The following is a 72,089-nucleotide window of genomic DNA, read 5'->3' as shown; positions in this document are numbered from 1 at the left end:
CTAAACTTTCTTCTATTTGTTTGTTTATATTATGTTTAAAACTTTTATTGTTGATTTTTGTATGATTATGAGTAGCTAAAAACTCTAGTATTCTTGGGTCATGGATGTTAGATAATTATGTTATTTGAAGCTTAGATTGAAGATATTGAATTTATTGTTATGGGTTGTTTATTTGATTCTGCTTCTAATTATTTTACTGCGTAGCTAACAGTGAAATATTATTTATAAGTCTTGAATTAAACTTGACAAAGGAAATTTTTGGTTGCATATAGAATCAAATAGAACAAGTTTTGAATCTCGGGCATCGGGTGAAGAATTCGCAATTAAGATAGACATATACTTAATTGCCTTGTTTGGTTGAAAAATAGGAGTTGTAAATGCATTCTTGCTAATATTAATACCATAGACATATAGGTATTAGTTTAACTTGAATAGATGCATAAGAACTCGAAAGATTCTTATGAATATTATTAACCCTATAATCAATAACCCGGATAATTCAATAAATCCATTTTAAGCTAAAATAGTAGCATAATTTCTAGCAAGTCCATGACCCAGGAATATATTTATCCAACTTGTTATAAACATATTGTGAAATTGGTGTAGTAATTTTGTGTTGAATTATTGTGCAATTACTAAATAAATTGTAAATTAGTTCTTCATATATTTTGTGATAATTTATCTTGAATTGATAATTGTTTGAGTTTACATCAGTTGATAAGTTGATCACAATTCCTCGTGGGAACGATACTTTACTTACTACTATATTACTTGTCGACCGCGTACACTTGCGTGAGTGTTTTGTTCGCAACAAGTTTTTGGCGCCGCTGCCGGGGAATTAGACATTAACTATTCTTCTGGATTAGACTTTTATTATTATCTTTACAAGTTTATTTTCTTTTCTTTTTGTAAATATGTTATTTTTATAACTATTTGATTTTTCTCTTAGTATGTTTCTAGTTATCTCAGGATGACATCTGAGGATGAAATATACAGTGGTAAGGTTAATGATGAAGACGCTTGGTTAATCAAAGATTTTTATGGCCCGTATTTTTTTGCTAGTCATGACCTCACCTCTTGGACATCTGAGTTTGAATATGGGAGTAAGGGTTGGTATTGGGACGGATATTCTAGATTAGTGGATTCTGCGAAACGACGTTGTTTACTAACAACGGTGATGAAAGATTGGTCTAAGGAGAGAGATGAATTTGCCCAAAAAAGTGATAATTTTGGCTTGGTTGTGCATAACTTGGATTTAGATTTGAGGGCAAAGGTTGATGCGTGTAACGCCCAACAATTTAATGATGAGTTATATGAAGCTGAAAAAAATCTTCTAGACCAAATAGAGGAGCTAAAACAAGAATACCAATCATTAGATCATATTTTTCTTGAGGATGTCCATGTTAAGAAGAGTTCTCTAGAGTCATGTGAGGGAGTAGATAACATTACTTTAGAAGAATTGAGTGTTTGTATAAATGAGGATGTAAATAGTAGTAAAATTCATGAGTTATGGCGCATTAGACCTCATTCCAATCATTTTTCCACATTGTGTTTAGATAGTAAGATAGTAATCGAGCCACTTGACCCTATGTGGAAGTCAAAGAGTGAGTATGAAAGTGTCTATATTCTTGAATTTATTGTGCCAAAAAGCAAAAATTACATTCCTCATCCAAAGGCCGAGAAGTGTCGAGTGAAAAATTTATTACTTGGCCTGGTTGTCTTTGTAGCCCCACCAAAGAAGCATAGCGACAGACTTGATGCCTTTTTAGGGGTACAATTCATAAGTTCAAAGTGGAAGCAAAAAGTGGTTCACATTGTATATTGTCTATGTAGGATTTGTATATACGCCTGTGTAGTATATTTTGTATAATAATTTTGAATTTTGTAAAATAGACTAATTTCTTTTATTTTTATTTTATTTTTGTTTATTTTAGTTTTCTACCTTTGTAGCATTTGTTGTAGGATTATGAGCATAGAAGAAAAGCCACTGAAAGTGTGCAAATGTGAGCCAGCTGGTTGGAACTAGTGTGAGGTACCCGCACAAAGGACCATCCTTGGGAGAAGTCTGAGTACCCCGTGAGCTGCCAGTGCTTCGGTCTTTGGCCTTTCAGGGAGTTTCTTGTCCACCCTTGTTATTTTTTTGCTTTTATTTGTGCATTGGGGACATTGCACTCTTTTAAGTGTGGGGTGGGAGAATTCCTTTGGATAGTTAGCTTTTTAGTATTTTAGCTTCTTATTTCTTTTCTACGTAGTTGTGTAGTATTTTAGAAGATTAATATTTTTTTTTTTTGAAAAAAAAAAGGTAGAAAAATTAGACTTTTCCCTATGACGGATCTTTCAGACGAATTTTCTTGAGGGAAGTGAGTCTAAAGAAAACGACAAAAAGATTTTTTTTTTATATATATTTTTTCTTAGGTAGTGTAGCAATTCCCCCTTGGTTTTTCTTTAAGTCGCGGTTCTTTTCCAAGGGTTTATCTTGAACCGCGCATAGGTAGTTTTTAATTTCTTTTTTTATATTTTTATTTGTAGACTAAAATAAGGAGTTATAAGCTATAGAAAAGTGAACCCATAGTGTTGACACACCTGAACACAATAGACCCTAGAGTGTAACGCTTAGTCTTAATTGTTGAATCTCATGGAAAGTGCCTTAAATTGTATGTTTGTTACTGAATTGAATGCTCGTAATGGAGTGTCTTGATGAGCCGATCTGGAATGAGTCATATGCCATGTGTGGTGAGTATTTGTGTAGTGCATGTATTGTACTTGTGTCTAGAACTTGCCCGGTATGCGAGTTGAAGCGAAATTTGAGGTGATGCTCGGTTTGAAAAATGATGTTAGGCTTTCTTTGACCTTTTTGAGCTTAATTTCTTATTACAAATAAAATTTGTCCCTAGCTAACCCTTTTGAGCCTTCAGACTTTTTGTTTGGAACCCGCATTACAAGCCTATACCCTTTTGTTCTTAATTGACATTGTTTTGATCCTTTTACCTCTTAAAGCACTTTAATTGTGAGAAGAGCTCTAAAAGAAGTAAGAAGGAAATAAATGTGGGGTGGCTTTTGAGTGGAACCAATAAAAAGATGAAAGGTGCACTTATGTTGTAAACGAATACACCACTAGCAGAAATTGAGTGAAAAAAAAAGAAAAAAAGAAGAAAAAAAGAAGAAGAGATGACTACATTGTGTTTTGCTCTAGCTAGTGGGAATGAATTAATAGAGTGCTTAAAGAAGAAGGGCGTATTTGTGGGATGATATTGTATATGAATGAGAAGTAGGTTGAAGAATTTGCGCTGAAAATTGCTCGTGTGATGTGTTAAAGTGCTTAGGGGTTGAGTTACTATTCCTAAATACATCCTACCCATCCCTCAGCCCACATTACAACCATGAAAAAGTCCTAATTGATTTTGGATCGAGCTAACCTACCTTAGTAGAGATTTACATTAAGGGCAAGCTTATGGTACTAATTGCATGCATGTGACCTCTTTTGTGAGAATGAGTGATTTCCTTGATATATGTGAATATATGAATTGAATGTGGTGGATTGAACTCAGTTTTTGTTGATGTAATTGTGAGGGCATATGAATCGTGATGGAGAAGCAAGTCTTGATTTCTGTGTAGAGTACTTTGAGGAAGTGTGAATATTGCATGGCACTTGAGAGTTGGCTTTGAGGCTAGGATTGTTCACTGCTAGGCGTAATACATGTACATTGTTCTAGGTGTAATGCGTTAAGGGAAATGGTTGAGCGAAGGATTCTCTAGAGAATATAGTTGATTGCTCGAGGACTAGCAATGAATTAAGTGTGGGGTGTTGATAATAGGCGAAATCTAGGTGATTTAGCTATTGTTTATGCGTCTGCTTGATTATATTCCGATGACATATTATGGTTAATTGATGAAAAATAGGCTCTAATTGTGATATTTATACATTTGCAGGATGAGGAGCCTAAATGATGCTTTCAAGAGGAGATTGGAATGATTTATGAGCAAGAACAACCCCTAGAAGTCGAGTGTGCGCAAGGACGAGACGGAAAAATGGACAAAATCGAGCTACTGAAGTGCGCTAAGTATTGCGCTAACTTTCAAACTTCACGCAATAGTTCGTGAACTTTTCTGCCTAGAATCCAGAAGAAGTGCGCTAAGTATTGCGCTAACTTTCAAACTTCGCGCAATAGTTCGCGAGCTTTTCTGCCTGGAATCCAGAAGAAGCGCACGAAGTATCGCGCGAACTACATACATCGCGCACTTGTTCGCGCGTTTCCGATCCGGAGAAACGTTATTTAGGGGTAAAATTGGAATTCCTTCTTAATCCCACTCAATTTACATAAAGCAAAAACTCCATTATTGGAGAGACCAGATTTTGAGGGAGAAAAAGCCATAGAAGAAGGAGGAGCTCATCTTGGAGCTAAGAAAGGAGAAGAAGAACAACATCTTGGAGAAAGGATTCAAAGAGTTCTTCTAAACTTTCTTCTATTTGTTTGTTTATATTATGTTTAAAACTTTTATAGTTGATTTTTGTATGATTATGAGTAGCTAAAAACTCTAGTATTCTTGGGTCATGGATGTTAGATAATTATGTTATTTGAAGCTTAGATTGAAGATCTTGAATTTATTGTTATGAGTTGTTTATTTGATTCTGCTTTTAATTATTTTACTACGTAGCTAACAGTGAAATATTATTTACGAATCTTGAATTAAACTTGACAAAGGAAATTTTTGGTTGCATATAGAATCAAATAGAACAAGTTTTGAATCTCGGGCATCGGGTGAAGAATTCACAATTAAGATAGACATATACTTAATTGCCTTGTTTGGTTAAAAAAATAGGAGTTGTAAACGCATTTTTGTTAATATTAATACCATAGACATATAGGTATTAGTTTAACTTGAATAGATGCATAAGAACTCGAAAGATTCTTATGAATATTATTAACCCTATAATCAATAACCCGGATAATTCAATAAATCCATTTTAAGCTAAAATAGTAGCATAATTTCTAGCAAGTTCATGACCCGGGAATATATTTATCCAACTTGTTATAAACATATTGTGAAATTGGTGTAGTAATTTTGTGTTGAATTATTGTGCAATTACTAAGTAAATTGTAAATTGATTCTTTATATATTTTGTGATAATTTAGCTTGAATTGATAATTGTTTGAGTTTACATCAGTCGATAAGTTGATCACAATTCCTCGTGGGAACGATAATTTACTTACTACTATATTACTTGTCGATCGCGTACACTTGCATGAGTGTTTTGGTCGCAACAGTCACAGAAAATCCTACCGTACTTATCCAGATGAGTTCGCCTTACATCATTGGGGCATATTTACCGAAGGGTCTTTGTCTTCATGTTCTGCTTCTTGGGGACGATAGTGTTTCCAATAAAGAAAGCAAGGATCCACACCAGGCTAGCCATGGTCACCAAAAATTTGATGGAGGGAATTGGTGGACAACAAGGAGCCCAACATTTCAAGGGTTGCAATTTGCTACTCCAGCTCTGGCTCATGGAGCACATCCAAAGAGGTGAATACCGACAAGAGATTCAGCGAAGGGATTGGGATGATCACATAGACTTCCATCATCCAAGACGAATGAACTACATGCCCAATATGTTCGCTCAACCAGAAGATGCAAAAGGGTGGTTAAAGCTATTTGAAAATCTAATTGAGGATAAAGTACAATATATGTTGGAGAAGTGTCAACAAGGAGCCCAACATTTCAAGGGTTGCAATTTGCTACTCCAACTCTGGCTCATGGAGCACCTCCAAAGAGGTGAATACCGACAAGAGATTCAGCGAAGGGATTGGGATGATCACATAGCCTTCCATCATCCAAGACGAATGAACTACATGCCTAACATGTTCGCTCAACTAGAAGATGCCAAAGGGTGGTTAGAGCTATTTGAAAATCTAACTGAGGATAAAGTACAATGGATGTTCGAGTGGTTCCCTACTGAGGAATTCATCGCCTGATCCAGGGATGCACCGTTTCTGATACTAATAGGTTTGAGAGGAACGTACCCTTACGTTCCTCTCCGAGTTATGAAACAGGCTGGTAGGAAGCAGGTTATACCAAGGGTCGACAAGATGAGACACTTCCGGGCTGAATTTCAGGATGATGATAGCCCTTACAAGTGCCAGGCTCAGCATATGTGGCACTGCAAAATCATCATGGGAAGGGATACCATCAAGCCAGACAGATACCATGCTGGTTGTACTCCATACTATTCAGGCTAGCTGGAGGATAATCATAATGGTCTAGGGCAACCCAGATTTGTTCAAGGTCTCAAAATCATAGATGAAAAGGCCGAGGCACAGGTCAAATATAATCAACTGTGCAAGAGGATTTAGGAATGTGAAAGCGAGCACCGTGAGATTCAAGAATCCCACCAAAAACTGATTGAAGAGTGGAAAGACATGGCTGTTAGTGCCAACAAGTGACTGGGATACTTGGAACGAGGTTTAGTAGAGCTGGAAAGGAAGTTTCTCAAGAGGATCAAGAACTACCAGAATGCTGAAGGAAACGAGGGTGGACACCTAGACAAAGCCTACCTGCTACTGGGACTTCGTGAGCTGGTAAAGCTGTTCGATGGAGCCAAAGATGCCGAGTCTGGGGAAGGTCCTTCTGGGACCAAGTAGATGGGAGCTTGTTCTTTTGCCTTAAGAAATGTAATAAGGCCGATGACCACTAGTGACATTTTATTTCCTGTTATTTAGCGTCGTTTTGGGATTCGTCTACTTTTATCATTAAAATGAGGCATTTGGCATTCTAAGTTCTTCAAATTAACTTGTCGCTAGGCCTACCTCGGGCACAAGAGGTTCCCCAAATTAGGACACAATTTATATTCTTGCACTATGTGTTTAAATATCGCAATATTTTTTATTGTAATTCACACTGACTTGTTACCTTTTTTATTTTTACTTTTGTTTTATTTATTCCCCTCCCTAAAGGTTAGTTCGTGCACTCTGGCATCGTCATTATATTCCACAAGATCAAAGGGCCCTCCACCCACTCCTCCTTCTAGTCCTATCAGAAGCAGGAACAAAGGAAAGATGGAAGATTTGAACAACACCAGAAAGGAAATCTCAACTGAACAGGTAGAGGTCACTCATGGTGCTCAGGTCTCCAAAGAAAGTGCATCCCAACTCGAGCAGAAACTGTTGAAATTTTAGGAGGACTTGATCAGGTTCGGAATCTGGCAAACTTGTCATTTTCCCTCACCACTTCAGATATCAATTTTTCAAACGATCAGAACCCCACGCCTCTACAAAACATCCCAAAACCACAAACCCATCCCGCTCCTCACCACCATTGCAATACTTGCCACGCATCCAACAATACTCCACTACTCATTCCTGAACCTTTGAATTCTACAAATGACCATTTTCACGCCCACCGTAACACCTCCATCTATGTGAAGACCATGCCACACTCCACCCAACCCATCTCAAGCACACCCGAGTCTGATGATAAAGACTCACTCATCAGAAACCTGGCTGAAGAAATCAAGAAATTGACTAACCGAATTCAGGGCGTCGAAGGAAGTAAGGGGATCGAAGGGTTGAACTACGAAGATCTTTGCATACAACCTGATGTCGAACTGTCCGAGGGATACAAACCTCCTAAGTTCGAGATGTTTGATGGTATAGGGGATCCAAGAGTCCACTTGAGAACATACTGGGACAAGCTGGTCGGAGTAGGGAAGGACGAAAGGATTCGCATGAAGCTTTTCATGAGGAGTCTGAAAGGAGATGCTCTGTCTTGGTATATTAGCCAAGACCCAAAGAAATGGTCAAACTGGGTGAGTATGGCGTCTGACTTTATGGATAGGTTCAGGTTCAACATATAAAATGCGCCAGATGTGTTCTACATCAAGAATTTGAAGAAGAAGCTCACGGAAACATTCTGCGAGTATGCTACTTGTTGGAGATCAGAAGCCGCTAAGGTCAGACCGGCTTTAGAAGAAGAACAAATTAACAAGTTTTTCGTCCGGGATCAAGGCCCGTAGTACTATGAAAGGCTGATATTTATTGAGAGCCAGAAATTTTCCGACATCATCAAGCTAGGGGAAAATATCGAGGAAGGCATCAAAAGTGGTATGGTTACAAACTTTGAAGCTTTGCAAGCTACCAATAAGGCTTTACAGTCTGGTGGTACGTCCAAGAAAAGGGACGTAGTTGCTGTAATGGTTGCACAAAGAGCCAAATCCCCTATCAAATACCAAGCCTATCTGATACCTCCACTCACATATCACCCTACCCCAAATTACCAAGCACCTTTACCCTCTTACCAAACTCCACCACCTACTTACCAATCACCCCACTTCCCACATATCAACCTACTTCACCCAAATACTCCCAACCTGCACATGTCTATCAAGCCTACAATATTCAACCATCCCACTATCAGTCACCTCCCGCACCTAAAACTTTCCTAGACCTCGACAAAACTTTGACCGCAGACCCCCCAAACAGTATACCGCCATTGCTGAGCCAATTGACCAGCTATACGAAAGGCTCAAAGCTGCTGGTTATGTCACCCCTATCCCTTCTATAATCCCAGAAAACCCTTCTCAATGGGTCAATCCAAATAAATCCTGTGCATACCATTCCTGCATGAAAGGGCATACCATTGATGAATGTCGCTCTCTAAAAGACAAGATCCAGACTTTGATTGATAACAAGATCATTGTGGTAAAGGATCCTACTCCGAATGTCCGCAACAACCCTTTACCGGACCCTAAGGGTGGAAGTGTTCACATGATTGAAATAGAGGATGATTGGGACCCCAAGGGATCAATCGGTTTGATCACAGAAGGCGAAGAACCAAAGAAGCCAATGGTCACCCTCAATCCAATCGTAGTCCAGATTCAGCCTTCTGGGGATGCCGAGGTAAACATGTCCATACCACTTGAGTTTGAAGCACCATCCTCGGCAAATATGTCAGCACCGATTGAGGTCGAGTTTGGGTCTCCAGCAAATGCACCTATACCATTTGAAATTGTTGTGTTACCTTCCAAAGTACATGCTCCGTTTGGGGTAAAGGTGCCCGTGCCGATTCCAATAGCAATGTCGGCTGTAACACCATTCCATACAAATGTCATACCTTAGGATTACACAGCCGAGGCGAGAAGGAAAGGGAAAGCCAAGTTCGAGGAAACGATTGCGACACAGGGTATGACAAGAACCAGCAGGGTTTATACTCTGGAGCATTTAGCTGAGTCGAGTAAGCAGGCCTCTGGTCAGCCGAACATCACTAAAACCGGTCCCGATGATCTCTGGAGAAAGATACAAGCCAAGGAATACTCAGTCATTGATCAGCTGAACAAAACACTGGCACATATTTCTATCCTAGCTTCGCTGCAAAGTTCTGATGCACACAAGAATGCCTTGTTGAAGGTGCTGAGTGAGGCATATGTACCAAGCAACATCACCAGAGGAGAAATGGCAAACATGGTAGGGCAGGTATTGGAAAGTCACAAGATCACTTTTCATGAAGATGAGCTGCCACCAGAAGGGTTGAGTCACAACAAGGCGTTGCACATCACCGTACAATGCGAAGATTATTTTATCACCAGAATCCTGATTGATGGAGGGTCCAACATCAACATTTGTCCGTTGGTAACACTTAGGACATTGGGAAAGGGGCTGCACAAGATAAAGGATGGAATCATCAACGTGAAAGCTTTCGACGGTTCCCAAAGGTCCACCATCGGGGAGATTAGTCAGTGTTTGCCAATGGGGCCAACTTGGTTCGATGTTGATTTTCAAGTGATAGACGTGTCGGCATCTTACAATTTGTTGTTGGGACGACCGTGTATTCATGCCGCTGGGGCTGTAGCATCAACACTACATCAGGCAGTGAAGTTTGAGTGGAATCACCAAGAGGTGATCATTCACGGTGACGGTAGCAATCCCATATACAGTCGCCAAACCATCCCAACAATCGGAGGAAGAAGAAAGATAGGCGGGGAAACCTATCACCATATCGAGTGAGTCAACGCCGTTGACAAAGACAAATGGTGGGACAATAAAATTGAAGCATATTAAACTAGAGCGGCTATGAACCTGGAAAGGGACTTGGCAAGAACCTCCAAGGAATCGCCAAGCCTATCAAACTAAAGAAACATGGCACCACCTTTCGTCTGGGATATGAGTTCACTTGGGAAGAATTCAACAACTGGTCGCCACCATGGCGTGGTCCATACTACTCGCTGGAGCAGCCAATACCACATTTGGAGCAGACTTTCCAGCTGGCCAATGTTATCTATGGGTCGGAAGAAGAGGAAGCACTGGCAGCAGTGAGGAATTTGTCCCTAGAAGATGATAACATGGATTGTTGTGTCATCTTCGAGGAGGAGGGGGAGGAAGGCCCTTCCATATAGGTCGTAAGTCGAGGAGCATGCCTTAGCAATTGGACCATCAAAACCATCTGAGCTAGAAAAGCCTCGGGGTAGCAAGGCTGAACAAAGCATCATGCACTATCTTTTATTTTTACTAGTTAATTTTCATTTCGCATTCTGAATTTTCACAATAAGATCTTCCAATATTCAAAACAATTATGAAATTTATCAAAGCATTTTGGTTTCCTTACAAATCTTACTCTTATTATTTTATCTCATTACTTTATTTATACAACATTACTATTACCTATCTTGATGAACCAATGGTTGTGACATGCAACGAGACAACACAACAAACGGACATAGATTCAGAGGAAGATGATACACCAGAAGAGATTGTTAAAGAAGTCGAGAACTTTGAGAACAGGCTGAAGTCCAACCTGGACGAGACTAAGATTGTTAACCTGTGAGATGCAGAAAATGTCAAAGAAACACGAATCAGCGTTCACTTATCACCGATAGAAAAGGAAGGATACACAGAATTTCTAAGAGAATACGAGGACATATTCGCCTGGTCATATGATGACATGACTGGTCTGAGCATATCTATCGTGGCCCACAAACTGCCAACTGATCCGACATGTCCACCGGTAAAGCAGAAGCTCAGAAAGTTCAAGCCTGATATGAGTCTGAAGATCAAAGAAGAAGTCACTAAGCAGGTCAAAGCTAAGGTTCTCAGGGTAGTAGAATATACGACATAGTTAGCCAATATTGTGCCGGTGCTGAAGAAGGATGGGAAGGTTAGAGCCTGTGTCGACTACCGGGATCTCAATCGGGCCAGTCCAAAGGATGACTTCCCCTTGCCGAACATACACATCCTGATTGACAATTGCGCCAAGCACGAGTTGCAATCATTTATAGATTGTTTCGCTGGTTATCATCAGATCTGGATGGATGAAGAAGATGCTGAGAAAAATGGCTTTCATTACGCCGTGGGGAATGTACTACTACAAAATGATGGCGTTTGGGTTAAAAAATGCAAGGGCCACCTACATGAGGGCCATGAACACCATTTTCCACGATATGATACACAAGAAGATCGAAGTATATGTAGACGATGTCATCATCAAGTCCAAGAAAGCCACTGATCACATGGAAGATTTGAGGAAGTTCTTCAATAGACTGAGAAGGTACAACCTAAAACTAAATCCCCCGAAGTGCACATTTGGGGTTCCTGCCGGAAAACTACTTGGGTTCATTGTAAGTTGCCGAGGAATAGAACTGGATCCATCAAAGGTCAAAGCTATTCAAGAACTGCCACCGCCAAAGAACAAAAAGGACGTAATGAGGTTCTTGGGGAGACTTAACTATATAAGCCGGTTCATAGCATAATCTACAGTTATTTGTGAGCCAATCTTTAAGATGTTGAAGAAGGATTCCACTACCAAATGGACCAATGACTGCCAAACGGCCTTCAACCGAATCAAGGAGTACCTGTCAACACTACCGATTTTGATCCCGCCCGAGCTAGGTAGACCTCTATTGTTCTAACTCGCAGTATTGGATGGAGCGTTTGGTTGTGTTCTGGGGCAGCATGATGAAACGGGGAGGAAGGAGCATGCCATCTATTACCTCAATAATAAGTTCACCCGTACGAGGCTCGATATTCTTTGTTAGAGTGCACCTATTGTACTTTGACTTGGGTAGCTCAGAAGTTGAGGCACTACTTCTGTGCCTATACTACATATTTCATATCAAGGATGGATCCCTTGAAGTACATCTTTCAGAAGCCCATGCCCACTGGCAAGCTGGCCAAGTGGCAAATCCTGTTGAGTGAATTTGACATTGTCTACATGACTCAGAAAGCAATCAAAGGACAGGCACTAGAAGATCACCTTGCTGAAAATCCTGTGGACGGAGAATACGAACCCCTAAAACATATTTTCCTGATGAAGAGGTATCGTTCATAGGAGAAGATATTGTAGAACCCTATGACGGTTGGAGAATGTTTTTCGATGGACCAGCAAATTTCAAAGGAGTTGGCATAGGAGCGGTCCTAGTATCAGAAACCGGTCAGCATTATCCAGTGTCTGCCAAACTCAGGTTCCCCTGCACCAACAATATGGCCGAGTATGAAGCCTGCATCTTAGGGCTCAAGATGGCCATTGACATGAACATTCAAAAGTTGCTAGTAATTGGAGATTCGATCTTGCTTATACATCAGGTCCGAGAAGAATGGGCGACCAAGAACTCCAAGATACTCCCTTATCTGCATCACGTATAGGAGTTGAGAAAGGGGTTCACAAAGACAGAATTCCAGTATGTTCCCAGGGCCTAGAATGAATTCGCCGATGCACTGGCTACCTTATCATCCATGATACTGAATCCAAACAAGAATTTCATTGATCCCATTCCGATAAAAATCCATGATCAACCACCTTACTGTGCTCATGTCGAAGAAGAAGTAGACAGAAAGCCTTGGTTTTATGATATCAAGGAATACTTGGCAAAGGGAGAATACCCAGAACTCGCAAACGCTACTCAGAAGCTCACGCTTCGGAGGTTATCCAACAATTTCTTTCACAGTGGAGGAATCCTATACAGGAGGACTCCTGATTTGGGATTACTAAGGTGTGTCGACGCAAAGGAAGCATCCAAGCTATTAGAGGAAATTCATGAAAGGACCTATGGTCCACATATGAATGGTTTTGTCTTAGCACAGAAAATACTCCGAGCTGGTTACTTTTGGATGACTATGGAAACAGACTGCATCCAGTATGTCCGAAAGTGCCACCGCTGCCAGATACACACAAACATGATAAAGGTGCCTCCAAATGAGCTACAAGCTCGCCGTGGTCGTTCGCCGCCTGGGGAATGGATGTTATCGAACCAATCGAACCTGACGCATCAAACGGGCACAGGTTTATCCTAGTAGCAATTGATTATTTCACCAAATGGGTTGAAGAAACATCTTATAGAGCAGTGACTAAGAAAGTCGTGGCAGATTTCGTCCGCTACCGTATCGTTTGCCGGTTCGGGATCCCAGAGTCAATTGTCACTGATAATGGTTCCAACCTCAACAGTGACCTGATGGAATCCATGTGTGAAACCTTCAAGATCAAACATAAGAATTCTACAGCCTACAGACCTCAGATGAACGAAGTCGTAGAAGTCTCCAATAAAAATATCAAGAAAATATTGAGGAAAATGATAGAGAAGCATAAACAGTGGCACGAGAAGTTATCATTTTCTTTATTGGGGTACCGCACCACAGTCCGCACATCAACTGGGGCAACCCCCTATGTGCTGGTTTACGGTACAGAGGCTGTCATTCATGCCGAGGTGGAAATTCCTTCCTTAAGGATCATACAGGAAGCAGAGCTCGACGACGCAGAATGGGTGAAAAATCGTTATGAGCAGCTAGCCCTCATAGGCAGAAAGAGAATGAATGCAGTTTGCCATGGTCAACTTTATCAGAACAGAATGTCCAGAGCCTTCAACAAAAGAGTCAACCGAGACGGTTTGCACCGGGGTAACTGGTGTTAAAGAAAATTTTCCCACATCAAGATGTAGCCAAAGAGAAGTTCTCTCCCAACTGGTAGGGTCCATACATGGTTTAGTGGGTTCTGACAGGAGGAGCCCTCATACTTGTAGAAATAGACGGGGAAGTTTGGCCAAAGCCGATCAATTCAGATGCAGTCAAGCGATACTATTTGTAACCTTTATGCTTTTCTTATATAATGTAATTTGAACTACGCCTGACCTGATTCCCGTTTAAGAGGGGATATGTAGGCAGCCCTATGGGTTCGGTCACAAAATTTTCATTCCCCCCCCCCCCGCAATTGGAAACTGGGGCAGAATTTTGAGAAGGACCCTCAAAATTCCGAAGTAATTTCAGCCAGTCACCGTAAGCAACCGTTAGAAACAGCAGTCCAGTAAACTGGGGTAGAATTTTGAGGAGGACCCTCAAAATTCCGAAGCAAGAAAAGTTGCAATGTCTCGAACCACGTCGTAGTCATCGGTTCATCTAAAGAAAACTATTCTCGATTATGTATTTATGTTATATTTTTACTACATCATGCATGTCTGTTTCCAAAATTGCTTTTTTTAGCAACGCTACCCCAATGATACACACAGTATCATCAAAGTAGAGCCGAGCAGGTCAAGCAAAGTTAGTGGGGATACGAACTAACCTTTCCCCTTTACAAAACACACGATTTTTCTTTGGATGCAGGCACCTGAGTTGGAAAATCATCGAATATACTATACACCCATACTGATCAGGAATACAACTCTCAGAACCGTCACCTATTCACAGTTGCTATATGCACACAATATCCCCAGCAGCCACAATATCGAAATCAGATATCTGCTAAGAAAACTCTACTACCACCTACCTTTTATTTCTTGCATAAGGCTACCATTCTGCCTTCCGAGACTAAGCTCTATCTCCATCTACATTCTCTGCATTGCATAAGGCTACCATTCTGTCTTCCGAGACTAAGCTCTGTCTCCATCTGCATTCTCTACATTGCATAAGGCTATCATTCTGCCTTCTGAGACTAAGCTATGTCTCCATCTGCATTCTCTGCATTGCATAAGGCTACCATTCTGCCTTCCGAGACTAAGCTCTGTCTCCATATGCATTCCCTACATTGCATAAGGCTACCATTCTGCCTTTCGAAGTTAAGCTCTACCTCCATCTTCATGGCTGAAGGATCGCCACTTTATTTATATTCTGCACGGTTGAAAGATCGCCACTTCATTTACATTTTGCATCGGCAGAAAGATCGCCACTTCATTTACATCTTGCATGGCTGAAATATCGCCACTTTATTTACATCTTGCATCGGCTCAAAGATCGCCACTTCAGTTACATTTTGCATCGGCAGAAAGATCGCCACTTCATTTACATCTTGCATGGCTGAAATATCACCACTTTATTTACATCTTGCATCGGCTCAAAGATCGCCACTTTAGTTACATTTTGCATCGGCTGAAAGATCGCCACTTCATTTACATCTTGCATGGGCTGAAATATAGCCACTTTATTTACATCTTGCATCGGCTGAAAGATCGCTACTTCATTTACATCTTGCATCGGCTGAAAGATCGCCACCTTCTGCATCTCATGGGCTGCAAGATCGCTAATCTATCCAAAGGCATCATTGTTCGAAGGCACCATTTTCATAGCCCGAGAACGCCATGCCAGGGCCTGAGGACCCCTTTTATCTTTTGCATATCATTATCCAAAGGTGTCATGGTTCAGAAGCATCATTCTCATAGTCCGAGAGCATCATTTCATGGCCTGCGAATCCTTTATCATATGCTTCATGTCCCAGGATGTCATGGTCTGAGGACGTCATCCTAACCATCCAAAGACAACATTCATGGTCCGACGGGAACTTGCATCACGTTTAAGTTTCCGCACAATATACACTTGTATTGCTTATTTGCAGGTAAACCGGCGAGCAACGACCGTCTCAGCAGGAGTAATCCCACTCCATCTCCTGCAGCCCTTATACTTTAACCATCCATCCCAACCCGAATATCGCGTCCGTCTTGAAAAATCTCCATCGGCATATTCCGCCGACGGATCCTGAACTACATATGGCCTGATACCTGTAAGACCAGGGATATGTAAGCAGCTCAGGAACTAGAGCACGGTCAACCTCTTCAAACCATTTCATTGGTCAAAATTAGTCATCATATCTTTACCCGACAACTCTTTCATCCTTCCCGGGTAAAGAGGGGCAGCTGTTGGTACCCAATTTTTCTGTGTATATTTTTATATGAAAAATACTTTCAAAATAGCATATGTATGCATATATAAGTATTTACAAATATTTTTATTATTTTTCCTTAATTTTAAAGGCTTTTAAAATCAATTATATTGCTTTATTTTATCAAGAAAAATCCAATAAGTGTCCAAAATTATCATTTTTTAAAGCTCAATTGCACATAATTGCAATATTAGCCTCATTTATGATTTGATTGCATTTATATTTATAAAAATCAAGTTCAGTATTTTTAAATTGATAATTATATATTATAAATCATTTTAGTACTTTCAATTTATTTCCAGATTTTAATTTGCTATTTTTTATAAAATAAATGGGGAAAAATGGCTATTTAAAATCTAGCCAGATTTCATTTCAATTTCAGCCTAATTTGCACCCCTAATCCAACCCAATTTCAATTTCAAATCACCTAGACCAATTCATAAAATTACTCGACCCACAGCCCGTTTAAATGACCCACCCGACCCCCCGTTTAATCCAGGCTGTTGATCATTTGATCAACGACCACATTTCAACCTTTCCATTTTTAATTACACATTACCCCCTAAACCTAAATCATTTTCCACCTACCCGCCGCCTCTGAACCCCCCATTCTCTCAAACTCTCTCGAAGCTTCTCAAATCCTAGCCGCCTCCCACCACTTCCACCCTAAAGCCACCGGAATCCATGGCTTCAAAGGCCATCAGAATCCTACACCGGCTACCTACGACTCCTACACGCCTGGTTTTTGAAGATTCAAGGCCTGACCACAACGAAGTTTGGTCCAGGCTTCGTCTGATTCAAGTTCTACGGCCATCTCCGACTTTGCTCAGGCGTACTATGGTTGTTCGAGCCTGACCTCGATATCTCTTTCTTAGATTGGTGACTTTTCCAAGCCTTTCTCACTATTGGGGTTCTTCTGAAATACTACCCTTCGAGGTTTTTCCGATTCCTTTAGATCCGTTGTGTATCTATGCTTTCCCTAAGCTTTTAAACGATTTTTCTGGCTTTTCTTTCAAAAAACTACTTTCAAAACCATTTCTTTTCCTATCTAGGGTTTTCTGAAAAGTATTTAAATGTTTCTCTGACTTTTTTTTTCTTTTTGTGTATCTGCCTATACCGTGTTCTTATATTTTCTTCTACTGTGTTCTTGTATGTTTCTTCTACGGTGTTCTCCTATACTGTGTTCTTGTGTTTTCCTATACTGTATTCTTATATTTTCTTCTACTATGTTCTTGTATTTTCTTCTACCATGTTCTTGTATGCTTCTTCTACAGTATTTTCCTATACTGTGTTCTTGTGTGTTTCTCCTACTATATCTTCATTTACTATGTTCTTAAGTGTTTCTTTTTAAGTTCCATCTACTGAGCTCTGTTTAAGTTTCTTCTAAAACTTATTAGCATGCTTCTTCTACTGTTCTTATCAATTTTTCCCATTATGTTTCGTATTAGCTTCTCCTACTCTATTTTCATTGAATTCTTCCGCTATGCTCTGCATGTTACTTTTCTATCATGTTTCTCACGAGTTTCAGCTGCTGAGAGGAACATGGTAGAGGTTTCAATTCTTTTTGAGACCTCTAAACCTATTTTGAATCTCTGAAATGAGTTTCAAAACATTTGTTCTTCATATGATTCCAGCTCTTGCTAAACTCAGCTGCACTGGATCTTCTACTGATTTTACAATGACACCACAGTCTTTTTCATGCTTAACATGTTCGTATGCTCCTTATATATGATGAATTTCCCTCTAAAATGGTTTTCAAATTTGCAATTAGTTCAGACTTCCTTTAGAATAGGACTAATTGATTTTCCTTCCTTGTTTGCTGATTTTCCTCATGAGTCGAGTTAATTTTAAAACCCTTCTTAGCTTTTATGACTTGGTACATTCATGGATCAGTAATTACAAGATCTCTGACCATTGAGTTACTGGCTACTAATTGATTTTCTTACCTTATTTGTACAACCGTGTACTTCAAAATCCTGTCCTTAAATAACCTTTTATGTATTTGCCTCTAATTGCATGCTTTGCACAAAGTGCTTATTCAATTTCTTTCCTTAAATCGTTTTTACCCGTTTGAATCTGAATTCCCTAATTAAGGGAAGTCTTATGTAATTGATTCTTAATTGACAATCAGTTTCTTAACTGTTTTCTTATCTTATTTCTGCCTGATTTTCACATTATAAATGCAGAACTCTTTCACAAACTCATCATCAATTCACAGTCTTTCTGAACTCACACTTATACACAATAGTATCTTCTCTTCTTGTCTATACTGTGGCCTGTCTACAAGACCTACTGCTTTCCTCAATTTATCTCTTTAGAGCTGGTATGTCCGGATTTAATTTTTAGCACCACAACAATGTGTATTTACTACTTTGTGTCCATGTCTACTTGTTGTTTCTATATATCTCAACGCTTAAAGTGGCGTGCTAATTTCCTTCTGTTTGTTTTATTATGAATCCCATTCCCCTGTACCCTTATGTGTTTTGAGTTATGGCTTAAGGCAGGGCAATGTAAGTTGTTGTCCATGAGTTAAGTTTGATCCATTGGGGTCCTAACCTCTAATAATGTTCTAGCAGGCTTATGGGTATGCCAGCATCTCCCATTGCTGGGTATGCCCACCAGCCTACCTTTTCCTCTTTGCAACCTCCCCATTCCCCTATACCCCTATGTGTACTGATTTAAGTTGTTTCCCTTTTCCCTTTCCCCTTTCAGCATTCTATTTCTGCACTTGCACTCTCTCTTAGTCTCTAAGTTATGCTCCCCTCTTGTGAGCCTTGCCTTGGGACCTTGAGTTCCTTCTGAACTTGGACACCTGAGGGCTGGCCCTTCCACACTGCACTATGTCTTAATCTGGTGATACATTTGGGTGTAAGTACTGCCCGGAGTTCATATGAGACTCTTAGGGAACTTTGACACATCCAAATGGGAGAAAGGCTTTGGAACATGATCTCTTGGAGTTGGTTTACTTCATATTTCAGACAGGAAGTCTGAATCAGGCTCTCCTTAGTTGTACTTTTTAATTTCTGATGTATTTTCTTTACTTTACTTTATTCTGTGCTGTAATAATTTTGTAATAAACTCTTGGGGATGACTAGTGAAAAAGGGAGGAATAACTACGTTTACAAAAGGGTAGACATCCTGCCTATATGTTTCTAAATTTCTGCATTCTCTCATGTAGACATCCTGCCTATAGGTTTCTAAATTTCTGCATTCTCTCACGTTGACATCCTGTCTATAGGTTTCTAAATTTCTGCATTCTCTCACGTAGACATCCTGCCTATAGATTTCTAAATTTCCGCATTCTCTCATGTAGACATCCTGCCTATAGGTTTCTAAATTTCTGCATTCTCTCATATAGATATTCCGCCTATAGGTTTCTAAATTTCTACATTCTCTAATCTAGATACCATGTCCACAATTACCCGAAATCAGAATTCTGTATATGCATATAGAAAATATGCCTATAAGTCTTTCTGAATCTTGCATATCCATTCTTCATTAAGCAATCATGTTCATAGGTCTTAAATAACCAACTACAATTAGATATCATGTTCATAGGCTTTAAATGAAATTCAGCATCTAGATGTCATGCCTATAGAATTTTGGCATTTTTTTACTATGTTTATAAAAGTGTCCAAAATCGACAACACATAGAAAGCATGCCTATAGGAGCTTTAATCGAATCTGAACCGCTTCACTTGCTTATAAGTCTAAAACCAGTAACAGTGTTGCATGCTCTTTTGCTAAAACTCCCCTTTCTTTAATAATAGACGATTTTTCTTAAATCAATATGTATTCATGTTTACTTCGTTGTTTCTGGAATCAGTAGATATCATGCCTATAGGTTCTTCGTTTAACACTTAGGCAAGCCGTAGGGTGAAAGTTTATAAGCTGAATCAGATTTTATATGCTACAACCAGCAGGCAGGCCTGATTCGGGCTTCTTATCTGAACTATGTAAAAAATCAGTTTGCCTCAACCTTTTAAGTTTTAACCAGACCCTAAACAGTACATGCAAGTCATGCTACATTATGTGCTTTCTTTGGTTTAAAGAAGGTCTGTTTGAGCCCTTTTGTTTGTTTATATGCTTCCCCAAACTTGCTATATGTGTTTTGTTTATCGCCTTAGTATTTTACCATTTGAAACCTTAAATAAGCCCAATACCTCCTCCCTTTAGGATTAGTAGTCCCAAGTGCCTCCGAGGCTGATAGGATTGGGATGGGTAATAGCATGCAATAAGTAAACGAGACCATTCCGTGCTTTAATACCTTAACGGGGTGATAAATGGTAGATATGGATATGATGACCACGCGATAACATCACGTGTAGCCCCTCACTGAGGAGTGATTACCGGATGTTGTGTGGGGTGATCCATATTATTAACAAACCTAGGACCCCTCTTCCCTTTGTTTTCTTTGTTTCTTTTAAATCTTTTTAAACCATTTCTTTTCAGGAAATCAACTCTTTTTAGTTCCTTTTTCTTATTTTTTTTTATTTGTAACCATTACATGAAAATCTCCTCTTATTTGAAGCCTTTATTTGCCTATGTGTTATTGGCACTTAAGTCACAACAATATTTTGGCCGGGAACCACACTAGTGGATCCTAAGGGGTGCCTAACACCTTCCCCTTGGGATAATTTCAAGCCCTTACCCAATCTCTGGTTACTCAAAACAAACCCCTCCTAGTGTCCAAATGCACTTTAATCATTAGGTGGCGACTCTTCAATTAAAAACCCAATTCCTGAAAAAGAACGAGTTGTCCTCCCAAATGTCATAAATTCGATTTCGCGAGGAAAACGTTGGCACGACACTGGGTATAACTTGCTTTGTACTAGCTTGCCTCATAACTCGAAGAGAGACGTAAGGGTATGTTACTCTTAGACTGATTAGTATTAGGAAAGGTGCATCTCTGGATTGGGCGATGAACTCCTCTGTCAGAAACCATTCGAACATCCATTGAACCTGTTCTTCGGTCAGATTATCAAATAGCTCAACCCATCCTTTGGCATTCTCAGGCTGAGCGAACATGTCGGGGATGTAATTCATTCACTTTGGTTGGTGGAAAGCGATGTGGTCATCCCAGTCCCTTCGCTGAATTTCTTGTCGGTATTCGCCTCTTTGGAGATGTTCCATGAGCTAGAGTTGAAGTAGTAAATTGCAGCCTTCGAAGTGTTTTGCTCCTCGTTGATACTTCTCTAAGGCTTGGTATATGTCTGCAGTGATCATAGGTACAATGTTGAATGTCTGCCCACCAATCCCCTCCATTAGGGTCTTGGTTACCATAGCCAGCCTGGTATGGATTCTCCCTTTCTTCATCGGAAACACGATCAGACCCAGGAAGCAGAACATAGAGACGAAAACCCTATAATGGATGTGTCCTAAGGATGTGATGGTGAACTCGTCAGGATAGGTACGATAGGATTTATTGTGACCGTACCTTTCATACAAGTAGTCAAAAGGGATGTATGATTCCTTCAAGCATGTCAATTCTGCATTCTTCTTCAAACCCATCATTTTTAGGAAACCCTTGCCTTTGGGGTTCTCAGGCATTAGCAAACCCAGAGTTTCCCACATTAGAACGGCCAGTCCTCTCTATCTCCTCTAGCAAAGGTGTTATTTCAATGTCCTCAAAGCGGAACACAGCCCTTTCACAATCCCAGAACAACGTAGCAGCTTCTATGATCATGTTGTTAGGTTGGACCTCCAGGAGGGATGGTAAATTACCCAGATAATTTTTGACAAGAGTTTGGTCACTTGAGTGTAAATATCTCCACCAGCTTAGCAATCTTGGGTGGATGTTGGCGACCATACCAAATCTAGAGGCTTCGTGCCTCATATTTCTGCAAGACAAATAAGGTTAGACCCTTACCCCCACCAGACTCGACTATTTAATATCAAAAATTAGCATGAAGCATTTAGTTCTACAAATAAATGCACAGAACATGATGACGTCCGTTTGGGTTTAGGAAAACCCAGTGGACTTTTGGACAAGGCTATCTTAAAGGATCATTATGTGGACAACATAACTGATTCGACTAGGTTTGACCATGATACATGCGCAATTTAGACAGAGTAAGGTTTCTATGTGGTTTTAGACTGGTACCCTCGAGCGGTCAACCTAAGGGGGAAGGCATGGAACTGTCGACTGCACCGCTGATCGACTAGTTTTACCGCAAATATGCCTTTCCAAATTTAGGGGGTCATGATATAGGAAGGGCGCAACCACTCATCAAGCGTTGCTATAGTATTTGTTTGGCATGAGTGGAGTATGATGTTGAGCATGATTATGCAATAATTAAAGACATGTTGGCATGTATTTGCATGTTAAGAAAGCGATAAATACAAAAATTTTATAATTTAAAGCAGTAATAAAGGAAGGAAACAAAGAAGATATGTCAGTTTTGCTTTTAAAAAGAAATTGAATGTTTAAAGAAATTAAACAAAGTAATTGCACATAGGGAGGTATACAAATCCATAAAAACAATCTGAAATGGTAAAAGCCTAAAAATCCCCAGCAGAGTCGCCATGCTGTCGCGTCCCCCTTTTTTCCTTCCACGAAAATCTGGTTCATGACATTTTTGGTATGGAACAACTCTTTTCCTTTTGGAAAGGGGTTTGAAATTTTGAAGAGTCACCACCTAACGATTTTTAAGCTGCGTTAGGGCACCTATAATGTTTATCTACAACTACGTTTGCTAACCAGAGATAGGGTAAGGGCTTGAAATTATCCTAAGGGGAAGGTGTTAGGCACCCCTCAAGATCCACTAGTGTGATTCCCGGCCAGACAGTTTTTGTGAATTTGTGCAATTAGCAAATAGACAAGTAGGGTTCAAATAATAGGGGATTAAAGTTAAGATACACAAGAGTTTGGAAACAGTTATTGAAAGGCAAATTTTTGAAAAGAGTTACAATCTAAAGCATGCTTATGAATGTAAAGGGGTGTCCTAGGTTTGTTTGTAATATGGATCACATCAATGTAATACTCGGTATGACACTCCTCAAAAGAGGGGCTACAGGTGGTATTAGTGCACTGGTCATCATATCCATATCTACCCCTCCCACCCCGTGAAGGTACTAAAATAAGGGTTGGTCTTGACCACTATTGCATGCTACTACATGTCCCTTCCTACCAGTATTAGAGGAATTTAGGACTCCTATTCCTATAAGAAGGAGGTTCTAGGCAGACCCTCAGGTTTAAAGGCAAAAATGCTAAAGCGGCTTAAACAACATATAAGACTGCAATTAGGGGAAACATATAAGAAAATAGAAGGCTTAGTTATACCTCCGCAAACAATGCATATATACAACACGACTTATACACAATTAAGGTCTGAATTTAGAATTCTAAAGAAGGGTGTTTAAGTTGTTGAAGCAGAACCAAATTTATTACATGACTCAGATAAGAAGTCTGAATCAGGCCTGCCTGCTGGTTGTAACAGTTAATAATTAAACAAGGGCAGTTCCAATTTTATTCAGGTTATTACCTAAGGCTTGCCTAGGCGTAAAACAATGCAGTACTCAATAGTTATTCAGGATTGCTAAGATAGTTTGGAGCTTATTATTACCTAAAACATGTTGTTCTAGGTGTTCAGGACATAGAATTATTGCCATTTGATTGTAAAAACTGAGTAAAATTGTATTATTTCTTTATATGCATTCATAGTCAGCCTAAGCGTGCTTAAGCGAATATAAATGAAATCCTAAAGACATGGTATCTAATGTACAGAGATGCAAAATGATACAGAATCCTAAGCAGGATTTCTATATGCACAAATATTATAGCATTTAAACATGATTTCCAGAATATGTAGAAATGATATGTTTGTTAGTGTTTATTAGTCTAAAACAGGATCTCTAAGTGTACATAGCAGTAGGAACATGATCGCAGAAACTCCGGTTATTAACATAATTAACACGGGATTTATAAGTGATATGATGGTGAAATGGACATGCTGAAAACAGTAAGCGTAAGTCCTAGGGAACATGATCTCTAATGCATAAAATGAGTCCTAAGCATCGTTTCTATTGCGCAAGTAGGAAGATAAACCTAATAACATGTTTTCTACCCCTTTTTGATAGCTAAAGCATGCATAGTCACCCCTTCCCTTTCCACTATCCATGTTATTACAGATCATGTGAGTGACTTACATAGTAAAAATGTTAAATAAGAAGTTACAACCATAGGAAGCTTGATTCTGACTTCCTCTCTGAGCTATGTAATAAACCACCTCAAATGCCAATATTGTTCCAAAGCCTTCTCATATGTAGGTGTCTCAGAGTTCCCTAAGGAACTCAAGGGATCCCGGGTAGTGCTCAGACCCAAATTGCATAACCAAAACAGTAAGTGCAGTGTGGAAAGGCTAGCTTTCATGTGTCCAAGTTTAGAGGGAGCTCAAGGGTCCCAAGGTAAGGCTCACACAAAAGGGGCAGGACCTAGTATTTTAAGAGTATATGTAAGAGTACTTGACATAGTTTGAAAAAGAGTTTGTGTAAAAACTGGACTATCAACTCCATTTTTTGAAAGCAAACAGTAACAGAGATGATTGAAAGCAGTGGTAGTAGTAAACAAAACTCAAACACCTCAATAGGGGATCACACACAGAATCAGTAGCCACACAAAGGGGTCAAGGGATTCGGGGATACATAGACATTTGTCAGTAAGCACATAACCCCAGCAGGGGTTTGGTCTGGACATGCACAACAATAGTTGATACTGGCATAATCACAAATCGGCCAAAAGAACATAAACACAGGGAATGGATAGGGGTTTGGGATTCATAAGATAGCAAGTATACAATAAGTGTCTGACAAAGTATGCCTTAAAACACACATAGGGGAGTGTATTAATCTAAAGGGGAAGGGGAAACATTACAACATGCTTAACAGAACCACAAGCATAAGTAGGCCAAAAATGAAAGAAGCTGAAACAAACAAGGAAGCATGTTGTTGTTGGAGCTTTAAAATTAAACTAGGACATACCAGTCAAAGAAGCAAAGTGCAGAAAAGTAAAGCGAGTAGAATTCCACAGTCTAGCCTTGGCTTTCAACCGGCTAAACAAGTAGTAGCACAAGTAGCAGAGAAAGAAGAGAGAGTTTGAGTGTGTAAGTGTGTGTTCTGAACTAAAATGTTTGTCTCTTTAAAGAAGAGAGGGTAGGGTATTTATAGCTTCAAAAAGTAGTGGAAAATAAGGTATCAAGTAAAGGTTTAACACAAATATAGAAATAATTAAAATCAGAATCCCATTAATATAAATATTTCCCTTTAATCAAGGAATTACTGCTCAAACGGATACTAACAGGGATAATTAAGGAAGGAAAATCAATTTGAGAAAGGTTGATTTTGGACCATATGAGGGATAGTAAAAGTATAGAGTAAATAATTGGGTCTAAGCACAAAATATACTTAATTTTGGGAAAGGATTCAGTAGTGGTAAGACATCACAACAAAGGAAGGGAATCAATCAATTTAAACAAAACGAGTAAATCTAGGGGTTTATAAGAAAACCTTGCAATCAAACCGTAACTCGAGGAAATCAAGATCAATCAGGAAGGGGTCATGATTCTGCACTTCGACATATATATAGAAAAGAATAAGCAGGAGTATCAGACATGCAAGGCCAAACATATTAGCAAAATAAGCAACTAGATAAACATATAGCAGTAACACGAATAGGCTAAGGATTCATTAGTAAGACAACCTACTCGAAGCATGGTAGTCAACAAAGTCAAGTAGTCATATAGAACCAAATAAAGGAAACAATCTAACACATAGCAACAGGTAGGGGAGATCAGACCAACACATCAAAATAAGTAAAGGAAGTATTCAAAAGCTCATAGTAACAAGTGAGAAAATTTTAATAAATTAGGGTTTTAACAAAAACAGTAGGACCTTAGAATGGTCAAGACAAATAAAGGAAAGGATTCAACCATGAAGAACTCAATTGAAACAGGCATACATACAAAAGACAGTTTCAGAACCCCGGATAAAACCAAAGATACTTAGGGTTTAACACGATAAACTAGGTAGAAGAAAAACATAAACAAATCATTTAAACATAGTAAAATCATAAAACAACACTAAAATTGGAGAAGAGATCCTTTTAAAAGAGGTTAAGAAAACCCTAATCGTTGAAGAAGAAGAGTCGCTTTGAAAAATCGGTAAACCTTTAAGGAAAACACTTAAGAGGTTCATAACATACACATATCTAAGACAAATCTTAAAGAAAAATCAAAAAACCTTTGAAGTTAGGGTTTCGGAGAACCCAGAAAAATGAGAACGACTTTGAAAAGTTACCGATCTAGCTGGAAAAGTCAAGGATCTGACTCGAACAACCATGGATGGCCGGAAAGAGACCATGGATAGAAGTTGAGCAAGGTATGGACTAGATCTCTTCGAGATCTTTCCATGAAATCACGAAAACATGCAGCCAGTAGACATAGGAGGTCGGTACACGTCTCAAACAGCCATGGGAGTCCATGGATTGGATGAGAATCGAAGGGGATTAGGGTTGATTTGGGTGGCGGCGGCTAGGGTTTAGGTGGGGTTGCAGAGAGAATTGGAGAGGAAGGGCATTCAAGGGTGGCGGGTTGGTGGAAATGAAGTAGGTTAAGGGGGTCGTTTGGGTTTATTTTAGGCAGGTGAAATGGTGGTTGTTGATCTGAATGATCAATGGCCTAGATTAAATGGGGTTGGTGGGGATCCGGGCTTGGGTTGGGTTTACAGGGTTAGGGTAAGGTTTAAATCGAAATTGGGCTAGGGAATTGGGGATTCGATTTGGGCTAGATTTTAAAGCCAATTTTGGCTATAAGTTAAATAGCCATTTTCCCTTTTAATTTTGTAAAAATAATAAATAATTTCTGAAAACTAATTTAAAGGGATAAAAATGATTTATAGCACATAAATAACAATTTGAAAATATAGGATCCAATTTTATGAATATAAACCCTAATTAAACCTTAAAAGGGCTAATATTGCAATTATATGCAATTTAGCTTTAAAAATACTAAATAAAATTGTAAAAATGTGTAAAAATTACTTTAGCTTTATTTTGGCATACATATAAAAATCTAATAGATGAGTTATCAAAAATAATAATTTTGGAAATAATTATTGGGATTTTATGGAAAAAGAAAAGGAAAATAAATCAATCAAAAACATTTAAAAATTATGAAAAAAATAATAAAATACTTGGACATGCTTATATATATATATATATCACGGTCGAAATCGAGCTCGACTACAACTTAGTAGATTTGGCTTAGAACGTGGCGACCACGAACTGAAGATTGACCTCGAGTCTCACTGAACTAGAACCTGAGGTCGGAAGACCTGCCTTCGAGGAACGTTGGGTCCGGTATCGACCTTAACCTCGAGCGAGCTTGGAAGTAACAAACGGAAGACCGAAATATCCGCGACCAGGTGGATATTACAGCAGAAATCTTGGCGCATATCTGCAAGGAACCGACAATTAGCAAATTAAGAGATTTTTACCTTTTATAGAAATGTACCTAGAGTAGGACTCCTCTACTATATAAAAGGGGTTTTATAATTAACTGGGGACATGGTAACACGCATCCCAAAAACATATACTGTCATTACTAGTTCTTATTATCGCATCATTCTATTCCGATATCGATTAAGGCATTTTTGACTCGAGGGTGACCAACCTTCAAGGCCAAGATTGTTCAACTTGTGTGGTTTACATTTACTTTTCTATCATTAATTTCAATATTAATCTGATTTCTCAATTTGTATCAAGTTAGATCATGTATCCTTAACACCGTGTATAAATTCAATTATTATCCGATTTTGAGGGTAAACATATATATATATATATATATGTCGTAAGGGACGAATATGGGTAAAAATTATTTGTCGTGGGTATTTCCAGTTTTACTCTTCAATTTCACAAACTTTCATTATACTCATTTTGTGAAACATGGCAAGTCTTTGTATTTTTGTGGGACATGTGTTTTCCACTAGAGGTGGGCATTCGGGCAGTTCAGATTGAATTTGAATACTTCGATTTGTATTTCTAATTTTCGGATTGAAGAAATGACAATCAAATCCAATCCAAATAAGCCTTGTTTGGATAGAATTTTTTATGTTCGGTTTCGAATTAATCGGTTAGGGCAGTTTGGATTTTCAGTTTAGAGCTTATAACTTGAGATGTTTTTTTTTTTTTTTTACAAAATGAATATCCAAATGAAGTAGTCATGTTAAATTACCTAAAAAGTTCATCATTCTCACCTCAATCATCCAAATAAAGTATTCAAATAATAAAATTATTATCAAGAAAATGCAATAAAGATATTAATACGGCCGATAAGAAGTAACAATAGTAAAATTATTTCCAAATATAAAGTAGTCTGACAGTAACTAAGTAATTAATATTGAATATATGAGATAATATCTAATGGGTATGGTATTGGATTTATTACTACTGGCATATGGATTATAGACTAAATATAAAGTATAAAATTTCGGATTTTCGGATATCTAAAAATCCAAAGTACCAAATTCAATATTCAATTCGAAATTCAAAAATTTTAAAAATTAAATTCAAAATCCAATCTGTAATCCGAAATCCAAACGAAAAATCCAAAAAAATTGAATTTCGGTTTGGGTTCGGGTTTGCCCAAACTACGCCACCCCTATTCTCCACTATTATTTTTCTACTCCTTCACAAATTCTCTAATTTTTTGGTTTCAAAACACACAAACTCTCTTCATTGTTCTATTCGGGTTTGTCCTTCTCAATCACCTGCTTGCTGGTACATTTCTAACATTTTTTCTTCGGTACGTTTCTAATTATTATTTAGCATTAAGGCAGCTTTTGTTCTGATCATATTTCTTTTTCTTTTTCCTTTTTTACTTTTATCTCAAAAAAACACTCATTCGATTTTACACAAGCTTACCCAGCATTGCCTCTAGATGTATGCTAATCTGAGAGGGTATAATTTATATTGCCGTAGAGATTTATTTATGCTCAGTTAAATCCTCCGTCAGTGTTCGTCGCTTTATTATTGACTCCCAAAGGTACTTTTTCTGTAAAACTTATTATGCATATGTATGTGTTCATTTGACTATTTTCCCAATCAATTTCACGACAATCGGTTGTACACAAAAGAAGCCAATAAGAATATGAAAAGCCCCTAGGAACATAAAGCTCCCCAAAAAGTCAGCAGTACTTCACCTATGTTTTGTAAAGAAACTATTGTTTGCCTTCAACTTATTGAGTTAGTGGAATTATGTGTTAGAGTTTGGGATAGAAAAAAACTTGATTCTTTTTTCCATTATTTTAGGTTCTTAAAGTAAAAGTTATGGACATATGGATATAATGGTTAAATTCTTGATTATTTGTGAAGAAAAGAGTTCCTCAGCTTTTATTTTTCTTAGCTTAATCAAGTAATAGTATGTGGTTTGGTTTGAATACTAAAACAAGGTCTTCATATCTTTCAGTTCGATAAGTGAACAAGTATATTCTTTACGAATTCCACAAGATCAAGTGCTCCTTCTTCTTACAGAGGTAATGTCTAGCAAATTGTAGTTAAAAGAAATTTCAGCATCTTTGAATCGTATATCTATTTCAATCAATAATTTATATGCTTGATGTTATGTTCTAACTTTTTTGGTAGGTTCATATCTTCAATTCTTGAAGTAAAGTCATTTATCATACTACATTTTAAAGGTCTGATATCTGTACGCTCTTTTTCTCTTTTTTTGTGTTCATTTTTTTATTTTGCTTCCTTGTGCCGAAATAATTTTTCATATTGCCATTATTTTTTACGGTGTGGTTATGTGAGGTCTTTGCGAGATTCTATTGTTAAATTGTGGTCCTATTGAAGTAGATTGTGATGACCTGATAAGTTATTTAGAATTTTAGAACCTAATTCTATATTTTGCGGCCCCAAATACCTTATTTTAGACTTTTTCGATTTACGTGCCCAGTTCGAATATTTTTCGAGAGGCTTGTACGTTAAAAACTGAAAAAAATAATGAAATTTGGCCTTAAAATCTATTTGAGTTGACTTTGGTCAATGTTTTAAGCAAACGGATAAGAGTTTGTGTTTTAACTGTCCCGGTAGGTCTGTATCATAATTTGAAACTTGGGCGTATGTCCGGAATCGATTTTGGAAGTCCCTAGCTCGAGTTATCATTTTTATAGAAAAATTGATGTATGGAGGCTTAATGAATCTAAAAGTTTAACCGATATTTGACTTTATTAATATCGGGTTTGTATTTTGGTTATGAAACCCCGTACATGTCCATTACTATATTTATGACTTGTCTGTCAAATTTGGTGAGAAACAGAGTTGGTTTAACGTGATTTGGACATCCAGTTGTTACAATAGTAATTCTAAAGTTTTGTTGAAAATTTATTTGATTTTGGTGTCTGATTCATAGTTCTAGATGTTGTTTTGGCGATTTGATCGCGCAATCAAGTTCGTATGATATTTTTAGACTTGTGTCCATATTTGGTTTAGAGCCTCGAGAGCTCGGGTGAGTTTCAGATAGGCTACGGAGTGGATTGAACTTAGAATTCATAGTTGCTTCTAGTGTCTGCTGCAGATCTCGCATTTGCGAAGAAACCATCGCATTTGCTTGCCTGGGCATGGCTGGGGGGGGGGGGGTCCTCATATATGCGAGGTAAAATTTCGCAATTGCGAACTTGGCATTTCCGCTTTTGCGAAGGCAAAGTCGCGTTTACGACTCAACACCTTTTGTGAAAATCTTCGTATTTGCGAAGATTGGTCCGCATTTGCGAGGGCATCAAGGTTTGCATTTGCGATCATTTTATCGCAAATGTGATTACTGGGATTCTGAGAGGAGTTTACAATGCGACCTCTTTCTCGCAATTGTGATGTTCACAACTGTGAATACGATATCGCAATTGCAACATCTGCAATTGTGTAAAAGTTGGGTTTGACGGGATTTCTCTCATTTCTTCAAAATTTTAAACCTAAAGAACCCTAGAGGTGATTTTCACAAGAGCCCTTCTTCCCCAATCTATTGGTAAGTGATTCTAACCTATTTTCTTTCAATTTTCATTGTATTTGATAAGATTTCAACCAAAAATCTAGTATTTTCATGGAGGAAATTGGGGGTTTGGGTAGAATTACGGATTTTTGTAAAATTAAGATTTAGACCTCAAATTGAGGTCAGATTTCAAAACAAATTACATAATGGGCTCGAGGGTGAATGGATAATCGGGTTTTGATCCGAATTTCGGGTTTGGACCAAGTGGGCCCGTAAGTTGACTTTTTTAAATAAGGACCTAAATTGAATCTTTCGAAATTGTGGGTGGTTCCTAAGGCTTATTTTGAATTGTCCGGTTGGTAATTTACTAGGTTTTGTTAGTTCAGAGGCTTGTTTGAAATGTGAAGATGTGGTTGAGCTTTGAGTTTATCTTTGGAGCGAGATTAATGTTGAGTTTAACCTTGACTTGAGGGAATTAGGGACCCTCGGATTATGTACTATGTGAATTTTATGTGTTGTGGCGTATACGCGAGGTGACGAGTGCTTATACGCTGCGGAATCACTTGTTTCCCTGATTTTCTGCTTTTCTTTAATTATCTCCTTCCTTGTCTTAACTGCTATATACTCTAAATGCCTTCCATGCTTAGTTGTTACCTGTTAATCAGTGTTTCCTCCTGTTAATAATGTTAGATCTTTTCATATTTTCATAATTCCTTACTATTTGCTTTAATTGACTTACTTGCACCTTCTAATTGTCATTTACTGGACTTGTCTTGCTGTGTTGTATGGGAATTCCCATATTGTACAAGGTTTCCTTTTTGGTTTAGCTTTGTATTCATTGATCGTAGAGGTTCTTTTGATTCGAATTATTGTGTGACTGTGCTCGTTGTGTATTTGGTACTGATATGATGGGATCAGGTTGCGCGCCACAACAAGTGAAATAAGTGTAGATTGATACGTTGGAATAAGGGTGAACTTGTATTGATATGGTGGGACGGGTTGCACGCCGCAACAGGTGAAATAAGGGTGAAATGTGATACTGATATTATTATATGATGGGATCGGATTGCGCGCCACAATATTTTTTTTATTGATTTTGATTATTGATATTGTTACGGTGGAATAAGGGAGGATTGTGTTGTATGGTGGGATCGGGTTGCACGCTGCAACAACCTATGTGTTTCTATTTCTTGAGCTGCGTTGGTTTTCCGTATTTTCACTTGAAACTCTAAGAATTGGTAACTCTGATCGTCACTGGCTTATTTCTTGTGGCCGTAGGTATTATCTTCAGTTGACTGTCCTATTTTGTTCCATATTTCCTTTACTATCTTTATTATATACTGCGTACAAGTTGTAGTGTAAGTGACCTGCCTTAGCCTCGTCACTACTTCGTCGAGGTTAGGCTCAACACTTATAGAGTACATGGGGTCGGTTGTACTCATACTACCTTTGCACTTCTTGTGCAAATTTTGGAGTTGATCCCAGTGGCGGTTATTACGTGCTCGGATTGGACAGCTTGTGGAGACTTGAGGTACAGCTGCTTAGCGCCCGTAGCTCCTGGAATCCTCTTCCCTTTTAGGTTGTGTACTTTTCTTTTCAAACAGCTTTATGTTATTTCAGACCCTTGTTTGTACTATTCTAGTAGCTCGTGCACTTGTGACACTGGGTCCAGGGTTGTATCATATGTTTAGATGTTTTAGGTTCCGCATTATTACTTTGGATTATTGCAGTAATTTCAGTTTTTTCTCATTAAGTAACTTTAAACTGTTAAAAATGGATAAAATGTTCTAGCATTTGATTGCCTAGCAAGTAAAATGTTAGGCTCCATCACGAACCCGATAGTAGGAATTTCGGGTCGTGACAAGTTGGTATCAGAGCACTAGGTTGCATAAGTCTCACAAGTCACGAGCAAACTTAGTAGAGTTTGGAGGATTGGTACAGAGACGTCTGTACTTATTTTCGAGAGGCCATGGAGTTAGGAACAAATTCCACTTCTATTATTCTCTGTCATGCGAGTTTATTCTACCATTAATTATTGAACTCTTCTATTCTTGATCTCTCGTAGATGGCGAGAATATGCACCGCATCTTCAGCTGGACAGCAGCCGGAGCTACCAGTAGTAGCTCCTACAAGGGGCAGAGGTCGAGGCCGAGGTCTCGCTAGAGGTCAAGGCCGAGGTTGCGCTAGAGGCCAAGGTAGGGGCAGAGCTTAGCCTAGAGCTCAAGTAGCACCACCAGCCGTGGAGCCTAAGGTAGATTTTGATGAGGAGGTTCCAGCTCAGACCATACATGTTGGACCAGCTCAGGTCCCGGAGGGGTTCATAACCACCATAGTGCTTTAAGATGCTCTAGTCCGTTTGGTGGGCCTTATAGAGAGTGTGGCCTAGGCCGGTACATTTCCTATGGCACCAGCCGTCTCTATGGCTGGGGGAGGACTATAGACTCCCGCTCCTCACACTCCGGATCAGATGGCTCCCCAGTATCAGATTCTAGTAGCCCCGCCAGTTGGTGTAGTCTAGCCAGTTGTTGCGGCAAAGGCCGGTGAGGGGCAAGCCATGTCTTCTGAGGGCCTATTGAGATTGGGCAAGTTTACCAAGTTCTTCCCAGATCACTTCAGTGGAGCACCTTCTAGGACCCACATGATTATCTTGACCGCTACCATGAGGTGCTGCGAAACATAGGTATAGTTGAGACCAATGGGGTCGATTTTGCTATATTTCAGATGACGGGTTTCACCAAGAGATGGTGAAAGGATAACGTATCTACTAGACCAGCTGGGTTGCCTGCTCTTACTTGGGACCAGTTCTCTCAGCTATTTGTTGAGAAGTTCCTTCCTATCATACTGAGAGAGAGTTACCGCAAGTAGTTTGAGCGTCTATAGTAGGGCAGTATGTCAGTCACTCAGTATGAGACCCGTTTTGTGGATTTATCTCGTCATACTATTCTTCTTCTTCCTATCAAGAGAGAGAGAGAGAGAGAGAGAGGGTGAGGAGGTTTGTTGAGGGACTCGCTTACCCTATCAAGCTACAGATGGTCAAAAAGACCGGGGGTGAGATTTCCTTTCAAACGGCTGCTAATGTCGCCAGGTGGATTAAGGATGTTCTTGCACAGAAGAGAGGGCAGGGGTCTGATAAGAGGCCTCGTCATTCCTAGTGGTTTTAGTGGTGCCTCATCTGGAGGCAGGGGTACTTTTGGTAGGGGTCATCCTTCGAGGCCATTTCAGTCAGCGCTTCAGGCATCCCACAGTGCTTCAGGAAGTCGTGGTCCTTATGTGCCTCATTCTCGGTAGCCAGCTAACAGTGCACCATCAGCTCATATCAGTACACCTCCAATTCAGAGTTATCACCGTGGTTATCCGGCTGGTTCGGGTCAGCCTCAGTTTCAGCAGCCACAACACCAAGATGGATGTTTTGAGTGTGGCAGTTTTGGGCATATCAAGAGGACCTGTCCGAGATTATTGGGCGACACGCCACAATAGAGTTCTCGTGCCATGATTCTGGCACTGGTTGCACCATCGCCTGTTTAGCCAGCTAGAGGAAAGGGTTAGGCAGCCAGAGGTGGAGGTTAGGCCGCTAGAGGTAGAGGTCAGACTGCTAGAGGTAGAGGCTAGCCAACTAGAGGCCATCCAAGGGATGTAGTTCAGAATGGTGGGTCCCAGCCCTGATGTTATGCTTTTCCAGCCAGGCCTGAGACTGAGTCATCAGACGCTGTTATCACAAGTATCGTTCCAGTTTGTCATAGAGATGATTCAGTTTTATTTGATCCGGGCACTACTTACTCTTACATGTCCTCCTATTTTGCTTTATATTTGGTTGTGCCTCGTGATTCTTTGAGTGCTCCTGTGTATTTGTCCACATCTGTGGGAGATCTATTGTTGTAAATAATTCGTGTGTGGTTACCATTGGGAGTCTTGAGACTAGGGTAAATCTTCTACTTCTCGATATGGTAGATTTTGATGTTATCTTGTGTATGGATTGGCTATAACCTTATCACGCTATATTGGATTGTCATGCCAAGATGGTGACCTTAACCATGCCGGGGTTGCCTTGATTAGAGTGGAGAGGGACTCTTGGACATTCTACCAGTAGCGTTATCTCTTATATGAAGGCTTGGTATATGGTCGAGAAGGGGTGTTTAGCTTATTTGGTTTATGTCTATGATTCTAGTGCGGAGGTTCCTTCCATGGATTCAGTACCAGTTGTTCGTGAGTTTCCAGAGGTGTTTCCTGCAAACCTGCCGGGGATGCCACCCAACGGGGATATTGACTTCTGTATTGATTTGGCTCTGGGCACTCAGCCCATTTCTATTCTGCCATACCGTATGGCCCCGCCAGAGTTGAAAGAATTGAAGGAGCAATTGCAAGATTTGCTTGATAAGGGCTTCATTAGATTTAGTGTCTCGCCCTGGGGTGCACCTGTGTTGTTTGTGAATAAGAGGATGGATCGATGAGGATGTGTATATATTATCGGTAGTTGAATAAAGTCACCATCAAGAACAAGTATCCATTGCCGAGGATTGATGATTTATTTCATCAGCTTCAGGGTGCCAAGGTGTTTTCAAATATTGATTTGAGGTCTGGCTACCATCAGTTGAGGATTAGGGCATCCGATGTCCCTAAGATAGCTTTTCGAACTCGGTATGGGCATTATGAGTTTCTAGTGATGTCATTTGGGCTGACAAATGCCCTAGCAGCATTTATGGATTTGATGAACCGAGTTTTCAAGCCCTATCTAGATTCCTTTATGATTGTATTTATTGATTATATCTTGATCCGTAGCCGAGAGGAGCATGAGCAACATCTTCAGATCGTACTTCAGACTCTGAAAGATAGCCAATTATATGCTAAGTTTTCAAAATGCGAGTTTTGGTTGAACTCGATCGCTTTCCTAGGGCACATAGTATTGGCAGAGGTCATTCAGGTGGATCCTAAGAAGATTGAGGCAGTTTAGAACTGGCCTAAACCTACTTCAGCTACGGAGATCCAGAGTTTCTTGGGTTTGGCGGGTTATTACCGTCGATTTGTGGAGAAGTTTTTCATCTATAGCAGCCCCATTGACCAGGTTGACCCAGAAGGGTGCCCCGTTCAGATGGTCAAACGAGTGTGAGGCGAGCCTTCAGAAGATCAAGACTGCCTTGACTACGACGCCAGTGTTGGTGTTGCCCACAAGTTCAGGATCTTACACGGTATATTATGATGCATCTCGTATTGGACTTGGTGCGGTATTGATGCAGGATGGAAGGGTGATTGCATATGCATCACGGCACCCGAAGGTTCATGAGAAGAATTACCCTGTTCATGACTTATAGTTGGCACCTATTGTTAATGCGCTAAAGATTTGGAGGTACTATCTTTATAGCGTGTCGTGTGAGGTATTCATGGGACATCGTAGCTTGTAAAATTTTTTCAAACAAAAGGATCTCAATTTGAGACAGATGAGGTCGTTGGAGCTATTAAAAGACTATGATATCACCATCTTGTATCATCCTGGGAAGGCCAATGTGGTGGCCGATGCCTTGAATAGAAAGGCAGTGAGTATGCGTAACCTTCCGTACATTCTAGTCGATGAGAGACCGCTTTAATCATATGTTCAGGCCTTGGCCAATTCGTGGGGTTGGACGTTTCAAAGCCCAGTCATATTCTAGCTTGTACCGTCACTCGGTCTTCCTTGATTGAGCGTATCGGGGAGAGGTAGTATGATGACCCTCATTTGCTTGTCCTTAGAGACACAGTGTGGCACGGATGTGCCAAGTAGGTTACTGTTAGAGATGATGGAGTTCTGAGGATACATGATTGCATTTGTGTGCCCAATGTAGATGGATTTCGTGAGTTGATTCTTGAGGAGGCCCACAGTTTCCAGTATTCTATTCACCCGTGTGCCGCCAAGATGTATCAGAACTTGAGGCAACATTATTGGTGGAGGAGGATGAAGAAGGATATAGTTGCATAGGTAGCTCGGTGTCTAAATCGTCAGCAAGTAAAGTATGAGCATTAGAGACCTGGTGGTTTTCTTAAGAAGTTAGAGATTCCTGAGTGGAAGTAGGAGCGTATAATTATGGATTTTGTTGTTGGACTCCCCCGGACTCAGAGGAAGTTCGATGCGGTATGGGTTATTGTGGACAGGCTGACCAAGTTAGCGCATTTCATTCATATGGCTGTTACCTATTTTTTAGAGCGATTAGCTGAGATCTACATCCACGAGATCATCCGTCTTCATAGTGTGCCCGTGTCTATCATTTTTGATTGAGGTATGCAGTTCACATCGCACTTCTGGAGAGGAGTACAACGTGAGTTTAGCATGCAGGTTGAGTTGAGCACATCATTTCATCCTCAGATGGACGGACAGTCCGAGCGCACTATTCAGATATTGGAGGATATTCTTCGTGCTTGTGTTATAGACTTTGAAGTTTCTTGGGATCAGTTCTTGCTACTTTAGGAATCTTCCTACAATAACAACTACCAGTCGAACATTTAGATGGCTCCCTATGAGCCATTATATGGGAGGCGGTGCCGATCGCCAGTTGGATGGTTTGAGTCGGGGGAGGCTTGGTTATTGGGTACAGATTTGGTACAGGATGCCTTGGATAAGGTCAAGATTATTTAGGATCGACTTCGCTCAGCTCAGTCCAGGCAGAAAAGTTGTGTCATTCGTAGAGTTTGTGATGTTGCATTCATGGTCGGAGAGAGGTTATTGTTCCGAGTTTCACCCATGAAGGGTGTGATGAGGTTCGGAAAGAAGGGAAAGTTGAGCCGTAGGTATATCAAACCTTTTGAGATTCTTTCAGAAAGTGGGTGAGGTGGCTTACAAACTTGCATTGCCACCTAGTTTATCAGCAGTCCATCTGGTTTTTCCTGTTTCCATGCTTCTAAAGGATCACGGTGATCTGCCTCATGTGTTAGATTTCAGCTCAGTCCAGTTGGACAAGGATTTGACTTATGAGGAGGAGCTGATAACTAGGTATTTTGACGTGTTTCATGCTCCTTCTTGCTTACGCTTTGATTATAAAGTCTTACAAAATAGTCCCAAAAGGCTCATAAGTTGTGCTTGATTGCAGGTTTGATCAACAAAGTGATGAGACGTCAAAGATCGGCTTAAAAGGAGTGAAACCTGCACAAGTACCAAAGACAAGACAACTCAGGACAAACAGGCCTAGTGCGGCCGTACTACACTTTGTGCGGTCCGCACTAGGGAGATTCAGAGAGCTGAATTTGAAGGCATCAAAGCAGTGCGGTTGCAGTACATATTGTGTGGTATGCACTGAAGACACCGGTCCGCACAACCATTTTATGCAGTCCGCGAAAGCAAACTTCAGAGGGATGTCAAGTGCCAAGGTTCAAGCCCGTGCGATCCACAGTCCATTCTGAGCGGACCGCATCGAAAGCCTCCGCGGCCGTGGTCCATTCTGCGCGGTCCGCGGAGCCTGGGTTCAGAGAGTTAAAATTTTAAGAGTCAAGAGCCTAGTGCGGCCGCACACCATTTTGTGTGGTCCGCACTGACCCCGTAGGGGCATTTTTGTCCAGTTTTTCCAACTTAGTATAAATAGAACTTTTTTCCATTTTTAGGGTATCGACTATTTTTTGAACTGAGTTGCGCTCGTGAGAAGACCATCTGTAGCCATTTTGGGCATTTTTACTTAGTTTTTATCATTGAATCTTTGTATTTACTTTAGCAATTAATTAATATGCTTTTATCTTCATCTATTTCTCTGTTTTTCTCTTCAAGCATGAGTAGCTAGACCCATTAACTAGGGTTGTGGCTCAACTCTAGTGTGGGTAATTGATGGGTGTTGTGATTTAGGGCTAGATTGACTATGGGTGTTTGTTATTTGGGTCAATTTTATGGTTTAATTTATGAATTGGTGGTTGCAAACACTGGTTTATGCTAAGTTGACTTGGCTCTTCTTGAGAAAGAGAGCCTAAGTCTCCAAAATTGACACAACAAGGAATTGGGATGGACTCAAGAGGATTGTTAGTCCTAATTAAAGGGTTAAACCTCGAGAAAGTAATTACCCGACTTGAACCCTAGTTGCTTGAGCAAATTTGCCTACCCAGTTAGTCTTGAGAAAGTCAACTGGGCAAAATCACTCTCTCTACCGAGAGGTGTGAAAGTGGGTAAAATCGTGCAGCAGTTATAGCATATTTCCCCAATCATGTCAATCGTGCCTTAGAAGCAATTACCCGTCAATTGTCCACCTAGGAGGATGCCACTACCCTAGTGCCTTTTTATCCATTGGATACAACTTTTAGCAATTCTCGTTTAGCATAATCTAGTTGCATTTATAATTAGTAGTTGATAATAGTAGTTTGTTAAAGAAAACCCAAAATGATTGGAAGTGATATTTGGAACAACTACATGATCCCAATCTAAATAGATACTCGACTCCATTCCTAGCTCCTTGTGGAAATCGATCCCGACCCACAAATCGGGTAAACGCTATTGCGACCCTATCTTCCTACTTTTTAGTAGTGCGGAGTAGGCAGCGATCACTTTTTGGGGCCGTTGCCGGGGAGCTAACAGTTTTGGCTATCTATTTAGTTAGTTTTGTGTATTGTTGTTCTTTCCTTCTTTGTTACTTACTTGTTTGTGTCATTACTCAGGTACCAACATGGCTTTAAACAACGCTAATGACCCTCTTGGAAACGTGATAGCGGGGGAGGAGGTAGATGATCTTGAGCAAGATGAGGTGCCTCTTGCACCTCAAGGTCAACGGAGAGGCCGGAATGCCAATGATAATCCAAATGATAATATTTCAGACCCTCCCCTGGTTCCTCGAAGAGTGGCTCCCCGAGTATTACCAAACCAGGGCTACGCAAGTGCTATTGTCCCACCCAGAATCCGTGCAGGCAACTTTCAGATAACCAATGTAATGTTGACCTTACTTGCGCAGCGTGGGTACTTCACGGGCGCTGCAAATCAAAATGCCTACAAACATCTCAAGGGGTTCGTAGATACATGTTGGGGGAGAAAGCAGACGAATGTGTCCGAGGATGCGTTGAGATTGGGACTTTTCCCGTTCTCACTTCGGGGAAAGGCATTAGATTGGCTCGAGAGACTCCCCAACCATTCTATCACAACTTGGGATGAGTTGGCGGATAAGTTTATTGCCAAATTCTTCTCACCAAGTCATATGGAGGAACTTCGGGATGAAATATTGACCTTCAAGCAATAGCCAAGGAACCTTTGCATGAAATTTGGGAGCGGTATAGGACGATGGTGAAGGAATGCCCAAATAATAATATGACTGAGGCCATGATCCAACAAACCTTCTACCAGGGCATAAATACTACAAATCAATGTATTGTGAAGCAATTGGCCGGGGGCAATTTTATGAAGCTTTCTTATGATGAGGATGTGAAGTACTTGATGAAATGGCGGACACTTCTTCAGCATGGCAGAGTAGAGAAAATGTGCCTCAAGGTGACCCTACGGTTATCCATTTGCACAAGGAATTACATGATCATGGACAAGCGATAGCCTAGCTTACTACTACTATGAACCAATTGGCTAAGACACAGTTGCAACAAGTTCAGAATCCTCACCAAGTGAATGTCGTGGAGGGTGTTAGTATGCTTGTCAACAAAAGAAGGCAAATGAGGAAACAAAATCAAGGAAATTCTGAGCAATTTGTTAATGAATATGATGGGTGTCAAAATGATGGTTATGATGACTAAAGTGAAGAGGTACAATATGTCAACAACTATCAAGGCAATAGAGGCAACTCTTCAAACCAACAATGGCGACCCAAAGGAAATTGGGGCAATTAACAACAAAGTGGTGGAAATTGGAACAACAACAACCAAAACAACAATTGGGGTAATCAAAACAACAACCAAGGCAATTGGAATGGAAATAACAACAATTAGGGCAACAACAACAATCAAGGCAGGTGGAACAACAATGGAAACCAAGGCAACCGGGGGCAAGGATTTCAAAGGCCCCCAATGTACCAACAACCGAACAATCCACCCCCTTTCCCTTCTTAAGGTCCTAGTTCTTCTGGTAATGATATAAGCAGAATTGAAATGATGTTCAAGAAGATGATAAAAAGGAATGCGGATTCGGATGCACAGTTAGCTTCTCACAACACCTCTATCCGAAACTTGGAGGTGCAATTAGGCCAAATCTCTTAGTCATTGAATACTCGCCCGAAGGGTGCTGTACCAAGTGATACGGTAGTGAACCCAAAGGGTGGGAACAATCATGTTATGGCGGTCACAAGAAGTGAGAGAGGAGGTGATGTGAATGCATCTAAGCAAAAACAAGTCGTGGATGATGATGTTGAGTTGAAGATGACGAAATCCCTTTGGTAGTTGAAGATGTGGTTGATGAAAATGTGAACAATGAAGTGAGGATTGATATTCAAGAAGTCGAGGTGGAAACCCAAAATGATGTGAACCCGTCTAGGGAACACATAATTGATATGCCGGAGCCGGTTGTGCCAAAAGCCAAGGCTCTTTTGCCAAGGCCATCTCCACCTTATCCTCAAAGGCTCGCGAAGCAGAAGAATGATAATCAGTTAAAAATGTTCATTGACATGATGGAGAGATTATCTATTAATGTGCCTTTGGTGGAGGCACTTGAACAAATGCCAGGTTATGCAAAATTCATGAAAGACTTGGTTACAAAGAAGCGTTCTATGGATTGTGAAACTATAAAGATGACTCACCAAGTTAGTGCTATAATGCATTCAATGGCCCCGAAGCTTGAAGATCCCGATGCTTTCACCATTCCTTGCACATTGGGAGTGCGGATTTTGCCAAGGCTCTATGTGACTTGGGAGCTAGTATCAATTGAATTCCCTACTCGGTTGTCAAAACTTTGGGTATCGGGCAACCTAGGCCAACCTCAATGAGACTTCAAATGGCGGATCGATCGATGAAGCGACCTTTGGGCATTATTGATGATGTGCTTGTCCGGGTGGACAAATTTATTTTGCCGGCCAACTTTGTCATTTTGGATTGTGAAGTGGACTATGAGGTTTCTATTATCTTGGGCAGACCTTTCCTTGAAATGGGGAAGACAGTAGTTGATGTTAAAGCAGGTGAGCTCACTTTATGAGTGGGAGATGAAAAGGTCATTTTCCATGTTTGTAAATCTATGAAGCAACCCAATAGCACCGAGGTGTGCTCATTTGTAGACCTTGTCACATCTGTGATTGTGGATGATACCAGTGCTATGATCAATGTGGAGGATCTTCTTGAGGCCGTGCTATTAAATCTTGATGTCAATGAGGATGTAAGTAGAGTGGAGTGCGTGAATGCCTTACATGGGATGGGCTCTTATTCCTATGAGCCTAGAAAATTGTCATTGGATCTTGAAAACGGGAAAACTCCACCAACAAAACCATCAATTAAGGAGCCACCGGTGTTGGAGTTGAAACCACTTCCTCCACACCTTAGGTATGAATTCTTGGGCTCAAACTCTACTTTACCAGTTATTCTTTCTTCTTGCCTTACTAACATGCAGGTTGAGGCCACTTTGGCGGTGCTTCAAAAGTGGAAAAGGGCAATTAGATGGACTCTAGCTAACATTCGAGGAATAAGCCCCACATTCTGTATGCACAAAATTATCTTAGAGGATGATGCAAAGCCTTCCTTGGAGGATCAAAGAAATTTGAACGAGGCTATATAAGAAGTGGTGAAGAAAGAGGTGATCAAATGGTTGGATGCCGGGGTTGTGTACCCCATTTTTGATAGCTCGTGGACTTCTCCGGTGCAATGTGTACCGAAAAAGGGTGATATGACTGTGGTGACCAATGACAACAATGAACTTATTCCTACTCAGACACTCACATGTTGGAGGGTATGTATGGATTATCGGAAGCTAAACAAGGTAACCCGAAAGGACCATTTCCCATTGCCATTCCTTGACCAAATGCTTGACATCTCGTGGGGCGTGCTTTTTATTGCTTTTTGGATGGGTACTCGGGGTATAATCAAATCTTAATTGTCCCGGAGGACCAAGAGAAGACCACATTTACTTGTCTGTATGGAACCTTCGCTTTCTCTCGGATGCCGTTCGGATTGTGTAATGCTCCGGCAACATTCCAAAGATGCATGATGGCTATTTTCACCAACATGGTGGAAGATATATTGGAGGTCTTCATGGATGATTTCAGCGTGTTTGGTGATTCCTTTGAAGAGTGTTTGGGTAATTTGGATAGAGTGTTGGCCCGGTGTGAAGACACAAACCTCGTACTCAATTGGGAAAAATGCCATTTCATGGTTGAAGAGGGTATAGTGTTGGGTCACAAAATCTCAAAGCATGGAATTGAAGTTGAAAAAGCCAAGATAGAGGTGATTTCAAGGCTTCCCCCCCCCCATTTTTGTCAAAGGGGTGAGGAGTTTTCTTGGGCACACAGTTTTTTACCGGAGGTTTAAAAAAAAAATTCAAAAGTGGTACACCCCTTGTGCAAGTTTCTAGAAAAGGATGCAAAGTTTGTGTTCGATGAGGTATGTATGCAAGCATTCGAGCTTCTCAAGCTTAAGTTGACCACTACCCTTATCATTATCGCACCAAATTGGAGCTTGCCTTTCGAGCTCATGTGTGATGCAAGTGACGTTGCAGTTGGGGCTGTTTTGGGTCAAAGGGTTAACAAGATATTTCATCCGGTGTACTACGCAAGCAATACCATGAATGAGGCTCAAAGGAACTATACAGTCACTGATAAAGAGTTGTTGGCTATAGTGTTTGCAATGGAAAAGTTTCGACCATATTTTATGGGGGCCAAAGTTATAGTGCACACCGATCATGTTTCCCTTAGGTACTTGATGACAAAGAAAGACTCTAAGGCAAGATTGATGAGATGGGTGTTACTACTTCAAGAGTTTGATCTAGAAATTGTGGACCAGAAAGGTAGTGAGAATCAATTGGCGGACCATTTATCCCGTTTGGAGGAGGAGGGGAGGCCTTGTGATGGCCTTGAGATCAATGATTCATTTTCTGACGAACAACTCCTTGCGGTGTCAATGAATGATATGCCATGGTTTGTTAATATTGCCAATTACCTTGTGACTGGAGTAATGTGTGAGCTCTCTTCTAACCAAAGGAAGAAGCTCAAGCGGGATAGTTTGGACTTCTATTGGGATGAGCCATACTTGTTCAAGATTTGCACAGATGGTGTAATTAGTAGATGTATCCCGGAGGAAGAACAATTAAATATCTTAAAGGCTTGCCATTCTTCACCCTATGGTGGCCATCATGGTTGGGTAAGGACCGCATCGAAAGTTCTTAGTTGTGGATTCTATTGGCCCACCTTGTTCAAAGATGCGGGTGATTTTGTGAAGAGGTATGACGATTGCCAAAGAGCGGGCAGAATTTCAAAAAGGGATGAGATATCTCTCAATGCCATTCTTGAGGTGGATATATTTGATGTTTGGGGCATCGATTTCATGGGTCCATTTGTTAGCTCTTATGGGAATACTTACATTCTCGTGGCGGTTGACTATGTCTCAAAATGTGTTAAAGCCGTGGCTTTGCCTAACAATGAAGCCCGGAGTGTTGTTGCATTTCTTAAAAAGAGCATCTTCACAAGGTTTGGCACTTCTCGTGCGATTATTAGTGATGGGGGGTCTCACTTTTGCAATAAAGCTTCTGACACATTGGTTTCCAAGTACGATGTCAATCATAAGGTTTCGACCCCTTATCATCCTCAAGCTAGTGGTCAAGTGGAAGTCTCCAACAGAGAAATCAAAAGTATCTTGTCAAAGATGGTCAATGCAAATAGGGCCGATTGGTCGAAGAAGTTGGATGACGCTCTATGGGCTTATCAGACGGCTTACAAAACTCTAATTGGGACGTCTCCGTATCAGTTGGTGTTTGGGAAAGCATGCCATCTTCCGGTTGAGTTAGAGCACAAGGCCATGTGTGCTTTGAGGAAGTTGAATCTTGAATGGGATGTTGCAGCTAATATTCGTGTTGAACAACTCAATGAACTCGATGAATTTAGATTTCATGCCTACTCCAGTTCGTCCTTGTATAAGGACAAGATAAAGTACCTTCATGACAAATATGCTCGTGGAAAGGAGTTCAACATAGGTGATTTGGTTCTCTCGTTCAACTCACGGTTATGTCTGTTTCCAGGAAAGCTCAAATCCAAATGGAGTGGACCGTTTGAAGTTGTGTTTGTGACCCTTTTGGTGCTCTTGATTTGAAAAACAAAAATGGTGAAGTCTTCAGAGGTAATGGGCACCGGGTCAAGCATTATCTTGGAAAGTTTGATGACAACCATGTGGTGGCGCTCCTTCATCTCAAGTGATGTGGTGGTAACATGCGCCATGTCGCGACGTTAAATCAGGCGCTTTTTGGGAGGCAACCCATGTGTTTTTTCTTCTTATTTTCTTTGATTTTCTTTGTAGTATAGGACTGATTTTTGGGTTGGCTGGTTATGAGATGTTGCAGGGATTGTGTTGAGGCAATGCAAGACATAGTAAGAAAATGTTCAGTCTTTGAAGTTGCTAGTGCAGCCACACTACACTCTGTGCGGTCCGCATAGGTGAAGGCCAAAGTGATACCTCTCTGAATTTAGCCACTGCGGCTGCACTACACTTTGTGCGGTCCGTAGTGGACCACCGCAGCCGCAATCTATTTTGTGCGGACCGTAGTGGGATACTGGGCCAAGCTTGATCATAACATCCCAATGCGGACCACGGTCCATTTTGTGCAGTCAGCACTGGTAGGTGAGGCTGGGCCACATGAGTTTTTCTATAAATAGACCCTGGAGACCCCCTTTTTACTCTTTTCGCAAAAATTGAATTAGAGCATATTATTACTGTTCATTCCCTGATATTGATCGTGAAAACTTGCTTAGCATTGATTAACTTCACTCCACCTCATAATCTGGTAACATTACACTCATTTCTTCCATGATTAATGTTGTAATTTTGTTCTATTTTCATTTTCCTTTTCTTAGCTTATACTTCTTCTTCTTCCTTCCATAATTAGTTCAACTCTAGGATTAGATTAGTTTAAAGGCTGATTTCTGTAGACTTAGTAGTTTTATGGACTGGGTAAATCGTTTAGGGACAATAATTTAGTGGAAAGTTGGGCTTTAAGGCAAATTTAAGAACCTTAACTTAGTGCCACTTCTGGGCACGTTGTGTGGACCGCGGTCATTTTTTATGTGGTCTGCGGTGCCCTAGTGCAGTCCGGAACACCACTTTGTGCGGACCACACTAATGATCTTGTGTCAAGGTGACCCTTTCCTAGTGCGACCGCACTACATTTTGTGTGGTCCACACTGGCCCAGTGCGACCGTGGTACCATTTCGTGCGGGCCGCACTAGTCAGATTCAGAGGAAGGATAGTCTGAACCCCATCCCTGTGCGGACCGCGGTCATTATTGTGCGGTCATCGATGGTCCCTCTGCGGCCGCACTCCATTTTGTGTGGTCCGCACTGGGCTGTTTCTGCAACCTGCCTACAACTTTTCAATTTTGTCTGCAATTCTTTCTGCAGAAATGTTGCTCACTACTTCTATTGATACTAACAATGTGAGATGACTATGTTTGCATATAATGGTTAAACAAAGAGTTAAATGCTCCAAACAACCCGACAGAGGTGATTCCTCCCGGGGAGGGAAGCAGAGATTGGTTAAACTCACTCCCCAGGCTCATCAAAACATAAAGAAGATGAGAAAGGCAATTAAGGAAGCCGATAGAGCCTGTGATCTATCGGGGAGTGAGTATTTTCCCTCCCAATATATCTCTTCAGACTCAGCACCAACACATTTCTACTCAAGTTTCAGATTGACAGATGACACTCCTCCACCATCACCCACTGCCCAAGCACCAGGGCATGTTTCTACTGAGTCGTCTGAGGGCTCAACAGTCGGCAGTGGTGAATACTCCACCTCCCCCACAACTTCATTATGTGGGGAGGGTGCAGACGGAGGTGAGGAGGAAGTGCAAGGGGATGAGGAGGTAGCTGAGGGTAGTGAGCCTCAGGTTGGGGGCATTGCCCGAACTAGAAAACCCGAAGTTTGGGAAGATAGGTTCATGAGCCGGGTGGCGTAACACAAATTTAGGGAGTGGTGTCCAGTGAGAAAATTGATACCGGAGCGGAGTTTTATTGATAGAGATCTTTTACCCCACAATCCTGACGTGCATAAACAGTTCAGAACAAGAGTGGGTTGGGAGCACTTTTTAGATGACTGCGTGGATGCTAATGAACACTTAGTCAAAGAGTTCTACTATAATGTAGCCCACATCGTAAAGGGTTCCAAAGTGACTAAGGTTCGGAACCTCAAGTTGTTGTTTGACGTGAAGTCGCTCAACGAATACTTGGGTTTCAATGAGGAAGATGAGTCTCTTTATATGGCAAAGCTGTATATGGGCGAGGAGGTCCGTCCATGGTTAGCTCAGTACTTGGCAATCCCAGGTACCATTCCGGAGTGGTTTATTGTTGGGGTCAAAATACTACGGAGGACCCTAAACTTTGAGGTGAGGGGCTGGGAGACATTTGTGTGCATTCGGTTAGACCCTACTACCCATGACCAGACACTTCCTCTCCACCGGGCTGTTTTGGTTGCTTCCATTATGGCGGGGTACCCCATCAACATGGGGAATGTGATGTCCCGGATCATTTCTATAGTGGGTGCCGAGAGCGACCGAAACTATCCCTTACCCAACACCCTTACTATGTACTTCCGGGACTTGCAGGTGGACAAGAGACGATACGACATCATGGTCAAGCGACATCCCCGTTCTCCTGGTACAGCTTGAAGGGGAATGACAACCCCAAGGACAAGAACTACAAAGCCCCTGCTTCTGCCCCAACTGACCAGTCTGAAGAGCCAGTTGTGGTAGAGACCCCAGCTGAGCCTGCCTCCACTCATACTGAGATGCCTCCCGGACCTTCCACATCAGCAGGCCCGGAGATCCCATCTACCCGGGGCCATCCCATCACTGCCCACCGGCTGAGCCAGGCCCTTCTGAGTATAAACAACTGGATGTAGACTGCCTCATCCAAGTTGTCCACATTGACTACTACAGTAGAGGCTCAGTCGGCTCCTCCAGCCCCACAGGTGCCCCAGTCGATAGAGGATGCTTTGAAAGAGATACTTGAGAACCAGAAGAAAATCCTCACTACTCAGGAGACATTGACCAAGGTAGTCGATTCACACAGCAAGGCTCTCAAGGAGCCTGCTCGGGAGCATAAGAAGCTTAGGAAGACACGGGCCTCCAAGGAGTCCGTGAAGGAGATGAGGGAAGATATAGATAGACTGAAGACAGACCACCTGCCTTTGGGCCTATTGCTCGATGACCCAGTCTCAGCAGCTCATCCACAACCGGAGCTGCCATAGAGGCCTCCAAAGAGGAGGAAGATCCCTAGAGCAGATGATGCCATCATCCAGTTGGCGGACCCACTGGAGGCTTCCTCCAGTCAGCCATAGGGTGTACCAGATCTAGAGCCTGTCCAGGTCTAGGCCCAGGTCCCAGCAGCTGAGCAACAGGGCACCGGGAACCAGTCTGAAGTTCCCGAGCACACAGAGGACCCAGGGACCATCCATAATCCAATGCAGATCGACAGGGCTTAGGGAGTCTTCATATCCTTTTTCTATTATTTTTTATTCTTATTTGGACTAGTTGGCATTGGGGACAATGCCATCTTTTATTTGAGGGGGTGCGCCTACATTTTTGGATGACTGTATATATTGATTCATTTTATGCTTTCTTGATTTTCACATTTGGTCTGTATATAATTTGATATTTAGTTACTTTTATCGCATTTTTCATCTTTCTTTGGGTTTGTATATAAAGTTACATCATTGTATATATTCCCCCATTGTATATTCAAACTCCCTATTGTATATATTCATTCTATTTTCCGCAAAAAATTCTCGTTTTTAGCTTCTTATTTATGTTCGTAGCTTTTGTTTTGTTTTGGATGTTTTCAATAAGCCTTTGGTTTTCTTAATGCCACGGTTCTTTCCAAAGGTGGAGTGTTGTGTGAACCGGGCGGCTCTTCCCAATGATGGATGGCGTGACAACCTTCTTAAGGGTTTGAGTCCGTTTTTGTTTTTTGTTTTCAGTAGTTTATAGTTAAGGATACCTCAAGCAAAGCTTCACTTAGGCCTAGCACATTTGCCTTTGATCCCATGGTCAAAGACAAAATGTTGTGTTTAGGATGGTGAAAGTCGTGACCTTGAGACTCTTGTGTTGACCGATAATCATCAAGTGGTTTTTTGGGACCATTGTGTGCTCAAATCGTATCTAAGGTCATTGTGGGCCCCCGAATCTATGTCTTTAGCGATCATTTAGCTTGTGTGGTGAGTAATTGAATTGCAAATCCAAATCCCGAGCCATTGCTCTTGAACTTGCCCCAAATGTTTGTTGAGGCAAAATGCTAAGTGAATTTTGACTGGAGACGTGATTATAGGCCCTCCTTGATTCAAATAATAGCTTGAAAAATTCCATAGCCTACCAATGATATGATCCCTAGTTAACCCTTTTGAGCCTTAGACCTTTTTCTTTCAAGAACCATGAGACAAGCCTATACCCGTTCTAAAAGATACCCCATCTTGGCACCCAATCTTTCCTTGAGCACATAGCAAAAGTATACGTTTGGGGGGAGAGCGAGGGTGGCAACAAAGTGGTAAAAGGCACAAAAATAAAGAAAAGAAAAGGCAATGAAAAATAAAGAAAAGCAAAAGACAAAAAGAATGCTCAATGTGAAAAAGAATAAAAAGGGATTCAAGAAAAGCAAAAGAATGAATGGTGTGGAAAGTTGAAAAAGGAGAAACGGTTTGAATTGCATAAGAAAAACCACATGTTTGAATTTGAGGGTAAAGAGCTCGCTTGTTATACGGGATCCGACGCATCCAACAGAGCGAAATAGTATTCCATTCTTTTCGATGGCATCCTTCCGCATTGGCAGCGAGTGGAGTGCCACAATCCCATTCATCATTTTTGATCTACATAAGCCAAAGCCCATAGCACTGGCGACGTCTCCGGCATAAATGCAAGGTCCCTCTAACCCCTTAGAAAGAAGTGAGATGACTCAAAAAGTCAAGAGAATGTGTGCCAAATGAATCAAAAGAATTGCTTAAGGGAAGATGGAACCCACTTAGATCAAAACATTTCCTACCCTGAACCAAAAGCCTTCACAATAACTCCACAAAAGCCTTATATGATCTTGAGTTGAATGAAGCTTACATTAGTGTATACTTACATAAGGGGCAAGCATATGGTACTTAGAGCCGGACTTGTAACCTTTTCTTGAGAGAGATGAGTGAATTCCCATTAACCTCGGTTTGTGTGCCAATATTCTAAAAGGTGAGGTTTGCTTAGGAAGAGTTTAGGATGTGTGAGTTTGGGTTCCACAATGACCAAAGTAGTTGATAGAGTTCTTTGATGTAATGAGTCAACTCTTGATGCTCTTGTGTCACACTTGATCCATGGTTTTTCAAAGGTTAAATGTTGTTAATGATTCATTTGTATTGAGGGCAATTGTCAGTCCCAATTGATGCTAGTTGAGGTTACTTTAGGATATCTGAAAATTCTTGGAATTTCCCTTAAGGGGTGGGTCTTATTTTATTTGCTTGAGGACAAGCAAAAGCTTAAGTTTGGGGGAGTTGATAACTAGGGATTTTGACGTGTTTTATGCTCCTTCTTGCTTACGCTTTGATTATAAATTCTTACAAAATAGTCCCAAAAGGCTCATAAGTTGTGCTTGATTGCAGGTTTGATCAACAAAGTGACGAGACGTCAAAGATCGGCTTAAAAGGAGTGAAACCTGCACAAGTACCAAAGACAAGACAACTTAAAACAAACAGGCCTAGTGCGGCCGCACTACACTTTGTGCGGTCTGCACTAGGGAGATTCAGAGAGCTGAATTTGAAGGCATCAAAGTAGTGCGGCCGCAATACATATTGTGTGGTCCGCACTGAAGACACCACGGTCCGCACAACCATTTTATGCGGTCCGCGAAAGCAAACTTCAAAGAGATGTCAAGTGCCAAGGTTCAAGACTGTGCGGTCCGCGGTCCATTTTGCGCGGACCGTATTAGAAGCCTCCGCGGCCGCAGTTCATTCTGCGCAGTCCGCGGAGCCTGGGTTTAGAGAGTTAAAATTTCAGAGTCAAGAGCCTAGTGCGGCCGCACACCATTTTGTGCGGTCCGCACTGACCCTGCAGGGGCATTTTTGTCCAGTTTTTCTAGCTTAGTATAAATAGAACATTTTCCCATTTTTAGGGTATCAGCTATTTTCTGAATTGAGATGCGCTCGTGAGAAGACCATCTGTAGTAATTTTGGGCATTTTTACTTAGTTTTTATCATTGAATCTTTGTATTTACTTTAGCAATTAATTAATATGTCTCTCATCTATTTCTCTGTTTTTCTCTTCAAGCATGAGTAGTTAGACCCATTAGCTAGGGTTGTGGCTCAACACTAGTGTGGGTAATTGATGAGTGTTGTGATTTAGAGCTAGATTTACTATGAGTATTTGTTATTTGGGTCAATTTTATGGTTTAATTTATGAATTGGTGGTTGCAAACACTGGTTTGTGCTAAGTTGACTTGGCTCTTCTTGAGAAAGAGAGTCTAAGTCTCCAAAATTGACACAACAAGGAATTGGGATGGACTCAAGAGGATTGATAGTCTCAGTTAAAGAGTTAAACCTCGAGAGAGTAATTACCCGACTTGAACCCTAGTTGCTTGAGCAAATTTGCCTACCCAGTTGGTCTTGAGAAAGTCAACTGGGCAAAATCACTCTCTCTACCGAGAGGTGTGAAAGTGGGTAAAATCGTGCAGCGGTTATAGCATATTTTTCCAATCATGTCAATCTTGCCTTAGAAGCAATTACCCGTCAATTGGCCACCTAGGAGGATGCCACTACCCTAGTGCCTTTTTATCCATTAGATACAACTTTTAGCAATTCTCGTTTAGCATAATCTAGTTGCATTTATAATTAGTAGTTGATAATAGTAGCTTGTTAAAGAAAAACCAAAAATGATTGGAAGTGATATTTGAACAACTACACGATCCCAATCTAAATAGATACTCAACTCCATTCCTAGCTCCCTGTGAAAATCGATCCCGACCCACAAATCGGGTAAAAACTATTGCGACCCTCTTTTCCTACTTTTTAGTAGTGCGGAGTAGGCAGCGATCAGGAGCCGATGGATATTCTATCCCGATAGGTTCGATAGTTGAGGACAAAGAGTTATCCTTCAGTTTGAGTGCAGTGGAGAGGCCAGTCGGTCGAAGCAACTACTTGGGAGTCCGAGTTAGACATGCAGAGTAGATATCCACACCTTTTTACCAGTCCAAGTACTTTTCTATGTCCGTTCGAGGACGAACGATTGTTTTAGAGGTGGAGAATGTGATGAACTGATATGTCACCTAGAGTTTTAGAACTTAATTATGTGTTTCGAGGCCTCAAATACCTCATTTTAGCCTTTCTCGATTTACGTGCATAATAATGTCACCCAAACTCACACCACTAATTGGGATTGTGAGGCAGTTGATGCAATTATAAATACCCAACGCGAGTCGGGGTCGATTTCACAAAGAGCTTTATGTGGGATTAGGTATATACCGAGTCTAGTGTATGACGTGCCCAAGATTGCACTTCCACATATTCGGTTGTTTCTTTTCTACGTCTAGTTTATATGCTAATGCTTGTAATTGAAAAGCTAAGAGACAAGTTTTTGGTATTGTTGTTTTTCAAGTGATAAAACATATAGGTTTGTAACTTCCGCTTAGATGGTTAGCTAACGGATTGAGAGCTTTAAGGCGTGTTTGGTTTATCGGGATACAATATAGCAATCACACGCGATTACTCACTCTATACCTCTCGGTAGTTTGAGTGATTTTGCCCAATTTGTCTTTCTCAAGTCCAAATAGGTATTTCAAGAAACAAGTGATAGATGTTCAAGTCGGGTCTTACTGTCTCTAGATTCAACCATTTAATTGAGGCTATCAATTTCTTGAGTTTACCCCAATTTCTTGTTACCCAAGTTTTCCTAAACTTAATCACTTTTTCTCAAGTAAAGACTAAGTCAATTAGGCATGAATTAATATTTACAACCATCAATTCTCAAATTCAAGCAAGAACTAGGCTAATATCATATACTCAATCATAAATAAGCACTAAATCAATCACCCATTAAGTACCCATACTAGGGTTGGGTCACAACCCTAACTAGAAATTTATCTACTCATAGTAAAATGAAGAAATTAAAGAAGAAACTAAGATAAAATTCATAATAGATGATCAAGGAAAGAAAATCTAATGTTAAAATGTTGAACTAGTACAAAGTTACCCAATATAGTAAAGAAAAACAGCTATCTACTCTCAGGTGAACCAAACTTAACCTAAAAATGACAAAAAGATCTATTTATACCCAGCTAAAATTATCGAACAAAATTTCCCCCTGCGGAGGTTCTACGTCCGCATAGTTCTGTGTGCGGTCCGCACTTTGAAACATGGCTTGACAGGTTGGACTTCCGCGGCCGCACAATTCTGGGTTGCGGCCGCACTTCTTCAACTTCTGCGGACCGCACATTTCTGAGTGCGGCCGCACTCTTGATTCTGCGGCCGCACAATAATGGTACGGTCCGCACTTCTTGACCTTGGGCTTTGGCATGGGGGACTTCTGCGGACTGCGCATTTCTTAGTGCAGCCGCGCTCTTGATTATGCGGCCACACAATAATTGTGCGGTCCGCACTTTGCAAAGGAATTCTGTTAGAGGCTTTCTTTATGTTTTGCGGCCGCACTCATTATTATGTGGTCCGCATTTTGCCCTTTTATCCTTGTTTTGGTCCTTGTCCAAAATTACTCCTTCTTGAGTTGATTTTTATCTCTTTAGCTCATATTCCAACACTCCTACAAGAAAGCATATTTCATTAGTTTTCTGAAATACCTTTAAGCAATTAATTTTGAGCTAAAATTAAAGTAAAAGAGTGCAAATAAGTAGTCAAAATCCCTACTTATCATGCAGCCCGTGTATTTTTTCGAGAGGCTTGTATGTTAAAAACTAAAAAAAATATGAAAATTTGCCTTAAAAATCTATTTGAGTTGACTTCGGTCATGTTTTGAGAAAACAGACCTGGATCTGTGTTTTGACGGTCCTGGTGGGTCTGTATCGTGATTTGGGATTTGGGTCTATGCCCGGAATCAAATGCGGAGGTCCCTAGCTCGAGTTATCGTGTTTTGTAGAATAATTAAAGTTTGAAGGCTTAATGAATATGAAAGTTTGACCAATATTTGACTTTATTAATATTTGATCCGTATTTTGGTTTCAGAACTTGGTACAGGTCCATTACTATATTTATGACTTATCTGTCAAATTTGGTGAGAAACGAAGTTGGTTTGACGTGATTCGGACGTCCAGTTGTTAAAATAGCAACTCTAAAGTTTTCTTGATTTTTATTTGATTTTGGTGTCCGATTCATAGTCCTAGATGTTATTTTGGCGATTTAATCACGCGATCAAGTTCATATGATATTTTTAGACTTGTGTGCATATTTGGTTTAGAGCCCCAAGGGCTCGGGTGCATTTCGGATAGGCTACGAAGTGGATTGGACTTAAAATTCATAGCTGCTTCTGGTGTCTGCTCCAGATCTTGCATTTGTGAGATCTGGCTCACATTTGCGAGGCCTGGCTCGTATTTGGGAAGAAACCATCGCATTTGCAAACTTGGGCATGGTTGGGGTTCCTCGCATTTGCGAGGTAAAAGTGCGCAATTGCGAACTTGGCATTTCCACTTTTGCGGAGGCAAAGTCGCATATGCGACTTAGCACATTTTGTGAAAATCTTCGCATTTGAGAAGATTGATCCGCATTTGTGAGAAAATCAAGATTCACATTTGCGATCATTTTATCGCAAATGCAATTACTGGGATTCTGAGAGGAGTTCGCAATTGCGACCTCTTTCTCGCAATTGCGAACAAGATATCACAATTGCGACATCTGCAACTGTGTAAAAGTTGAGTTAGACGGGATTTCTCTCATTTCTTCAAATTTCAAACCTAGAGAACCCTAGAGGCGATTCCCAAGAGCCCTTCTTCCCAAATCCATTGGTAAATGATTCTAACATATTTTCTTTCAATCTTTCATTACATTTCATAAGTTTTCAACAAAAAATCTAGTATTTTTATGGAGGAAATTGGGGGTTTGGGTAGAATTAGGAATTTTTGTAAAATTGGGATTTAAACCTCAATTTGAGGTCGGATTTCAAAACAAACTACACAACCGGACTTGGAGGTGAATGGGTAATTGGATTTTGATTCAAATTTTGGGTTTGGACCAAGCAGGCCTGGGAGTTGACTTTTGTTGACTTTTTCAATAATAACCTAAATTGAATCTTTTTGCAATTGTGGGGTGGTTCCTTAGGCTTATTTTGAATCGTTTGGTTGGTAATTTGCTAGATTTTGTTGTTCGGAGCCTTGTTTGAAAGGCAAAGCTGTGGTTGAGCTTTGAGTTGGTCTTTGGAGCGAGGTAAGTGTTGAGTTTAACCTTGACTTGAGGAAATTAGGGACCCTCAGATTATGTGCTATGTGAATTTCATGTGTTGTGGCGTATATGCAAGGTGACGAGTGCTTATGTGTCGCAGAATCACTTGTTTCCGTAATTTTTTGTTTTTCCTTAATTATCCCCTTCCCTGTCTTAACTGTTATATGCTCTAAATGTCTTCCATGCATAGTTGCTATCTGTTAATCAGTGTTTCCTCATGTTAATAATGTTAGATCTTTTCATATTTTCATGATTCCCTGCTATTTAATTGGCTTACTAGCAACGTCTCATTGTCACTTACTGGACTTGTCTTGTTGTGTGGTATTACTTATGTGAATTCCCATATTGTACAAGGTTTCTTTTCTGGTTCAGCTTTGTATTCATTGATCATAAAGGTTCTTGTGATTCGAATTATGTGATTGTGCTTGTTGTGTATTTGGTACTGATATGATGGGATCGGGTTACGCGCCACAACAGGTGAAATAAGGGTGAATTGATATGATGGAATAAGGGTGAACTTGTACTGATATGGTGGGATCGGGTTGCATGCCGCAACAGGTGAAATAAGGGTGAAATATGATACTGATATTTATATAATGGGATCAAGTTGCGCGCCGCAATATTTATTTATTGATTTTGATTGTTGATATTTTTACGGTGGAATAAAGGAGGATTGTGTTGTACGGTGGGATCGGGTTGCACGTTGCAACAATCTATGTGTTTCTATTTCTTGAGCTATGTTGGTTTTCCGTTTATTCACTTGAAACTCTAAGGATTGGTAACTCTGATCATCACTGGCTTATTTCTTGAGGCTGTAGCTATTATCTTCAGTTGACTTTCCTATTTTGTTCCGTATTTCCCTTTCTGTCTTTATTATATGCAGCATACAAGTTGTAGTGTAAATGACCTGCCTTAGCCTCGTCACTACTTCGTCGAGGTTAGGCTCAGTGCTTACAGAATACATGGGGTCGGTTGTACTTATACTATACTTTGTACTTCTTGTGCAAATTTTGGAGTCGATCCCATCGGTGGTTATTAGCGTGCTCGGATTGGACAGCTTGTGAAGACTTGAGGTACAACTACTCAGTGCCAGCAACACCTGGAGTCCCCTTCCCTTTTTATTTGGCTATGTACTTTCTTTTCAGACAGCTTTATGTTATTTCAGACCCTTGTTTGTTATTCTAGTAGCTAGTGCACTTATGACACCGGGTCCATGGTTGTATCAAACGTTTGGCTATTTTAGCTTTCGCATTATTACTTTGGATTACTGCTGTAATTTCAGTTCTTTCTCATTAAGTAAATTTAAACTGTTAAAAATGGATAAAATATTCTAACGTTGGCTTGCCTAGCAAGTGAACTGTTAGGAGTCATCACGGTACTGACGGTGGGAATTTTGGGCCGTAACATAGATACTCTTTGAAATAAGCCGGGATGAACCTTTTTGAAATAATAATTGGTACTTAAATTGTATAGTGTAAGCTAATTTATTTTTTTATTGTGTTGCTATAATGTCATTACTGATTTTTGATTGTGTGTTTATATGAAGTCTCCGTTAAATTCTGTCATTAGATTGTGATTATCCTATTGAAATTTAGGTACATATCATTAGATTTAATCTGCATTCCCATTCTGCTCATGCACCTCATGGCGTTGACGGTTCTGTAAACTTTAGTTTTAGAAGACAGGGTGGCCAGTCTGATTTTCATTGTATAAAACAGCTGGAGAGTCATTTTTGGTAGTTTGCGCGTCTATTTGCCTTTTTAACTACTAGGACTCTGTAATTGCAGTTTTTCACAATATGCGGATTTTTTTGCCCATAGATCTTTCTTTATAGGGTGTTTTTTTAATGTCTTAAACAACTCATATGCCCCTCCTTTTTAGAAGCAAAAGTAAATGAAGAAGTCACTTGATCGTTAGTCTTGCTGTTCATCTACTACCAGCAGGATTCTGGTAGACGTTCTATTTTTTTCATGTTTATGTGCATCTTTTGCATGTTTGTGAACAAAATTATGAACTATTTGACCATGCTATTTTTTTCTTAAGAAATACTAGCACTTTAAATTTTTTCATTACATATTTAAGTTATTAGGGGAGGTCTAGATCAGGATCGCTTCACTGACGAGTATTGAATAGATCATTCCAAGGCAAAGAGGACTAAACAAAATTTAGATGCTCCATTTCTATTCAGTGTTCACATTCTTTAATTGTTGCCGCTTATCTTCTAACTTTTTCCCTCCTAAAGCATTTGCAATAGCAGGTTATTTCAGAGTTCAAAAGGAAATGACTTGAGATGGTTAAAGATGGATTTGCATCAATCTCTCAGGTACAATTATCATAAAAGTTTTGTAACCTCGAAAGTTGTTAGGTACTGAATTCGGATACCGGGTCGCTCTATGTGGGTTGATCCAATCTATTTATGGAGAGATAGAATTTGGAAATAAATTAACTTCTTTGGAGAAGTTACTATACATTTAGGTGTGGTTGAGAGCAGTTTTTCCATAGCAGTTAATTTCTTTCTCTTTAAAAACTGATTTTGGTCTTCTTCTTCAAATGGGTAAGAACGAACAACAAAAAAGGAATTACTCTCCCTTTCTCATTAATCTTCTTATTACTTAATAGAGAAGTTTTCTCTTCTTTTTTTGTAAAATACATATAAAAAAGGCATTTAGTTTATGGAACTAAACTTTGTTTTCCAAGAGAATCAAAGTTGGACTTAGGGGCAATTTTCTGGGTTGTAATTTTATTCCACTACATAACAGGTACATGATTCTAATTCCTATTCTTATTGTATTTCTATTAACAAAAGTTTCCCAATTCTCTTAAATCGTAGCTATAATCGATCAGACTATCCAATCTAAGAGTTGCTACCAGTAGCTGACAGGGAAGGAAAATGAGAAAAAAATATAAGGCTATCTGAAACGGTGTACCTTTCTGCATACTCTGGAGAATGCATAATTTGGAAGGAAAGGAACAACTGATGGTTGGAAGATGCCACATCTGCAATATAAATATTAGAATATAAATGTTTGCACCTGTCATCTTTTTGGACTAACTTAAAAATGCATATGACTAAGAAATATTTTTTTAGTTCCTTCAAAACATTTAGGCATTGTTCAGGAACTGTGAGAACTTGCTATTATTTTCTAGCAATTTGTATTGTTGTACCTCAAACGATGTATCCAATACCTACTTGATGTTAATAAATATTGATTGTATATTCATTAAATGTTTCGAAGTTTGTTATTATAGTGTTGGACCCCTAAGGTAAGAAGCAAGAACTCATTCTAATCGTGAGATTCTTCTAGCTGAGATCTCAGTCTATCTCTTTCTCTACTGAAGATCTAGCCTTCTTTTGTTCACCGACCCCGAACTAGCTTTCTCTGATGCTAAAGCTTCCTTTCAAAAAAGTGCACAGTCGCCTCCTTTGCGGGGGAAAGATCCTTGTTCTTCCTTTCACTTCCTTTCTCCAACTCTGACTGCATACCTTCTGTAAACCCCCCCGAGTCCTTTACTAATCCAAGGTCGCATACCCAGACGGAAACTAAGCTCCCACTCACGACCCATGTAACAAGCTACGCCAAGTAAGAAGTGTAGAACAATTAGTTCATAAGGACCACCGTTGTATAACCATTCATCAACGGATGCCGCTTCCCAGATTGGGTAAAAATGTAAACCTATAGCTGCAGAAGTAGGAATAATGGCACCGGAAATAATATTGTTTCCGTAAAGTAGAGACCCTGAAACAGGTTCACGAATACCATCAATGTCTACTGGAGGAGCGGGTTGCAAGTAACTAGTATATATATAACTTAAGATCGTTATAGCCAGTAAAGACTAACATAACTAGTTAAATTAGGTACAAACTCAACTAACTAATCATGGTGGAGTACCGATGCTTCACCTATACATAGTCGAGTATAAGGCTTGGTTAATTATAAATGACTTCAGTTTGTTGTTTATCTACTTTTTCAACTAATATAATTTGGAAAGTGACATTGTAAAAGCAATTATATCTGGATTATCTTTGTAAAGGACTCTTCATTGATTCAAGGCAGAATATATAGACAGACACTTAAATTATCAAAGAAAGTTCACTTGAACACTTCAACTAAGCCATTTTCCACCGAAACACTTTTACTATACTTTTACTGTACCAGTTTAATACGTCCGACTGACATGGCAAATAACATGAATATCACTGCATTTGAGCGCGTGAACAACAGAAATATGCTGACAAAAAGCCTATTAACGGTACAATAAACGGTAACATCCCTCCTTTCTCCAATAATATAATTAGACCCTCCTCCCTCTTATCAGCCCTAATTTTTCACCATTCCTTCAAAATCCAGCCCTATTTCTTCAACTTTTTCTTGATTTTATTTAAAATTTCTATTATTCTCTCCAAATTGTGTTCGAATCTTGGCTTAATAAGCTCTCTATTATGTCTTTCAGAGCAAGAGTCGATTCATATCGGTGTGGTCATGAATGTCAATTGAAAACTTCATGGACTCCATCTAATCCTTGAAGGAGGTTCTATGGATGCAAAATTAAAAAGGTAAGTGATAATTAACTACAATTAATTAATTTTTAGTCCTGTTATTTTTGGGCTAATTTTAGTTTGAATAAATTTTTTTGAAGGACAAAGGTGGATGTAATTATTTTAAGTGGGTTGAAGACGAGTTTCCTAGTCAAGCGAATAGGGTTATTTGGGGTTTACTGAACAGGGTCAAAGCTTTTGAAGAAGAAAGGGCTCGAGCAAGAACAAGGAGGAATAAATTGGCTTCTATTACAGTAACGATGTTGATTATTTGGGTCTGCTACTGTGTCGTTAGTCATTGAAGTTGTTATGATTTTGCTGGTGGTTGAAGTATTTTGTGGGCAATTTGTAGTGGTGGTAGATATATTTTGGGTGTAGCTAGTGTTTTTGGATGTAATTGTGGCATGTGGCCTTACTTCAATGAAATGAAACAACTTCTGTAGTTTTATGCAATTTGTTATGCCTAGGTAAAAATATTTCTACAGTTTTTATGTATTGGTTCAATTTTTCTGCAGTTTGATGTTTCCAACTGAATGCATACAAAACTGAATGCATTTGTTTAAACTGAATACAATTTTTCTGCAGTTTAATGTTACTAGCTAATGTGTTTAAACATAGGCATTTAAATTGTATTAAACAGAATGCTACCAACACATTTAAATTGCATTCCAGCTAAAATATTTTCAACAATTCCAAACAACTAGCAAAATACATGAACTGACCCAAAAAAGACAAAATAATCAATCCAAGTTTGGATACTTAGAAAAATACATGAACTGAAATCCAAAATAGCATAATCCTAACACAACTATAGCACTGGAGGGGCTGGACTTGCAACTGAAGAGGTAGTTGCTAAAGTTCCAATTTGGCTTCTCTTGTTTGCACTTAGTTGTTGTAGCTGGGAAGTAGTTATAGCATTTCTGCCTTAAAACTTAAGGCCATGAGGTTTAAATCCAAGATCAATATTGACTGCACTGGTATCCTTTACAACCTTGGTCCCATATGATACAAATCTTTCACCCGAACTACCTGGCTGAAATTGACATAAAAGGCACATAGATCAGTTTTAACAAATGGTAGTAATAACAAAATGAAGTTATGAATAGACAGTCCTTACATTAATGATAGTCATTTCAGTTGTAGGGTTGGTGTAACATCCATAACCAACATTTCTTGACCTCTTATGTCCATCAGATGGTGTTGCAGATTCAGCACATCTTCCTCTTGTTCTTTTAACCCCAACATTAAGTTTTCTAAGAGCAGTTGGGGGAGGTGCATTTGGAAATGCACCCCTACCAAATCTAGTATTATTTCCCCTTCCTCTTCCATTGGTTGTGCTTGTATTAGCACTCTTTCCCCTTCCTCTGCCACTGGTTGTGCTTGTATTAGCACTCTTTCTCCTTCCTCTGTCACTTCCCCTATTAGTTGTTGTAGATTCTTGAGTTGCTTGACTTCCTTGGCTTTATTGAGTTGCTTGAGTAGACTCTCTCATTCCAGCCTAAAAATTCTAGAAAGTACATATATAAGTTGGCATTTAAGTGAATAAATAGGTAAAAAATATTACAACATAACCTTAATTGGCATGTAGACTTGTTATGGCCTCCTTGATGATATTTTGAATATGTCATCTTACCTCCTTGCTTAGAGAGCTTGCCATACTTCTTTTTATTAGGCTCATTCTTTACCTTTCTTCTTTTCTTTTGGGGCCTGCCTGGCATTGACTTTGGTGCAGGAGGCTCAATTACCATGTTATTAGTGTCAGACCACATCTTCATATTGGGGATTGGTTCAAGAAAGTATTGGTATGCCTTGAGAAATGTCTCCTTTCTATACCAGTGATCCACATAATTGTATGATTCTTCTTGGTGATAGATTGAATATATTGCATGTGCACAAGGGATCCCTCTTAACTGCCAGGATCTACAAGTACATGTTCTTCTCCTCAAGTTCATTATGTATCTGTATTCATACTCATTAACCTCAAACCCATCAGTTCCAAACCACAAAACTTTGCATTTTCTAGACAACTCTTTATTTTCTTCTAGAATCACCCTTGCCATAGGAGATATGTCTGTAATCCAAGTCTCTGCAAACTGGATCATATCAACATGTCTCCTAACTACTTTATGTCTAATTTCCTCTAACATGGTAATAATAAACTTGTGCCTAGGTGCTATTATCCAAGAATTAAAGGTCTCACACATATTATTTTCTACAATATCACATTTAGAGTGTTCAAGGAAAAAAGCTCTACACCAATACTCTTTGTTATACTTCAATAAGGTTTCACATATACCTTTTCCAAGATTTCCAAAAGCATCCAGTTCTTCTTTCAACTTCACCTCAAAACTAGCCTTAGAACACCTCCAGAATTGCTTTCTCATCTCCTCACCTCTCCAAGTTTTTGACCAATTAGACCATATATGCCTAGCACACATTTGATGCTCACAATTTGGTAGTAACTCTTGAATGCTTGGTAAAAAACCCTACAAAACAACAATGAATCAAACAGAAAATAGATGAGATAGAATAAAGTAAGCTAAAATAGAATGTAGATAAAACAGAAATCAACAAAAATCAGAAAGCTAAAACAGAAATCAGAAAACTAGTGAGAAGCTTTTGACTCATGAAGTCAGAAATCAGAAAGCTAAAACAGAAACAGAAATCAGAAGTAGAAAGATAAAACAATATAAGATGAAGTAAAGTACCTTTTGCATATCAGACATAACTGTTAATCCAGCTCCATCTCCCAACTCCAAGTCAACTATTAAGTTGTTTATAAACCAACTCCAAGATGTTTTTGACTCATTGTCTATCATAGCCCATGCAATGGGATACATTTGTTGGTTCCCATTTTTCCCAATAGCTACCAACAATTCACCCTTACATGCTCCTTTTAGAAAACACCCATCAAAACCAATGATCTTCCTGTATCCTTCCAACCAACCTTTCTTCAATGCATCAAAGCAGACATAGAAATATTTAAACAGATTCTTTCCAGGCTCTGAATTTCTATCACTTTTGACCAAGCAAGTACTACCAGGATTGGTTTGTTTAATAATATCAGCATAGTCACATAATCTAGCAAACTCCATCTTCCAATCCCCCATAAACTTCCTAAGCACTATCTGTTTTGCCCTGTAACAGATGGTTCTACCAACATATAAACTCAATTTGTTTCTAACCAATTCTTGTATTTCCCAGATCCTAATATAGGGCTGAGATGTGATCCTATCTCTAAATTTGTCAGCGATATACTTAGAATCACAAAGCTTGTTTTTGTTCATTGGATTGCACTTGTGAACAGGATGATACTTCTTAACTATAAAATTCCCTAAATCCCTGTCAAGACTTGCAAATAACTCCCACTGGCAAATCTTTGATTTACATTTCACCCTCACCCCAGTTGCCTCATTAGGTCTAAGTTTCAGCTACGCATGGTATTCAATAGCATAGTCAGTCACTGCCTTCCTAAATTGTTTGACATTCTCAAATATCATGCAAGTTCAAAAATAACCACAACACAATCTGGATCATATCTTAACTTTGTACTCTTCCTTCTACTTGGCAAATCAATACCAATTTCAGCTTCCACATCTAGCCCATCATCAGAATCATCACTACCTATATCAGAACTATCAACATAGTGCTCATCCCCACCTAATTTACTAGCATATTTGTCTGTCTTGTTCTTGCCAATGTCTTTAAAGCCTCTATCTATTTTTCCTTCTCCTAGAGGTAATTCTACATGAACAGTTGGTTTTTTCCTTCTTCTAGCCTTTAGCTTGGTTCTCTTTTCATTCCTAACAGCTATCAACTATTCATCAGCATCACTATCATCTTCTTCTAGTACAACATCAAACTCTGAGTCACTGCTATTGTCCAGATCTAAAATAGCACCATCAAAGTCTGTAACATCATCTTCCCTTACTTCAGTTTCAGTATCAACCTCTTTCCTTACTTCAGTTTCAGCAGCAACATCTTCCCTCACTTTACTTTCATCAATAACATTTTCCCCCACTTTACTTTCAGCAGCAACCTCTTCCCTCACTTCACTTTCATCAACAACATTTTCCCTAATTTCAGTTTCAGCAGCAATCTCTTCCCTCTCTTCTGTGTTTGTTTTCCCAGATGCAGCATTAACTTCACTTAAACCTATTTCTGGACCACAAATAAGTCTAGTAGGAGGCACATCATCCACTACCTCAGGGTCTAGAACAATATGTTGAATATACAAATGTAATTCGTCTCCATTTTCAAGGTTAGACACAATATTCAATAATTGTGCATCACTATCCACATAGACAAAATTCTTAATTTTCGGGTCTTGGTAATAGAAGCCGCCCACTATGGCATATCCCATTTTTAGTGTAATATAATAGTTCTGGAATAGAAAAATTGTCGTTATCAATATAATCTATTAACACCTCCTGTTCCCCTACATATTTTAAGTCATGGTCAAGGGTAAAATTATCACCATGGTGAAAATTAACAACAATAAAATCTGACATCACTATTTTAATATTACCAAATTTCTTTAAAAAACCCCTAATTGTGGTCCCAAATCAGTCCAACTCCCACAGAGGTCCACCACTAAAGTGACTACAATACAAACACTAAAAAGACTTACCCTTTCAACACTTCAAATTTGAAATCAAGCAGCACTTCAACAAGTCAGCACCGATAATATACTGATGATCATTCTTCAATCACATATTTGGACAAAATCAAACAAATCGAACAGATATTAACCTATGGCACTAATTACCACTCAATATCAAACAAAAACGAAGCAAAATCAATGGACATGCATCGCTTGGGGCGGATTTTACTGGAATCGAATTTGGGACTTAGGGCTTTTTTTGGTCGTTTGTTGTTTTAGGAATGTGTAAAGAGGGTTATAATTAGGAATAGAGTAAATACGTTTGGTTTTAGCTGGTAAAATAATCTATGTGTCATGGTAAAAAATGTGTCAATTTTTAATTTGTTAGATTATCCATGCTGGAAGCGTGTAATCAAACGCGTCAAAATTTTTATAAGCTCAGGTCGGACGTGTTAAACTGGTGCAGTAAAAGTATAGTAAAAGTGTTTCGGTGGTAAATGGCTTAGTTGAGGTGTTCAAGTGAACGTTTTTTGATAGTTTAAGTGTCTGTCTATGTATTCTGCCTTGATTCAAGCTTATATATTAACATAGCCCTTTTCTATATCTTTTTGTTTGTCTTTTCTTTAGGAGTTTGTTAGGCCTTATGTATTTGTATCTTCTAGAAGATTTATTGTTGTAATCGTTCAGTCCACAACCTTCCTCTTTGTGGTATTAAAAGCTTAAAAGTATTCTTGTGAGATAGATCCTAGTTTATTTTCCCCATCCCTACCCGACCCAAATGGCTGCTACTGTTGTTAATGCCGACGTTGCGAACAACAACATTGTTGTTCAGTTTAACCCTGTCACACAACTTCATATTAAGCTTGCAGGTAGTCATAATATTTCCCTCGGGAAGGCTCAAGTGTCGATGCTTATACGTGGGCACGATATCTATGGCAATCTTGATGGAACTACTCCTACCTTTAGCCAAACCATATCCTCAAACAATCAAACGGTTGACAAACCTACGTACTTAACCTGGTTTCGCCAAGATTAGCTTATTCAAAATGCCATACTGGCTTCAGTTGATCCTACCATTACTGCATTTGTTACTTCAACAACCTCTTCTAAGGCTGCTTGGAATGCACTTCATATAGCGTATGCCAATAAATCTCAAACACAAATTTTTAATCTACGAAATTTCTTAGCTCGTCTTGCAAAGAATGTTTTACTTGTTGCTGACTATATGCATCAGGTTCGCTCTCTCTGTGATGAGCTTGCTACAGCTGGTGCTCCTGTATCCAACGAGGTACTCATTGTAAAGATACTTACTGGTCTTGGATCTGATTTCAAAGAATTTTCAGCAACTATTCGGGCACGAGATACTACCATCTCATATGAAGAGTTGTATGAGAAGTTACATGACCATGAACTCTTCCTGAAGCATCATGATACTCACGCTTCTCTCTCAAAATTCATTAGTGCTGCTATTGCATAACGATCTACTTCTCAACCTTGCAACAATACCAGCAATATCGTTACAAAAACGCGAACAACAGTCAACCCAACCAAGGCCAACCATGGAAGCTTCATAAGAACTTTGCTTAGTCTAACAACAATATGGTTTGCCAGTTATGTGATCGTCCTGGACACTCTGCCCGAGTTTGTCGCAGCCAATCCCATAATCATTTTCAAGCTAGAGTCAACTTTCCTAGACGTCAATCACGGCTACAATCATCATGGATCATCGACAAGGGTGTCGCACATCACATTGCCTCATATGCTCAAAGCCAAGCAACTGCTCAAGACTACCGCTGACCTGAGGAAATTGCCACGGGTAATGATACTACCATACTTATCTCCCAAACCGGTAACACTGAACTTAAACCATCAAATTATTGATTTACCCTATCTAATACTCTCTATTCTCCTGCCATAAAAAATAATCTCATATCTATCTTTCAATTTAGCCGTGATAATAACACATCCATGGAATTCTTTCCTTTTTCTTATATTGTGAAGGATATGAATGTGGGGGCAGCTCTAGTTTGAGGGCGGAGTAATGGGCGATTTTACACTTGGCCACCAAATAGGCATCCTCAGTGCAACGTGGTTGTTCCAATCCAATTATTGCACCGACGTTTGGGTCATCCAAATTGTCGCACTTTAAATAATATTTTGCATAAATTTTCAATTCCTGTTAGTTATTCGAGAGTTAGTTCTGATTGTAGTTCCTGCAATTCTAATAAAAGCTACATGTAACTTTCTCAGTTAACTCCCTGAAGAGCCAATGACCCCTACAAACAATTTACAGTGATTTATGGGGGCCTGAACCAATTTTATCTATCGATCAAAAAAGATACTATGCTATATTTGTGGATTACTTTTCAAAATATATTTGCTTGTATTTAAAATCACAGGGTATTGAGCACTTGGTTTTCCTACCACACCCTCCTCAACAAGTTGCATTGGTAGAACGTCGTCACCGATATGTTATTGAAACTGCAAAAACACTATTATACCAAGCCTCGTTACCCTCTAAATTTTGGAGTTTTTCCTGTCACCAAGCTATTTATCTTATAAATACACTCACTATACCAGTTTAAAATGATCGGTGCCCGTATGAAATTTTATTTCAAGAAGAACCAAATTATGTGTCTATTAAAACTTTTGGTTGTTTATGATATCCATGGCTCAGACTATATGCCAAAAATAAACTAGAACCCAAATCAATTCCCTGTGTTTATTTAGATTTTTCAATAAATATTATTCTCATCAGTGTTTGATCCAGTCACCTCTAAAATCTATCTTTACAAAGATGTGATATTTTTTGAAAATAATTATCCTTTTGTAAATATCTTTCAAAAATATAGGGATACTGCTAAACTCCTAGCATTAGATACATTAGATAAAAATATTAGCTTTAAAAAGGAAAATATTTATATATCTCCTCTAAGTGCAAATTTTGAATTGCCACTTCCAATTTTCAGAAACATACAGTTGACAATTCCTTTGCCTTTTCCTATGCGTGCCTCTTCAAGTTTAGGTAAATGATACCTGTTCCTCTAATTTCTCTGGGGAAAAATATTTATAACCAATCTTCTCAACCTGAATCTAACTCCTATAACTAAGATAACCAAAACTCATCTCCAATTTTGAACCAACCTACCTTGGTAGCTCCTCCAAGATCCACACAACCTATCCCATAACCTACCAACGCCGAAACACACTCTCCCAACAGCCTGTACTAAACACCAATCAACCCCCATTCTCTACGTCCACGCCTACCCAACCTCCACCTCATCACTCAATGGTCACAAGGTCTCAGACTAATAGTCTAAAACCCAAGCAATTTCACTTGTCAGTTCAATCCACACCTATTCCTGAACCTATACCAAAGACCTTCAAACAAGCACAGGCTTACCCTCACTGGCAGACTGCTATATAGTCTGAATTTGATGTTTTAGTTAGAAACAGGACTTGGGACTTAGTAACCAACGATCCCTCAAGGAATGTGGTTGATTGCAGATGGTTGTTTAGGCTTAAGCATAAGCTTGATGGTTCGATTGACAGGTACAATGCATGACTTGTTGTTAAAGGCTTCACACATCGACCTAGTTTAGACTATCACTCAACTTTTAGCCTCGTGGTTAAACCTACAACTGTTTGTTTAGTTCTTGCTATTGTAACTCAACTATCCTAGCCCATTCACCAATTGGATGTTAATAACGCCTTTCTACAAGGAAAGCTTGAAGAAGAGGTACACATGAAGCAACCTACAGGTTTTGATTCTTGAAAATTTCCTAGTAATGTATGTAAACTTAATAAAGCTATCTATGGTTTGAAACAAGCTCCACGAACTTGGTACACTGAGCTGAAAAATTATATTCTTACCCTTGGTATTATCAAGTGTGAATTTGATGCATCTCTTTTTGTTCTTCATAAGCTTGGACTTGTTGTGTACATCTTTGTTTATGTGGATGATATTATTGTGACTGGTAACCATCCAAATGCTATGAAATCTATTATTAATGTTATGTCTTCACGGTTCTCTCTGAAAGATCTTGGGTTGATTTATTACTTTCTTGGCATTGAGGTTACACACACATCATATGGTTTGCTCTTATGTCAGCATAAATATGTCAAAGATCTTCTCCAAGATGTTAACATGTCTGAATGCAAAGGCGCTCCCACGCCCATGACTTCTACATGTACCTTTGAAACATCTCGTGATGATTCCAAAGTGGATGGCACTCTTTATCGTCGAGTCATTGGAAAGCTTCATTATATATCCTTTCATCAACCTGATATTTCCTTTGCAGTAAGCAAATTATCCCAATTTATGTATCAACCAGTTGTTTCTCACTGTTAGGCGTCTTTGGTATTAAACTTGCTAAAAGCTCTATTGCTCAATTGGTTGCCTATTCTGATTCGGATTGGGTTGGTGACCCACTTGATCGAACTTCTATAATAGGGTACATTGTATATCTTGGTGATATTCCTATCTCATGGTCTTCTAAGAAGCAACTTTCTATTTTTTGGTCGTCTACTGAGGTTGAATACAGAGTTGTTGCAGCTACAACCACTGAAGTTGTCTAGCTTAAAAACATGCTTCATGAGCTTCAATTTTCATGTCCAGCCCTCCTTGAATTCTCTACGACAACATGAGCACTACTTATATTTGTGCCAATACGGATTTTCATAGCCGTATGAAACATGTTGAGATCGATTTTCACTTTGTTCTCCAGCTTGTGCAGTCTAAGGTTCTCGAGGTCCATCACCTTCATGCTGCAGATCAAGTTGTAGGTATTCTTACGAAGCCGCTGCCCAGTTATACATTTCTAAATATGTATCCCAAGTTAGTTCTGGTTTACACCAGCCCCACCTTGTGGGGGTGTGTAAAGGACTCTTCACCTATTCAACCTTATACGTCAACATAGCTCTTATCTATATCTTTTATCTGCATCTTCTTTGTATCTTTTTGTTAGCCTTTTCTTTAGGAGTTTGTTAGGCCTTATGTATTTGTATCTTCCAGAAAATTTATTGTTGTAATTTTGCTCTATATAAAGAGCTCCTACTTTATTAATAAAATCACCTCCTTTCGTGCAGTCTACAGCTATCCTCTTTAATCTTGTCCTCTTTTTAAAGTTACCAAACTATATTTAACTACAAGTGTTTAAGTCAGCATTTGTCGATTGCGTTTTATAGGTCAGCATTACTACACTCATAAGTAGCTAGCATTTATTCATGTCACGAGGTCTGCAGACGCGGGTAGATGTACCTTGAAGTCTCCTGAAGCAGCAACCACACCAGCTAAACTCGAAGCTGATAGCTAGTACCTGGATTTGTACACAAAAAACATGTGCGGGAAAGGGCATGAGTACACCACAATGATACCCAGTAAGTGCCAAGCCTAACCTCGGTCGAGTAGTGACGAGATCAGGTCAGGGCCCTACTAGTATAAATATAGTGCAATAATACAGTTAGAATATTATAGTAAAAACTAAATACGGAAAATCTAACAGGAATAGAATTTAATGAAAACCAATAGCTCGGAACGCAGTAATAGCAACAGGGGATCTCCCGGGATACTGTCCCGTAGTACCAAACATAAATATGCATGGGGATCTCCCGAAATACCGTTCCATAGTCCCAAAGTAACTATGCAGTGCTGGGGGATCTCCCGGAATACCGTTCCATAGTCCCAAAGTAAATATGCAGTATAGGGGGATCTCCCTGAATACTGTTTCATAGTCTCAAAGTAAATATGCAGCTCAACCAACGGAGATAATAGATTACAACAAGAAAACCACAATTTAGGCTAAGTCCGAGTCAAAGAAGAACATGAAATTTCACTAAAACATGTTGCATAGTGTTCAGATAGACAATTAAGGTAGTAAAGGCAGTTAAGGCACGTAAGCATGCTTTCCGAAACTAAACAGGATAGTTACATATGCTAGTGTTACTCAATTTAAGGAAAACAGATATTTGCTTAATGAAAATGGGGGTTTTCAACAAATAGCCCGTGTACCTCGTCACCTCACGTACATGGCGCTCACATATTAAACAATACCAAATGCTAAGGGGAGTTCCCTCACACAAGATTAGGCAAGTCACTTACCTCAAACTAAAGTCCACTCAAAGCTCAATCACAGCTTTGCCTTTCAAACACACCTCCAAACAGACAATATCTAGCAAATTAGCAACCAAACGTTTCAAAATAAGCCTTAGGAATCACCTACAATAACAAAGGACTCAATTTAGGTCATTATTGAAATAGTCAACAAAAGTCAACACCCAGGCACGCTTGGTCCAAACCCGAAATTCGGATCAAAACTCGATTATCCGAGTCCGGATATACAATTGGTTTTGGAATCTGACCTCAATTTGAGGTCTAAATACCTAAATTTTTGAAATCCCTAATTTTTACTCAATTAGATTCTAGGTTGAAATCTAGTAAAATGAAGTGAAAGATTGAAAGAAACTAGTTAAGAATCACTTACATATGATTTGGGGAAGAAGAAGCCTTTGGTCTTCTAGGTTTTGAAAATTTGAAGAATGAATGAAAATCCCGTCAAGGTCTCTTTTACCCAGCTACAGATGTCGCAAATGCGACCTGGGCTTCGCAAATGCAAGAAATCCATCGCATTTGCAAAGATTCCCACAGTCCTGACTTCTTTGCAAATGCGAAGAAAGGTTCGCAAATGTGAACTAAGCTGGTCGCAAATGCGATCAAAGGATCGCAATTGCGAAGGTTGCCTCCTCCTGCCCCCATCACAAATGCGAAGGAATGCTCGCTTTTGGAACATGAGCTGGCCCATATTCTCTTCGCATTTGCAATGAGAAGCTCGCAAATGCGAACTCTTCAGAGATCGCAAATGAGATGAGTGACCTCGCATTTGCGAGGTCTGAGGCCTGCAACAAAAACCAGCAGCGTTCTAAGTCCTAGTTTCACTCTGTAGCCTATCCGAAACTCACCCGAGCCCTCGGGGCTCCAAACCTAACATGCACACAAGTCTTAAAACATCATACGAACTTGCTCGTACGATCAAATTGCTAAAATAATACCTAGAATCACGAATTTAGCACCCAAATCCAATGAAATTCTCAAGAACACTTTGAAATTTCTGTTTTCTCAATCAGACGTCTGAATCACGTCAAACCAATTCCGTTTTTCATCAAGTTTCACAGTTAAGCCTTAAATATCATTTTGAACCTATACCGGGCTCCAAAACTAAAATACAGATCTGATACCAACAAGATCAAACATTAAGAATTTCCTAAAAACCATTGAATTTTCAAACTCATAATTTTTAATAAAAATTCATAACTCGAGCTAGGGACCTCCGATTCCGATTCCGGGCATACGCCCAGGTCCTATATTTTAATACGGACCCACCGGGACTGTCAAAATACG

At 39.7% G+C, this 72,089-nt stretch overlaps 1 long non-coding RNA gene across 2 annotated transcripts; it reads left to right on the top strand.

Annotated features, from left to right (window-relative positions):
* Positions 1 to 29,584: 29,584 nt before the first annotated feature.
* LOC104214338 (uncharacterized) lies at positions 29,585 to 58,721 on the top strand. 2 transcript variants are annotated; one of them, XR_011406514.1, is made up of 4 exons: positions 29,585 to 29,652; positions 29,762 to 29,814; positions 57,796 to 57,876; positions 58,384 to 58,721. It is a non-coding gene; the product is annotated as an uncharacterized lncRNA (long non-coding RNA). The 2 variants fall into 2 exon arrangements; XR_707885.2 differs by lacking the exons at positions 29,585 to 29,652; positions 29,762 to 29,814 and adding an exon at positions 57,380 to 57,503.
* Positions 58,722 to 72,089: the final 13,368 nt, after the last annotated feature.

Source organism: Nicotiana sylvestris, chromosome 4, assembly GCF_000393655.2.
Source record: "Nicotiana sylvestris chromosome 4, ASM39365v2, whole genome shotgun sequence".
Classification (NCBI taxonomy): Eukaryota; Viridiplantae; Streptophyta; class Magnoliopsida; order Solanales; family Solanaceae; genus Nicotiana; species Nicotiana sylvestris.
The sequence above is the reverse complement of the archived record's forward strand: the minus strand, read 5'-3'. Positions and strand labels throughout refer to the sequence as shown.